Below are 72,089 nucleotides of genomic sequence, written 5' to 3' on the forward strand. Positions count from 1 at the left end.
GTAATGAAAAATTATCGAAGTTGAATGTTTTTTTTTTTGTCAAAGGAACCATTTACTTTTTATTTCCATTCCTGTCCCTTATGAAATGATCTGTGTTATTTGTTTAGGGTCACAGACTCAAGAACTCAGATAATCAGACTTATCAAGCCCTGAACTCTATGAACGCTCAGAGGAGGGTGCTGATATCTGGGACTCCCATACAGAATGATTTACTGGAGTATTTCAGCTTGGTGCACTTTGTCAATTCTGGCATCTTGGGTAAGACACTTGTTCTTGCCGATTAAATCGATCCGTGTTTGAAATATTTGCTGGAACGCTTAGTCTGTCCCGTTTCTCAGGCACGGCTCAGGAGTTTAAGAAGCGCTTTGAGATTCCCATCCTGAAGGGTCGTGATGCGGATGCCAGTGATAAAGACAGAGCAGCTGGAGAGGAGAAACTCAAGGAACTCATCGGCATTGTTAACAGGTGAGCCAGACGCTTTGGAGTTGGAAAGATGAAATGTGGGTGTTCTGCTGTCTTTATTGAAATGTGTTTGCTTTTCAGATGTTTGATTAGAAGAACCTCAGATATTCTTTCGAAGTATCTGCCTGTGAAGATTGAACAGGTCGTCTGTTGCCGGTAAGTGACGCTCACTTCTGTCTCTTTATTTTAAAGGTGACATAGAATGATTGAACGGGGTATTTATCCTTGTTCTGTGATGTAGACAAAAAATGTTTTGTTTGTGTCTGTAATGCCTTAGAAGCTTCCTAAAAACCTCTCTCAGATAGCTCTATTAGGGTGGGGGATTTTAAACAAGTGGTTTTGCACCTATTTGGCTCCCCCTACTGGCTTAACTTGCAATCTCATTACTGATTGGCTGACTTTGCTGCCACTCAAAAAATGTAGCCAATTATTTAAAAGTGGAGGGGCAGTGAGATGCCTGTGATGTCATAAGCATCAGTTTTTCAGATTGGGCCGTTTTCTGGCTGACATTTCTAAAAGAGGAATTTCTATGAGACTGAGATGTTTAGCATGTCTAGCACTTTTTGTATGTTTGTGAATGCGGGTAGACTACCATTATTCAACAAAGACAAGGTAAAAATGTTTTTTTTATTTTCTGTCCACTTTAATAAGACTGTGTGGTTGTTTGTTTGTGTTTCAGTCTAACTCCTTTGCAGAAAGAGCTGTACAAGTTATTCCTGAAACAGGCTAAACCTGTAGAGAGTCTACAGACGGGCAAGATCAGCGTATCTTCTCTGTCCTCCATCACATCACTTAAGAAGCTCTGTAACCGTGAGTGTAGACGTCTTGATTTGGATTTACACTGCAGATCTAGTCAGGTTTTTTTGATAACCCGCTTGCATCGTCTTTTGAAAAAGGCACTCTTATCCGATTACTGCACAATACTGACACAAAACATCTTAAACCACAGAGGAAGTAAAACGTTGCAGTATGCAATGGACACAGGCGAAATGATCATACAATTGTTTAAATACAACATTATTCCACTTTATTTCTTTAACAAGAAGACATGAAACTTCAGCATTACCCCATGAAGTGGATCCGTCATCCTCCATGAGATTTGATCGCAGCTGAGTTGATGATGACCTACAACACGTCTTCATACGGGAATATCCGAACTGTCCGCTTACATTGCGGACACGAGTGCATGTGTGTCCGATTCATATCCGATTTATATTTTCTGAAACCGATGTGAGAAAATCTGAATTGATTCACTTCAAGCATGCAGTGTAAATGTGGCCTTACTGATGCCTTAATGTTTCTCTCGCTGTAATTTATTAAGTTATATCTGTTTGGTCTTTCTGTCAGATCCTGCATTGATTTATGAGAAGTGTTTGGCAGGAGAAGAAGGATTTGATGGTGCTTTAGATCTCTTCCCTCAAAATTATTCAACTAAAGCTGTCGAGCCACAACTCTCAGGTAAAGTCGGATTTATGTGTTTGATGTCATGATTCACTTTAATTAAACGCTCTCATTTTATGGCTTTCACTTTTAACCACATACAATTACATTTATGTCCCAGTGCCTTGTTTAGTTATTTCATAAAAAATCTTAATCACAGAAATGATGTCTGCTTATAAATAACATCTGATTTTGATCCAATACTTTAAACCTGAAGACGTTTTTTTTGGAGAGTCATACAATCCATACAATTGTGCGTAGGGATGCTAAACAATTAATCGCGATTAATCGTTAGCAGAATAAAGGTTTTTGTTTACATCATATATGTGTATGAACTGTGTATAATAACTTTGTATAAATAAATGTACACACATGCATGTATATGTTTTAGAAATGTTTACATGTGTATATACATTTGTATATTTATGTATAATTTATATTATATATAAATATAAATACTTAATATATACTTTTTTTTTCTTAAAATTATACATGAATGTGTTCATATTTATATATATATACATATTTATTATACACAGTTTACACACATATGTGATGTAAACAAAAACTATTATTCTGCTAACGATTAATCGCGATGAATTGTTTAGCATCCCTAGCGGTTGTGAAATTTTTGGATTCCAATTTGAGCTTTGGATGCATTACAATTTTTTAATTTGAGCGACTAGACGGCATGGGACCTGCGGACCGGAAGTGAAGTATTTCAGTGTATTCCAATCAAAACACTGGGTCTCATTCACTAATAATTGGATAAATTATTAGTGAAACTTCTTACAAAAACTTTCCGCCTAATTTACAACACAAATTTGTTCTTATACTTGTTCTTACGTTAGTGAATACCAGTTGTCTCAATTGAAAATAGCTTGCACTGACAGATCTTAAGATATGCCAGTGCCATTGATTCGTCTCAAGATACACACCAGTAACGTCTTTTTCTAAGGTATGTGTATAAAAGATGCTTACCTTAATTTACCTAAGGCTTAGTGCTGGCTTTAGCTAAGCCTTGTCTGTGAAACCAGGCCATGGCGTGTTCTACCTGAGCGGCCTTCGTGATAACAAAGTCTAAATATCAGAGACGCGTATCTGTCTTTAAAATTAAACAGACAGGAGATCAAGTGATTGACGTTTGGACTTCTCATTACATTACATGACGTTTACATTAGGCATTAAGCAGACGCTTTTATAGAGTTTTAAAACGTGAGAAAGCAAAGTGTAAAGATTTGTCATTACACACATCATCTTTATGCTTAGAAAAAAATAATATAGCCTTTATAAATAATGGATAATATACTGTATATAATAATATATAGAAAATATAACATTATAAAATACAAAAATGTAAATATTATATATATATATACACTATAAACCTTTTGCATGTTTGCAAACAGAGATGGCGTTTTTTGTGGGCGGTACCCAACTAGTGGCAGAATTATAAGAAAATAATGCACACCCAAGGTGGTAATGCGGCACGACGCGAAGCGGTTACAACAAATATTGCTCTGGTTCTTATTTTTAAGACATTTGACAAGTTATCAAAAAATAATGCATACCCACGGAACATTTCTCAACCAATCAGAATACAGCATTCAACAGACCTTTGGTATAAATAATATTATTTAATTAATATTTCATAATTTTTCTGTTTTCTAAATATTTAATAAATTGTGATATTGTTTTTTAACCCATTCAAGTCTTTAATCTTTCTAAATAAATTATAAACGTAATGTGATAAAAACGCTATAAGAAACACCGGACATCTTCTCTTATTTTCTATTCTAATTATTAATAGATTTCCAGATGATTTCATCACTTCAGTCTGTCCGTTTAAGGGCTTACTGCAACCATAAACGCCTACGTTTATCTTCAAATGGTGTATCTAAAGACGATATTCTATAAAAATGAAGGCCATCTTTTTTTAGCATTGACATTTGACAGTGCAACAGGACATTTTCTAGTGAATTCTAGTGTAATTAATTTCCACTGTTTTCTGCCACCACAATGCGCGCGCAGCTTGCAGTGACGTCTACTTGCAAAAGGTCTATAATTGGCCTAGTATTTGATTAGGGCTGGGCTTAATTCGATTAATCATTTTTTAAAACGTGGTCGATTAAAAATCGATTCTCAAAGAGCTGAATCGATTTTTTTCCCCATATTTATTTCCGCAAACATTGAACGGAGGAATGGAAGCATTTTACATTTCGCAAGCAAGACTTGTGGCTTTTAATTTCTTTTTATTAATTACCCACTTGTAAACTGCTGTTCACTGTTCTTTTTTATTAATATAGTATTTGTATTAAATCTATATTCATTGAGTTGAATCGAGAATCGAGTATAAAAACCTACCTGAGAACCGGAATCGAAAATGTAATCGAGAATCGGAATCGAATCGATTTGATAGGTTGTGAATCGAAATCGAATCGATCTGGAACATCTGAATCGATACCCAGCCCTTTATTTGATTATAGCATATGTGATTATTGCGTACATGTGGTATTAATTGTTTTGCGTACATTTAGAAGAAATAAAGTTTTTATTGAATCATGATTTGTTCGTGAAGAAGTCCGTACGCACGTTTCACGCAAAGATTTTGCGTACACATCATGTTTAGTGAATTAAACCCACGGTGTGCAAGGTGAAAATTATCAATCCTTTTTTAACTTTATAATTAAAACTTAAATCCTTTAAAAATTATTGATTACTGATAAGTAAAAAAACATAAATTCGGTATTTATATATTAAAAGTATTATTTTCATATGTTTTCTTTAAAAATACTCCGTCATTCACTTGCAATCATTTATTTTTTACACTATAGTGAATATTTTGTAGAATAAAGGCTATTGCCGGTGTTTGACTTGAATGAGCGTCTCTCTCATGTCAGCACGAATTTAAGATCAAACTGAAAGTTCATTACGACTGCCACTGGGGGGTGAATTCCGACAGTCATGTCCGATTGTCGTGTGCAATGGAAATGTGGCATAGAGGTCAAGTACAACATAGTGTGAATGAACTGAGAGGACTATTTTATGCAGTAACCAACATAACACAACACAATATAAATCAACGGCACAATTCATCACATTTTCTCTCCATATTGTAAGATTTTTTGGCATTATTGTCAGTCATTGATTTCAGACACTGAGTTTAATAAGCAGTGTGTTATTTCAGGGAAGATGTTGGTACTGGACTATATTCTGGCAATGACCAGAAGTACATCAAGTGATAAAGTGGTTCTGGTCTCCAACTACACGCAGACTTTAGATCTGTTTGAGAAACTGTGTCGAACCCGGAGGTAAACCATTTTACCATGTTTTATCTGCTGTATAATGTGTTGTAATGTTGATATTGAGGTCAATTTTTGTATTATAATCTTTTTTTATAGATACCTTTATGTTAGACTGGATGGGACGATGTCCATCAAGAAGCGAGCCAAGATAGTGGAGAGATTCAACAGCCCCTCTGTAAGTATAAGTATGCTTTTATTTGTGTTACACACATTGATCTCTCTCTCTCCCTATATGCTTTAATGTCTCTCTCTCTCTTACAGAATCCAGAGTTTATATTCATGCTCAGCAGTAAGGCGGGAGGCTGTGGGCTTAATCTGATTGGTGCAAATCGTTTGGTGATGTTTGACCCCGACTGGAATCCAGCCAATGATGAACAAGCGATGGCCAGGGTGTGGCGAGATGGACAGAAGAAAACCTGCTACATCTACAGACTGTTATCGGTGAGTTTATGTCCATCACAGACTGCTCATTATTTTTAAAGAGTATTCGCTATAGATGGTCTTTAATTGTATTTCTATAGACGGGGACCATAGAGGAGAAGATCTTGCAGAGGCAGGCTCATAAGAAAGCTTTGAGTAGCTGCGTAGTAGATGAGGAACAGGACGTAGAAAGACATTTCTCTCTCGGAGAGCTACGGGAACTCTTCTCGCTCAACGAGGACACGCTCAGCGACACACACGACAGGTAACGTCAACCATTATTTCTTTACAGAGTTTTTCATTTCAGTGGTTTCTCTCTACAAATAAAATGTTTTGTTCAGGTTTCGTTGTAGGCGCTGTGTGAGCGGACGACAGGTGCGCCCACCACCTGAAGACGCGGACTGTACCAGCGATCTGTCCAACTGGCAGCACTGTGCAGATAAGAGAGGACTGAGAGATCCTGTACTTCAGGCTTCGTGGGACGCTGCCGTCTCCTTCGTCTTTCACCAACGCTCACACGAGGATCAGCGAGGAGTCATCTGAGCGTCATGAATCTGCAGATCTGATCATACTGTACATACAGAACAATAAGAGGATCTTCTGAAATATAAACGTGAGGAGTAACTGTAGAAGTTGTAGTACGCTGACCTTAAGATGTTATTGCTTTATTTATTTTGTAAAAGTTACAAATTCAATATTACTATCATTGTCATTAAAAGTGTACACTGTGTTTATGCTGGTGATTTATGTGAAATCGCAGTTTTTCATCCTTAATTTGAGAAAGTACATTCGGAAATGGTACAGGTCTGGTAATACTTTCTAGATGGAAATGATTCGCTCTGATGCAGTTGTCAAAGGCTCGTGTCATTTAAAAACATGATTTCATTAACGTTTGCAAAAGCAATGAAAGGTTGATTTTCGCTGTTATGTAAAGAAGGACAGTTTCCAGCTTAGCATCAACTCGGACAGTAGATGACTCCGCAGATCCGCACCGGAGTTGGCAGCTCCGGTGCGGATTTGGCCTAGAGTCGTCTGCTGTCTGGAAGTCACTGATGTTGCAAAGAAAACCTGGTTACAATTTACACTAAGGTTCAATTCGTAAAGTTTCATTTAGGCCATATTTATTGCAGAATAAATCCTGACAGGCCCAGCGAAAAAAAAAAATGCACAAACACTTTTTCACACCTTTTGTACTCAATAAACAAACAAATTAATCTATAGTACATAAGAGAAATATATTAACATCAAAGTGTGGTCAACTGTGCTATTTTGAGACACCATTCCAAGTCAATTTAAGTATCACTAATATTTAGTATACATTTTTAAGTGCCCTGAAGTAGAACCATACTTTTAATTAGTACATTTGTAGAGTTTCACAGTTACACTATTTACACAAAGAAATTATGTACTTTCTGGTATTTAAGTATATTTTGGTTAATTTAAGTATACTTTATTTTTCCCGGGGGTGATTAGGACCCTTGTGTACATCCCAGATCGCAATAGATTCTGAGGCGGATTTACACCAGAGCGGAAGTTCACTGCTATCTGCGATGTACATCATTTAGGTTGACACAAGGGTCCTAATCAATCACCTCCTAGGTACTAAGTATACGTGAATGTTTATTATTCTGCTTATTACACGACTACTTGCAGTTGCAACATGATTAAATAATTAACCCATATATAATATATATATATACACATTATTAAATGCACTAAATTATAGATCTACTTTAGTAGTACCTTGGTGCACTTGAGAAAAATATATACTAATGCCAGTAGTACTTAAAGCAACACTATGTAGTTTTTTTTTACCTTTAAATAATGTCTCTAAAATTATTTCAGTGATAGAAGAACTTTTAACTGGACAAATTGTACTGTTGCTGCAACCTGAACAGCCTCCTAGCTGCTACAAGCACACTCTGAAAGTGGCGGTGGAGGGTAGGAAACACAGCCCCGCCCCTCCCGCTGCCTGCAGAAGAGTGTCTGATACCAGGCACTGTTGCGCTTTTCAACCACATGGGGGAGCTGTAAGTCATTTTTACATGAAAACTACATAGTGTTGCTTTAAAGGAAAACACCACAGTTTTTCAATATTTTACTATGTTCTTACCTAAACTTAGATGAATAAATACATATCTATCTGTTCTCAATGCGTGCACTTAATCTTTGTACAGCGCGTCATCAATGTGTTAGCATTTAGCTTAGCCCCATTCATTCCTTAGGATCCAAACAGGGATGAATTTAGAAGCCACAAAACACTTCCATGCTTTCCTGATTTAAAGACTGTTACATGAGTAGTTACACAAGTAAGTATGGTGGCACAAAATAAAACATGATTTTTTTAAGTGGATAAAAATGAAAACTATACTGTATGGAGTAGTCAGGAGTGATGATGTTACTGCGCACCGATGTCAAAGTGCCGCAAACTAAGTGCTCTTCAGCCATACAATATAGTATCTCTTTTTTTTTTTTTTTAATCGCCATGTTTTATTTTGTGCCAGTATACTTACCATAATCATGTAACAGACTTTCTTTAAATAGGAAAAACATCCTTTTCATCCCTGTTTGGATCCTAAGGAATAAATGTGGCTAGGCTAAATGCCAACACATTCACGACGTGCTGTACAAAGGTTAAGTGCACGCATTGAAAAAAGATAGATATGTATTTATTCATCTAAGTTTAGGTAAGAACATAGTAAAACATTGAAAAACTGTGTTTTCCTTAAATTAGATTTTTAGTGGGTTGAAATAAAAATGGTGTCTCAAAACAGTTGAGTACACCTAAAAGTTCTCAAGTTAACCATACTCATTTTTTGTATATCAAGTACAAAATTTGTTAATAAAAATAGTACTTTAAGTTTACGTTAGTGCACTTTTTTCACCTGGGAAAACATTCATTTGAAATATTTTGGTTATATAATGGCACGAGAAGAGAGAACAGTCGTGATCAATGACCAGTCATGATCAAATGTGACCCTGGACCTCAAAACCAAGGGTCAAGGGTTCAAGTTTTTGAAAGTGAGATATAAACAAAAACAAACTTGAATAAGCTTTCCATTGATGTATGGTTTGTTAGGATAGGACAATATTTGTCCAAGATACAACTCTTTGAAAATCTGGAATCTGAAGGTGCAAAAAAATCTAAATATTGAGAAAATCACCTTTACAGTTGTACAAAATTAAGTCCTTAGCAACACATTACAAGTGATAGATACATTTTTACTGTAGAAAATTTACAAAATACCTTCATGTAACATGATCTTTACTTAATATTCTAATGATTTTTGACCCATACAATGCTATTGGTAATTGCTATATTTTTGACCCATGCTACTTCTTATGACTGGACCCTTTTGTGGTCATGTCATTTATACAACATATAAAAATGTACATTTGTATTTTATTTGCGTTATAAATTGCCTAAACCAATAAACAATTCCTGTTCCTGTTTTTTTTAAACAAATATATTGACGTATAAAGAAATTAGGATCAAGTGCTGACTTACTGTTATTTTATTGCTTTTACATATTTGTTAACACTTCACATCACACTGACATGATCTGCCATAGTGGATCTTGAGTCCCAGTCGTCAGTTAATATATTACAGTATGGGAGGAGCTTTCTCACAGCTTGAACTTTGACCTCCGGGTCACGATCAAGCGGATTGAACCTCAGATCCAGGGTCAGCCGCTGATTTGGCCTGTAGGTTTCCACCAGCTTTGCGAACTCAAGAAGTTCAGCAGGAAGAATAAAGTTTGAACTGTAGAAAGAACAGACAAACTATTTTATCAACATTATAAATTATAATGTATTTACAACCAATAGCTGTACATGTTTCGGTTTTATTGGATGCATGCGCAGTGATGCGCCTGGTTAACTTCAAGTCTGTGCTTGTTTATCAGTCTGGCTACAAATACATTGTTAAAAATAAAAATGCACTGATATTTATTACCTGAGGTCTAAATGTGTGATTTTGCTAGGGCAGCTTCCTGAGAAAAGTTCAGCCACCTCAATGGTACTCGTGGCTGTTGAATAAAAAAAGATCAATTTAAAACCATAACACCTGACAATTTTTAAATTTTCTACATTAACTCTTTCCCCACCATTGTCAAGTTATCTCATAAATTAAGAGAAAACATTTGCATGAAAAAAACGTTTTCCTGATGAGTTTTTATGGTTATCTGTATTACTGTGGTTATCCACTAGATGGCTCTTACCCAATATTTAAAAAAACTGAAGCAAATTTCTTTTTTTAATTAATTTTAAACTCCGTTTATGTTTTGATAATCGTTCCGAATCTGACCTCAGAACTAAATTCCTTCATTAAAATGCAATTATTTCAGCTTTTTGCAAAGTATTGTGTATATTTGAGGAAAAATACCCATATTTAAGAGTTTATAGCCAAGAAAAAAATTTAGATTGGGAAAAAAACATTTCATCCTTTTTATTTGTTTGTTTGAAAGCAGAGGGTCTGTCCTTTCATTTGATATATTTGTATGTTTATATATTTTTTGAAGAAAATTTTCCTGGAAGGCATTGTGTGAAAATCACAAAAAAGGCTGGCGGGCAACTTCAAAAAAAAAAAAAAAAAAAAAGGCTGGAGGGGAACGAGTTAATTTTCAGAGAAAAATCTACTAAATGCATGTCAAAATATAACACACTTTTATTCAAATGATCCATTTAATAAACACTCTGAGATGTTAAGATCATGAATGATAAAGTCCTGTGTGTGTGGTTATTGTGTCGTCTCACCCAGACGATTTTGTGCCAGTGTCAGCTTCTGTAGAGATGAGATCCTTTTCAGCGCATTTACAAACGGCACCATGAAGTCCTTCTTTACTGTACATTTATCCAGCAGTCTACAGTCTTTAAATGACAGATCTGTGATTGAGAAAAAAGTGTCAATCATGTGTTTCTAGACTCCTTCTTTGATCTCTTTACGGCTGTGATGCATTTTACCTTCTAACAGAGGCTTTCCCAGAAGATGAAGAATCTCCGGAAGACAGTCGGCCAAGTTTATATCTTTCAGATGTAATATTTTCAGGATTGGATTAGATTCTATTAATAGAGACATACAAACAAAAAAAAACACATAAAAACTTTTTTTCCTCGAATGTGTGTACTCGCTGTATGCCATTTGTGTGGATGTAAAGAATTTTGAAGCGCAGTATTTAAAATAAATGAGAAACAAAGTTTGATTTGACATTGATTTCAATCTTTAACATGACCTTAGTCAATATTAGGGCGGCACGCTATTGGAGGGGAAATGCTACATTGCAAAAAAATGATTTTTAAGAAAATAATCTATATCTAAAAATTCTTAAATTAAGATGCTTATTCTTGATGAGCAAAACGATCCAAAAAATAAGTCTAGTTCTTTACCCAAAATATCAAATTAAGTGATTTTATGCATAAAACAAGCAAAAAAAATCTGCCAATAGAGTAAGCAAAATAATCTTAAACATTTTTCTTAAACACTAAATAAAAATAAAAAAATTGCTAATACCATTGGCAGATTATTTTTGCTTGTTTTCTGCACAAAATCACTTAAATTTGATATTTTTGGTCTAAAAACAACTTATTTTCTTGGGTCGTTTTGCTTATCAAGAAAAAGCATCTTAATTTAAGAATTTTTTGATATTTTTATTGAAAACAAGACAAAAATTCTAAGACTTTTTTTTTTTCGAAAATCATTTTTTGCAGTGTATGCATAACCTTTGCAAGTATTAAAATCATTCAGTTATTGCAAACTTGCAATGGGTGATTCTTGCAAAATTAGACATACGAGGTGTCATGCACATTTTGACAATAAAAGTAAATGCTATCAAAATAAGAAGCATACACTTACAAACATCTCTTTATGTACTATTTTGCACATTATTTCAAATGACATCATACAAACCACATTTAAGGGGAACATTTTCATTACCGCAACGTGTCCATGACTGGATTTGGGTTCTTTGACATGGAAATATTTATAATTAAAAAATTAAAAGCTTCAGTGCATGTTATACTATAAACATTTACAGTAAAGAAACATGTGGTATTTGGTCATTGGTAAATGTAGAGACAATAATAAGGAATATAAATGTGTCTAAGATCAATTTTCTCATCCTCCGCAACAATTTTCAATCATTGTTTAAGCCCTCAAGGATTTTTTTTTTTAAATATTTGTTTGAAGGGACATAATTGACTTTGACACTGAAGATGGCTACCAGATAAGCAGTTCTTATTTTTTCTCTCCAGATAAAAGTTGAAATTTTGTTTGTCGTAACTTTTTAGTTCTCATTACCGTTTCGGTAATGAGAACTAAAAAGTTACGACAAACAGAATTTCAATGAGTTTGTAAATGCATATATTTAATGTAATATCATGTTGCGGTAATGATCATCTAAAACATGTAAATAATTCTATAGGAAATATTTTTTAAATCCTCTTAAAATAATGTTTATAGTAAGTTCAGACCTTAATCTTACATGTGCAAAAAAAGAAAAATTGGCTTCAAGGGCTTTTTGAAAATTCTGACGCTGGACACATTTGGATTTCGTGAGCATCACCCTGCGCTATTTCAATGATTGCTCTATATTGCGCAGCCCTATTCGATATTAAAGACATAAAGGTTGTGTCTCCAAAGAATGATTATATGTGGAAAACATGAGGTCTCATATTAGGATGAGCTTTAATCAATTGTTGAATCTTGCTGTTTGTATATTTTTATTAACATTTGTTACATGAATGCGAGATCACCTGACAATGTCTGAAGAAGCGACCGGGCGTTACGAACTCCTGTGATATGAAGACTGCTGAGTTTTGGAGTCCATTTCAGCACAGTCAGAAAACTCTCTACTGTCGGCGGCATAACGCTGGATTTCACCGTAAGTGTTTCAAGGCAGAGCTCTGCAAACGAGGAAAAAACCATTATAAAAATTCAACCAAACATATGCAAATCATCTTAATAAAGGATCACCTTTGTTTGGTGTGAAAACTGGCTGCGTTCTCCCCGTGCCGTTGTCCAGAGGTGGCAGGATGTCTAAAGAGAGGCTCTGTAGGGTCGGACACGCGTTTAACACGCTGACCATGGATGTGTGACTGCACACGTGACTCATGCGGAGATCTGTAAGAGAGCAGCCGGGCTTCAGAAACAACAGTCGGAGAGATTCGACCAACACAGACATCTCTTCTTCTGTGAGGAGCCCTGCGCACACGACACAACTTAATATTAATCTCCATCCTTGGGACGAACTACACCTTTAATAAAAGTAAGCACTTACAGTCAGTGTGCAGACGAAGCGTGTTAAGACGCAACCACGAAGGCAGGACATGTGACACTCTGGTAAGGATTTGATAACTGGACACTTCAAAATCAAGAGAGTCGATCTGTCCTTCAGGACAGCGTTCGGGAGTGCCATCCAAGGACAAGAACGTTCTGCACAAGAGCTCGGGATTTATTTCCAAGGTTAAGCTGGGATGAAAGCGTTTGGCCGGAGGTTCCCCTTCAACTGTATTATACGTAAGGTCCACATCTAACTCTACTTGACAAAGATATTCAGTGGGGTACGTCTCCGCCGTAGGTCCCCTGCACCTGGACGCGATCCAGATCAGAACAGACGAATCTGGACTCCTCCTCAAAACCACCTCTCTTACAGAACCGTGGTCCAGAAGCCGATGGAGAACAAACATGACGTTTTTTCGTCCGTGTTTGAGCAGTGAGTTAGCATCCAGTAATTTAAGGGACCTCACTCCTTTCTCAAGAGCCGTCAGGATGGACCGCAGCTCTCCCGACGCGAGTCTGCAGATGCTCCTGCTCGATCCGTGTAGAGATAGGACCTTGACGTGTTCTGCGGTCATGGAGAGAATGGATGAATCGTTGAGTTTGGAAACACAGGGGTGTCTGAAGGGGGTGAACAATACCATGTGAAAGAGCCTTTCAAGACACCTCTGTTTCCAGTCCTGACCGGACAGCCCAGACTGAAAAACAGGAACGGATCACCGACAGTTGTTTACTCTGTATGGACACGTTGATACATTTAAGTTTACATTTATGCGTTTGGCAAATGATTTTATTCAAAGATACCACCCTTGGGATCAAACCCATGACCTTTTGCACTGCTAACGCAGTTTTACATTGTTCTCTGTTGCAACTTTACAGCAAATACATTAACATCAAAGACATAAGAAAGAAAGCTGTATAAGGAAAAGAAATATATAAATATATGGTATTATGTGGTAATGGTGAGCCATACCTTTGATCTGCAACGCCAGGTCTGATCCAGATCTCTCCATATTGATGCCCACAAAGAGGATGTGGAGATACCTACAGTTAAAACGCAAGTATTGTTTATATAAACATGCAGTTTATTTACATTATAAAATACAACATGTACTGTAAATGTAAATTAATGCATCTTTACCTTTGGTGAAAGCAACAGTTTCAATCCTGTCAAGATAATAAATGTTGAGATGGGGCAGCAGCTCTTTCAGAAGCAAGACAGGCAAATCTAATGAACGAATACAAATCACAAACTGTGTTCCTTCGTGACATTCCAATAAAGCCGATTATGTACAATTTAAAAAATAGCAAAAATATTTTGGTTATAGGAAAACCCTACCTGAAATCTTTCTCTCTAACACATTCATGTTTTGAGCCACTTTGACGATGCACATCTGCACCAGAGACGAAACCCCGTCCGAAATTCCCATTTTTGGAGACTTTACTAAAGTCACGAGTTTTTACTTACATTATGAATGTCTGTTGTTATATTTGTGTGTCCCGTCAAGCACTTTAGAGGACGTTTTTGAATAAAAGACCTCTGACAGGCATATGATCTCAAAAGTGTTCTTCTTCTTCTTTCCTTTTTAATGGCGGATGGCAAACAACTTTTGGAAGCTTTACCGCCACCTACCGAAATGGAGGGTCTGGATATATTTAAATTTTATCAATAACTGAATTATATATATAATATAATATATATATATATATATACTGATAATAATATATTTTTAATAAATAAATATATAATAAATAAATATTTAAACAAAATTCCTTTAAAAAATAAAGGCAGAAAACAATAAAAAAAGAAAAAGGAATTAATCTGTTTCACTTCTTGAAAGAAACTGGTCTGATAAGAAGAATATAAAGACCTAAAACAAACTTCACCTGAACCTTTCTGAAGAATTGCTTTTATTCTTAGAGGTTCACGTTATCAAAGTATCGCGAGAGCACAACTTCTTCTATTCGAGTTTAATAGCAGTTTGCAAACCAAACTTAAACAATGCATTCCCGCCACCTAGTGGATTGGAGTGTGGATCACGTTTAATAAATGAGTATCTTTTAAGAAATTAAATACTTCTATAAAGATTGTATATTGCTTTGGGCCTTTACCTTATAAGGCCTGGATAGAAAAACTTCAATTTCCAGATCTCTTAAGGCTTGTAATAATCTTTCTTTTGCATAAGCCTCTTATTTAATAGTGCATGTTTGACTGTTTCCACATAACACATTTTTTTTTACAATTACCAAAAACATCCTATTTCCAAAGTTTAGAGCACAACTTCGCACCACATGAAGTCTTAAAGAGGACTTTCACATGACTTTTTTGAGATGTAAAATAAATCTTTGGTGTCCCCAGAGTACATATGTGAGGTTTTAGCTCAAAATACCATACAGATCATTTATTAACATGTTCAAATTGGCACTTTGTAGGGGTGAGCAAAAATGTGGCAAATTTTTTTGGGTGTGTCCTTTTAAATGTAAATGTGCTGATCTCTGCATTAATTGGCAGTGCCGTGGTTGGATAGTGCAGATTAAGGGGCGGTATTATTATAATAAGATCCCCTTCTGACATTACAAGGGGAGACAAATTTCAATGACCTAGTTTTTCCACGTTTGCAGTGAATGGTTTACCAAAACTAAGTTACTGAGTTGCTCTTTTTCACATTTTCAAGGTTGATGGAAGCGCTGGCGACCCAATTATAGCACTTAAACATGAAAAAAGTCAGATTTTCATGATATGTCCCTGTTAAAAGAAATAAAGCTGTCACTTGGTGGTTCAAGACTGCTCTTTATTGACCGGCATTCAACCTGTATGGTGTTTTTGCCTTGTTGAAGGTATTTCTACATTGCTATAAGTTATAATTGCATATTTCTAATAATTAAATGAATGATTGACAGTTGACACACACAAATAAATCATCAACTTAAGACTCCATTAAAAATGCATTTGTAGTAATTTTAATTCATGTACCACGCAGCTGTCTTTTTAAAGATTATTTAAAACTGAATGACACGGATGTAATTAATTAGCTATTGAATTAAATACACACTGTGACGAGTTTAAACACAAGAATTATTATGTTGACTGCTTCACACACAATTTCCATTCTTTTAAAACATACATATCTTATCACTCAGGTCACTCAATGCAACATAATTGCCTAATTTTTAAATATTTTCCAGAATTTAAGCATTTTTGATTCATTGATTGCCATCACCAGAAACAAAAATCTGCCAAGACAGATTTTCTTAAATTTCGATGTTTGTAAAATAACTAGCATTTGTATAGAATAAACTTCTCTATTGTTTTAAATCTTTATTTTTTACAACTTCCCACCAGCACTTAATTTTCTGTTATTTAACATAAGCAACTAAAAATATGTGCCAAAACACCTCTTTATTGATCTCCAGCACAGTGAACACATCAATCGTTTTAATACAAGAGATGACAACAGCACATTTACTGAAATTTTATTCACAACATGGTAATGTTGACAAGTTAAACAACCTATGGGGTACAGTAAATTGTTGAATCCAGGAAAAAACTATATTATGCCTATAAATGAAGAAGCATCGTATTTTAACAAGCAAACATTTATCAATAAACAGCTGTTCACTTATTTGAGGGAGTGAAAGAGCTTGTGTGCCACCTGCAGAAAACAAAAAGACAAAAGATTACAACAAAGATCAGGAAAACATTGGTTAAACTTGATAAGTCTGTTACTGAAATATGGTGATGGCTGATATATTAAGCTTTGAACCAACAACTTTGTGGTTATCAGCCCAGATTTTACCCACAAAGCTTTAAATGTATCCTGTACATCACAACCCATTTAAGATCTTTCATCTCTTTATGCATCATATAAACTCAAGTACTCACACAGTGGTCGCGAGCGTGCAGAAAATCAAGCAACTCCTCCGTGCAATCTTCTGCCGTCTCTGAACGTGAACCCACACGTGTCTCGCAGGCCTCCAGTCGCTCATGAGCATGAACACAATGCTCGGTCTCCTCACACTTCTGCCTTATTGCATCTAAAGGGTCCTACAACATTAAACACCTTATTAAAAAAACTCAAGTTTTGTAGCGCTTAATCCATTTCAATTTATCATGAGGTCATCTATGTCGGTGTACTTTTTCGAGGTGACAAAATGACCTTTCAGCATTTAAAAACTAATGATTATTTGTCTTCTGAGACTTAAAATATGGATCACTCAAATAATTAAATATATGGAGCAGTGGCAGGGCAAGAAAACTTGGACAAAAAGTGTGTATGTGCACACAAATGTGGATGGGTTAAATGCAGGTTTACCATTCTTGGCCCTCATGTCACTTCACATTTCACTGTCAGTTTTATCATACCAATCATCTTATTTATCTTAGTCGAAATCTTTTATCTTATCTTATGTTAGAGTCACTGGCTGCCCCTGCAGTAACCTTAAGGGTAAGTTTTGAATAAAAGACACATTGTGTCAAAAAAAGTAACAGATGATAAACTTTTTTATGATACTGACCTTCATTTCCAGCATGGTACTATTGCATATGTTTGATCCTTTTATTTGTCACACAAAAATAAGATGTAGAAATACATTGTTACTCTGAAATGTAATTAAATGTAAAACACATACCACCAAGTCTTCCTCCTCCTCTTCTTCCTCCTCCTTAACACAAGGAAAGTATATACAGGATTAACGGAAGTATTATTTTGGATATATACAATATATATATACAGTATATACACACATATGATGTGTAAACACATTAAAGTCAAAAGTAAAATCACATCTAATTCGACAGTTTGTCAACGTTAGCATGAAATAATATTATGCAAAAAATTACAATATAAATATGGGTCAAAGGCGAACCTACACATCAATAGCGCATACTGTTTCAACAAAAAGCGGCGTTTTCGCAGCTTATATCACACTTAAATGTCTCAACAATACTATAAATGCTTATATACCTCTTCTGGCTCTCCGTTCGTGATCATTTTGTCTTCAAAAACCATGATTTTAGGTGAGTTTGGCCGGAATGACCCTCTATCACTGATTATGCGCCGATGGAGGACAGCGTGACACTTTCCGGAAGTTGTAATCGGGTAAAGATGCTCATTCACAGAAAAAACTTTCCACTCGAGACAACTTCCGGATCACAGTGTTTGAGCCACAAAAAACGCTAAAATGCTCTTATATGATTTTAATGATTGTCTAAAAAACAATATCACACAATTCTACAGAAAAACGAGGAAATTAAATCAATATTCATTGGGATTTACAGCGTATTAATTGGTGCAAGAGTCGATCTTCTTCGAACTGTGAAAGTTTTGCCTCCCTCTGCTGACTGGGAGTATGAACGACGTTAAAATATATCACAAGAAATGTAACGATATCGCATGTTTGTAATAATATAATGTTATATGTAATAATACAATAAAATAAAATATTTGTTGTACAAATATTTTATATCTATATATATACAGATGTATAGATTTATAGCAATGCCACAAGCTGCTGAAGCCTAAACGTAAAACACAAAATTTTTTACCAATATATAACATATATATATATATATATATATATATAAAAACATATATATATATATATATATATATATATATATAAAAACATATATATATATATATATATATATATATATATATATATATATGTTTTTTAATCAAAAATTTTGGTCAAAATGTTAGTGTTCTGCGTTTGGGCTTCAGCAGCTTGTGTCATTGCTCTCTTTGCACGCTCAAACAGGAAGTGACTGTGAGAGTCGGAGCTCTAGGACAGAGTTCGAGATTCTTTGATGTCGTTTCGTCCTACGAGAGTTGTTAAAAGTCCACACAGCAGCAGTAGTTGCAGAACAGGTTCATACTTAACCAGAAACAACATCAATTATGGAGATGTTTAATCATCTTCATGCGAACGTGAATAATAATTTGACATCAGTTTGTACAGCCAGCGTATGCGCTGCAGGCGCATTATTTCTCTTCTTGAAATGGATCAATAAACAGAAGATTCAGAAGAAAATACTGAAGGCTCGGAAAAGAAGAGACAAATCATTTCATGAAGCTAAACAAGCTGTGCAACAATTTAAAATATCGGTAAATAACATTTTTTTCTTTTAATAATATTGTGATTTTTTTGTTTGTTTGTTTGTTTTTGGCCGTCTAGTAGACTATATAATTAAATTTATCAAATACATATACGTGTAAATGTTTTTTAAATGCATACATGCATGTTTATATACATATTATGCAAAAAAAAACTACTTTTATTTTGTATGCAATTAATCACAATTAATCTCGACAGCTAGTTATCACAAAGATGCAATAGGAAAATCGTTCATTCATCCGTCACAAAATTAACCCTGCATTCTCTTTTACAGAATAACAAAACTGTAGACGGTAAATAAATATATGATTTATTTTTTATTTATTTTTCATTTATTCATGTTTTGTTTGTTTATTTCTGTTTCCAGAACCCTGACTTTGAGGGCAGTGTCATAGTATCTCTGTCATTGCCAGAACTCATTGAGAAACTCAAGGATGGATCCCTGCAGCCAGATGCTGTGCTTCATGCCTTCATGGAAAAGGTTGTAATTTATTTTAAAGGTGCAATTTGTAAGATATTTGCAGTAAAATCTCCAAAAACCACTAGGCCAGTGTTATATATTTTGTCCAGCTGATTACTATCAATATCTGTAATGTTTTCAACTACTTGTAAATCGTGAGAAAATTTCCATTCAAAACATTGACACGGGGCAGTGTGACCCTTTGTCACCGCCCTTACTGACGTAAACCACATGACAACAGTGGTCGAGCTCGAAAAAATAAAATGGCGGCCAAGGAAGCGGCTGGAGCACAAATTTAGTGAAAATAAACGTATATTTTCACTTTTTAAGCATTTTAATTGCATTTCTAGGGAGAAATTAGTATTGTAATTTTCAAATATGTGATTAGTTATCACAAAGGCGCGCTCTGTTTATATTTCAAACACGCTGCCTTTGAAGTGCGTCGGAAAGCCTTTCTCTGAGCGGCCTTCAGGCCTCCGAGGCCGAAGTCATGGCCTCATGAGGCAGCGAGGCAACAAGTCCTCACTGTCTTGAGTTTTCGGACGCAGCGAGCCAGTGTTGTGGACAAATGCGGAACTATGCGATAGCGCCTGTCGGACTACGCGCTTGCTTATGAACTTATGGATATCTCTGTACCGTCTGCCGCTGGTTGTGTCAGCTCCTGTAAGCGTACGGGCCAACCAAACGACCCAAGAAGAGTTTGGAACAAAACGAGGGAGGATCAATTTGTTGTTGCATTATCTGGATGGAGAGAGCTTCACGACATCATTTAACTAGACCGAGATTCTGATCCTGCTTGTGTTTTACGCGATGGGTGAGTTGTTTTGATTCGTAACCCTTCAAAAAACGTATACTATTATATTGATCACAACATTAGTGTGTAGATTGTAATCAGCGCGTCTTCCCGCGGACGGTATGCACATCAAAAGGTATTGTACAGCAATATAAATGGTCATTTTAAGACACTTCACAATAAGATTTGTACTGTCAATACATTATGTCAAAAATCATTGTAGATTGTAAGTTGAAAACTTAATTCTGTGCTGTGTTTACCATCGAATTTTGACTAATACTGTAATATCAATATGACTAACAATTTCGTTTTGAACATCACATATAAACTTACATAATGAAATAAAAAATGTGATCAAACGCAACATTTATAAGACTTGATTACCTTATCCATCAACGTGATTTCTCGTTCTCGTCTGATTGATGGCCATCAGCGGTTGAGTTAAAGACTACAAATCCCATAATTCCACGCTGCTTCAGAGCGTCAGTAAACAACATCATTGTTTTTGTTTGACCTGGCGCCATCTTGCGGCGCATAAATACAAATTGTATCTTTAAATGACTCTTTGTATCGGTTTATAGCTAGATTCATGACTTGTCTTGTGAAACCTTTTCTTGAAACCATTCACAGGTATTTTCAAAATATTCAAGTTAGATCATGTTTTTACACAAGCAACACACACACATCTCTGCTACAAATTAACTTACCTCATACAGTAGGAGGGATTCATTGTAACAGACAGAGAGTTTGTTGTAAGTAGTGGCAACCTAGGGTGTGGCATAATTTCCTCAATTAAATCAAACCACCACATTATATATAAATAAAATGTGTACTAACTTCACCATACTAAAATAATGCATGGACGTACACAGACTTAGAGTCAGATAACAACAATACGTAAGCTATCAAACGCTGAAATATTGTAATCCTGGTAGTTTAAAATGCTTTTCAAAGGCTGTCATTTAAGTGCAACTCCAGCAACAGATATACTAAAACAAGATAATATCAACACAAAACATTTTGCCATTTATACTGTGGCATCAATGTACCAATGTTCAGATATGTTCTAGAAAATTATATAAACACAAATAATTCAATACTATTTGATATACATACTAGAGGTGGATTGTCTGTACATCCTTCAATTATGCATTAATGCATATGGATACAGTAGATATTTTTGAAAGGGGCACCCAATTTGGACAAAAATTGTCAACTATGTCCAGTGATAATGTATTTACAGTTATCATTTCAATAAGTAGTATTTATATTGTTTTCATTATTATCACTGTACACTTGAGGATTGTGTTACTGTAACCTCGCTGTGTAACAAAATCAATCAGTTACTAGGGGTTGTTGACATGTTACACACCCAACTCAGAAACTGATAGTAACATATGATAAAGAAATGTACTTTGTGGTTTTAAAACACTTTTTGTCCAGTATCAATTTGGCTACTATATATCAAAGTTACCCGCCATTCAGAATTTTTACTAGCCAACAAAAAAGAAAAGAACCAGATTAACTATGACACATCTTCATTTTTAAAACATTTATTATATTTTTTATTATTATATTAAAAATCAAGGTTATCCCGCACACTATTAGTGTGACGTTTCGATCACAAGTATGCCTGAGGAAGATCTTGTGATCGAAATGTCTCAATAAATATTTTCATCTTTTGCAAGTTACTAATAGGGTGCGGGATACCCTTTATTTTTAATATATGCAATTTTTCAAGAAATTATTGATTGAATATAATTTATAAAAAGTAACATTCCAAATTGGCTAGAGTTTTCACAACATTACCCACCACAGCTGATTTTTACCTGCATTTAGTGGGTTAACAGGTGTTCATTTTAAACCCTGTATATAATAGTATTTCTTGTTTTGAACCATAAGAATTGTTCATTGCCCTTGTGATAGAGGTTTGGGTCAGCTGATGGATCGGTCATTTCATTTTATGCATTCTCACAACATCAACTTTGGATTACACATTACACATCTATAAGTTTCTCATTGATGTTGCATGCTGAATTATAGGATGTGAATGTTGTTGTTTTATGGTTTTGTTATACAGGGTGATGTTATCTAGTTTGATAAGACATGGTGCTTTGTTGGATGTATTTGAGTAAAAACAAGAAAAATCCTTTATATCACGATAGGCATCAGTTTTGAGCAAAACCAGATAATAAGTTAGTTGCACATATATAGACTTTAGTGTTTGGTTTCACAGAGTTTCTTACAGGAATCATTGGTTTCTAGAGAAAAGTGAGGAGCTTTCTGCATATAAGCAAATCATGCATTATGGATGTGACATTTGCAGTCAAAACTTGAAATATACATTCACAGAGAATGCATTTATTACCAATATACTAAACCATCTGTTTATATTTAAATATTATATTATATATTTATATTATAAACCCCTGATGAGTTCAGACATCAGATCAGACATCATGTTTTCTATTTTAGATTAGGGAAACATGCATGCGTTATGGATGTGACAAAAAAGTTTTTGGGAGACAAAATACTTTGTATGAATTGTGTGAATTAAAATGCACAAACTAGAAACAAGAAGACCCAATAAATGAAGAAGGGACGGCTCTTCAAAGAACATTTCATATTATTTTATTAAAATTTTTATGTGTGCTGCGTGCATTTATGTGGAAGAAACAGCGTTATGGACGTCACGTGACATTTCTAAAATTTGTGCTTACTTATGGAAAATAATAAAAAAAAGCTTTTAATACTTTAACAGAGACTTTTGCATGGGTATTTAAACCACCAAATATTGACATCTTAAGACATAAGTATGGTTAAAAACTTTGGGTAAAAAGTCTAAAAACTTTACTTTTTTTATAATAAAATTGACATTTGCATGGAATTGCTAATATGGTGTTAATATTTGGTCATTGCAATGTAAACACATATAGGTTAAGTACGAAGAAAGGCTGGGATAGATTCCGAAATGGCGTAAAGAATAAAGAAATAAAGAAAGGCTGGGATTCAAAATTAAATTTCAACCTGTAAATACAGTTTTATGATTTTGTAAAATTAACGTTCTGATGCAGAAAAAGCATGAAAGATTGTTTACCAAAGTTTTCACTGTTTGTTTGATCTGGTGTATTGACTGTGTTTTCAGCATGTGTATGAAAGCTCAGATTTCCTTGTTTGCATCAAAGCACACAAGCTTTTCTTAGTAACGTTCTTAAATCTGGATTGGCGGGTTTGCATGCTGTCTTTAGGGTGAACTACAAACTGTATGCATATTTGTAGTGTATTGTATTATTGTTGCATGGTTTTCTGTCTCTTGTCTGGCAATGTTTGCACAGGGTTGCAGACATGCACTTTATGTGACTAGGTTAAAATTAACTTTTTAGTCTGTGTTGTTTTATGTAAATTAGTGTCTGTGGTCCTGGAATAACGTGGTATCATTTCACAATGTACTGCGCTGCTAATTTGGGTGAAAACTGACAAAAAAGCTACTTAACTTGAATTGATAAAGATAAATCAACAAATTATATTTAACTTTGTGCCATGCAAATTATTTTCAACTTGTGCGAAGACGCGTTTGAGGCAAATAGCGAGTTTTCACAGCTATTGCGCCGCCCAGTTCGCATCTTTCGCATTGACCCGCACCAGTTTGCGTCTATTCGCATCTTTGCATTAACTTTGTATCTGTTTGCAAAAATCATTGAATTCGCCTTTGGTGTGTACGCCCCATTACACTAAGTAGATCTCTCTGTCATGAAAATGACTTTCTCTGTGACCTCTATCTCATATAATACAAATACACACAAGTTGCATATCTAAAACTCTAGATCCTTCAGAATCCAATTGATATAATATTCTTATGAAAGTTTTTGATATAAAATATAAGTATCTTTTGTGCCCTAGTGTATAATTTTATGTATTAGTGATGTCTAAACTGGGAATTAAACTGGGAACATAAAAAACGGTTCTGGCTAGATGGGATACAGCTTGTGAGATGTTGGGTTTAGGGTTAGGATTAGGATGAAAAACAGCGATTCTGGCTAGAGAGGATACAGCTACGGCCTAAATCACATTAAATATTGGGTTTAGGGTTATGTTTAGGGCATGGGCGTAGATTTAGGGTGGGACGCTAGGGACATGTCCCTAGCAATATTCAGGGAAGACTGAATTGTCCCTAGCAATAATTTCGACCAAACAATTAATCTGTATTTATATATAACCACTAATGTCCTTCTTATTCTTGTGTTTTCTATTTTTTACTTATTATATTTTTTTTTCAGGAATCATTTAAATGAGACTAGAAATCTTTTGCAATCCTGTTCTGTAAAAATGACGCTCTATTTGGTACACAAACGGTTAACGGCTTTCGTTCTCTGCAATGCCCGCCTCCGTAACTCACATCGCTAATATGATTGGCTTTGCATTTCTTTAGTCCCGCCTCTCTAATCGTATTGCTAATATGATTGGATTAGCATTTCTTGAGTCCCGCCTCTCTATTTCACATCACTTTATGATGGGCTTACTCGCTACGTGTGATAGGATGGTTTCACTTTGTACAACGCGCCAAAGTTCACTCAACAAGACGCGCGTGATTATTCGGGCTACAGGTAAGCGAGGAAGAAAGTATTATTACACCCACTGTAACTGTTTCATGCACAAAATACGGAACAAGTTGTGTCACATAATGATTCAAGGACAGTGTTTTAACCAATACACGACAATCCCATGTTAACCTGAGGAGTTGCAAACTTGTGTCAACCTTTTATAAATGGGGTAGCAAGGTTATTTAGGGGGTCCCTAATCCATGAAAGAAAATTACCCCAACATGGTAAAAACATGAATTCATGTCATGATTGCTGAATACTTTACATTACTGCACTGTGGTCATTACTTGCACAGATGTAGACATGATGTTAGGTTGCATTTTAAACTTAAAATTATTTTTTTCACACTGATTAACTGTCTGTTAATGAAAAGAAGATTTAACGTGAACTACAGAAACGTTAATAAACGTTGTTCAGGAAACAGCATGATATACATACCTACTTCAACACTGGGATTTTTTTGGCAAAATTAAAATAAGATTTAAATATTAATTGCATATTCTTCATTGTTATAAAGTAAATATGGTTATATCTTACAATGTGATTTTCTTTTTTTTTTGACAAAGACTTAAACAGTTACTGTTTATTAGGCTCTAGGACATAACAAATTGTTTATTATAAATTTGGGATGGCCGGGGGTGGCGAGTCAGATGTTACTGAGTAAAGTGCATACTGAGTTGTCTGTTGTTTGTGTCAAGTAAACGGTGATAAACAGTTTTTGCAATGCAACCATTTTATTTATGTCCCCACCAATGCCAGAATCAAACCTACGCCCTTGGTTTAGGGGTCGGGTCAGGATGAAAACCGCACACATCCGGTGAGATTTCACGAGATTATGGCCGTAGCTTTATCCCTTCTAGCCTCAAATCCCTAAATAAAGTATTTCTGCTGCTTGAATGAAACCAATGTGTCAGAAACTGAGAATGATGTCTTTGGTTTGGTTTCAAAGGCTCTGCAGGTGAACGACAAACTGAACTGCAACACTCAGATGCTGATGGGCTCCGTGGAGCAGCTGAAAGACATCAAGACTCAACAGAAAGGTCTTCTATATGGCATCCCAATCAGCATCAAGGAAAACCTCGGATATAAGGTGAAGATCTGGGCTCAGGTGTGATTGGTCAGGTCTGCGGGTTTGCATTGTAACTCTCTGTTTGTGCCTACAGGGTCATGACTCTACATGTGGAGTGCTGAGTAAAATAGATCAGCCGGCGCTTATGGACAGTGTGGTTGTTGCTGTGCTTAAGAGACAGGGCGCCATTCCTTTCGTCAAGACAAATGTCCCGCAGGGTCTTCTGAGGTGAGCCCACCTCATATCGTGTGCAAACGTAATGCAAAAGACTGTCATGTTAAATATTACACACATATAACCCATGCAGAGCATTTACTGAAGCTTTTAGCATTAAAAGTTTAGTTAAATGCGTGAATGTCAGGGTCAACTATGTGGAATGGTGATAAACCAAACCACATAGGTGACCCTGGACCACAGTCATAACGGTCAATTTTTGAGATTTGTATCATCTGATAAATAAGTTTTTCTTTTAAAATATGGTTTGTTAGGATAGGACAACATTTGGCTGAGATACAACTATAGGTAAATCTGGAGTCTGAGGGTGCAAAAAAAATCAAAATACTGAGAAAATCGCCTTTAAAGTTGTCCAAATGAAGTCCTTAGCAACACACATTACTAATGATTAATACATTTTTTACATATATCCGGTAGGAAATTTACTAAATATCTTCATGGAGCATGATCTTTACTTAATATCCCAAATAATTTTTGGCATAAAATTTTTTTTTGACCCATACTATGTATTTTTGGCTATTGCTACCTACCCAAGCTATTATGACTGGTTTTGTGGTCCAGGGTCACAAATTAACGAAGTCATGCATTGTCAGAGATTTTTGTTTGTTGCTTTAAATGTTCCCATTGATCAAAATGTAATCCACTTGTTAACTTGTGACATAAGAAAATACAATTTCTGGGTCAAAGCCTCCGCTGACTACAATTTAAACAGCTGTTTATTGGCAATTATACATTATACGGGCTCATGACATCCCAGACACAGGTCATGGAAATTTTGCTTTTTAGTCAGGAGAAGTCAGGGGATTTGACATTTGACTTAAAGTGGGAACCTTGAATTTTTTTGGCATCCAGACATTGTAATGATAATTTTGAAAATTGGGGATAAAACTATGGGGTTAACAACCTGGATATATAAAAACTGACTGTAACGTCTTTTCTGAAAGTTTGGGTGGAATGTTTTTTTTTTTTCAAAAAAGTGCAAAGGTTCAACAAGCTCTTTAATCCTCTGTGTTTACTGTTATATAATATAATCCCATTAAAGTGTGATGAATGATTATATAAATTTATAAAAGCAGCCATTGCGTAAGAATATGACACCGTAAGCATGATTTTAAGATAATAAACCCTCATTCAGTGTGATTTAACACCCGTCATAAACACATGGTTGACATAAAATCTTTGCGCTTCACAATCATCAAACGTTTATGAAAGTTGATTACTCTTTTAAGTATCTTACAACCGCTTGTCAAATTTGAATTACATTACAGTAAGCTTCCTTCACAACTAAAATGTGCATGAATAAATACAAATAAGGTCTTTTAAATGCCATAGATGAATATTTAGTAATTACATATATAGATAACAAATAAATCTACATACAGTGGGGAAAATAAGTATTGGACACATTAGCATTTTTATCAGTAAGGGGATTTCTAAGTTGGCCATTAACAAAAAAATTTCACCAGATGTTGCCATTAAACCAAATATTGAATTCATACAAAGAAATCAGAACATTTAAGTATACAAGTTGAGTCATAATAAATAAAGTGAAATGACACATGGAATAAGTATTGAACACACTTTATTTAATACTTTGTAGAAAAGCCTTTGTTGGTGATTACAGCTTCTAGACGCCTCTTGTATAGAGAGACCAGTTGTCTGCATTTCTCAGGAGTAATTCTGGCCCATTCTACTACACAAATGGTCTTTAAATATTGGAAGTTCCTTGGGCCTCTTTTATGAACTTTGATCTTCAGTTCTCTCCATAGATTTTCTATAACTTGTATACTTAAGTGTTCTGATTTCTTTGTATGAATTCAATATTTGGCTTGATGATTGGCTACATGTTCCACTAATATTTTTATTAAAACTTTTTTTAATCATATGCTAACAATTCCAAGATAAGGTTGTTAAAATATTCTTTAAATTTTGCCCCCTCTATGTTACAACAAAATCAAATGGCAAATAAAGAGAGTTGGGGGAAATCACTGGTTTATGTAATGTTGTTTATTTAGTTATGTGTTCAACTCATGTTGACTGTTCTATATACAAATGATAGCCTTTGACACATAGAAATAAATCATTCTCTAGCTCTGGTTACCTACTATAGATTTTAACAAAGTCTAGACACCATTGACTGATTAAACTATAACCAGTCTGCCGTGTTTCAATCCGCTGTAGTTATGACTGCTGTAACCCAATTTATGGCCAAACCCTGAACCCCCACAACCTTCAGAAGACCCCAGGAGGTTCATCCGGAGGAGAAGGAGCTCTGATTGGTGGAGGTGGCTCCATCCTGGGCCTGGGGACTGACCTCGCCGGGAGCGTTCGTATCCCATCTGCCTTTTGTGGGATTTGTGGACTTAAGCCCACATCAAACCGGATAAGGTTCTTGTGTTTGATTTATGTGAAGATATATAATACCTAGGCTAGTAGTGTCATTTTTGCATAAATTTGACCTATGTGGGATTTTTTTTTTGTTTTTTTGTAGTTTGCGTGGAGCCAGTTCTTGTAACAAGGGCCAGAAGTCAGGTACACAATTTTACAGCAATCATAAACCACATTGTTCAGCACCGTTGCAATACGATTCTGTGTTGTGTTTGTAGTCTTGTCATCGATTGGCCCCATGGCGAGGGATGTTGAGAGCTTGGCCCTCTTAATGCAGGCTCTTCTCTGCGAGGACATGTTCACCTTGGACCCCACCGTTCCTCCCATACCGTTCAACCGCGAGGTCCTGAACAAGCAAAAGCTTGTTTTATAGATAACGATTGCCAAGCAGCTGTTACAAGTCTGTGATTCCTTTTTACCAAATGAACAGGTGTATGAGAGCTCAGAACCCCTGAGGATTGGTTATTATGAGGTAGACGGTAACTTCCAACCATCTCCAAGCACGGCCAGGGCCTTCAGGGAGACCAAGCACCTACTGGAGAGAGCAGGGCACACGGTACAACGATAAACTGTTTGTGATTTAATGATGCATTACAGAATTAAACATAAAAGAAAATGTTTTAATATTAATCTTAAAGTGCCCATATTATGAAAAACTCACTTTTTCTGGTTTTTGGGGTGTTCTTTTATGTCTCTGGTGTTTCCACACGCATACAAACGTAAAAAAAATCAATCCATGTTGTTTTGAGTGAGATACAGGTTTCTGAATGTCCTCTGCCTTGAGCCAGATTTCCCGATTTTAAAATCAGCTCCGTTGTGACGTCACTAGCCTTGCTATTTCTGACAGCGCTGTTTGGATATTATGTATTATACTCCCGCCTACTTTTTAAAACAAAGTTTTAATGCGTGTTTATGTGTTTACCAGAACCTAAAGTGTAATCTCATATATACTTAGTGTTACGACGTAAATAGTACTCAGATTGTATTTTATATTCTATTACATGACGTTCATGCGAAATCTGTTGTAAACAACAGACTATATCTATATTTCACAGATTATATGCATTTGTGAAAATAAAATGGTCATTGGATGTATTCTTATTAGACAGTTTTCATGGATTATTCACACATCTGAAACAGACTGGATTTGATTTGCAATTTCCGTTTATATTCTTCATGTTGTAGGTATGTGACACAATTTTTATACATGGTTAAATGCTAAAACTAGTTGTTCAGATAGAAAGAGCTTGAAAAAAACTTTATAATGACTCCGAGACCATGTCTATGGGTTCAAGAATAACAAAATACTGGCCATTTGAAACTTGTAAATCATAACCTTATTTTGTCCCATTGTTTTCCATTTTGCGAGTGGTAAAACAACCTTTGCGCGTCGTTCAAATTCATTGAAATTTCGTTCACTTGTAGTTTAGCAATTTTTCTAAATCTAAGTTACAAATTCAAGAATGTTTTTACTCCGCACGCCGCTTGAGGTAATCCATAGTTTCGTCGAGAGGAACCAAATTAACAGCTTTGACAGCCGAGATTGTCACGTACCTACATGTTGTCATCTGGACTTCTGTTGCAAAATACTACATTTATGATGCTAGAGCATCTGTATCTCAAAACAGAGACCATAAACCCGTAGACCTTATAAACGATGTATAGTAATGTTAATATAATGTTTGTAGACAGTAAGCTATATAGATATTATTGTCAGCGTTAAAAAAAACTGGCGTCATCCCGCCCACAAATTGGTGCGTGTCGAGGGGGTAAACTCGTGTTTTATAAGTCATTTGCCATTGAGAAGGTTTCTCCTGCAAAGCCAGTGACCAGCTACCATACTTTTCGAAAGTTATCAGAAATATTTAACTGTTTTAGTTTACAATTCTACATGAACTAACTAAGTAATAGTGTTTTGCCAAACTAACCAAGACCGGACCTTAGCGACCCGGATTTTCCGACGAGCCTATCCCAGAGTCTCTATCACTTTCTCAAGATATGGCGGACTTCCCGCTAGCTACTAGCAATTAGCATGGTGTTCACAAGCAGTATACTTCCCCCGTCAGTTCTAATTTTCTGTAATTTGCGGAAATAATGCATTTGAAAATGTTTTATAAATGGGAATATGTTAGCGTTGTCCAGGCCAAAACGAGTGTACTGTTGAGACTGCTACATCACATCACAATTTACACTCGAAGCCAAACATTACCATACTTTCCGGACTATAAGACGCACCAGAGTATAAGCCGCATCATTCAAAAATGCAAGACAAAATAACATATGTCACCGTGGACTATACAGCGCGTTTATTTCGAAAATTATTTCACAAAATCTAAGCCCAAGAACAGACATTTAATCTGGAATGGCAAGTTATTCAACTAAACAATAGCAGGCTGAATAGATGTCTGTACGTTAAAGTAATATTATCAGTTATTTAAACGATAAACCATAGCATACAAAACTTACCTGGAAGGTTGAATAAAGCCAACTAGCATGAAGTTCGCAGGCTCTTCATTCCACATCACTGAATTCATTAAATTACATAAATACAGAAGCAGCATATGGCGGACTCTCGCGGCTATATACGGTAATGTTGTCTCTTGCCTTATAAATGTCAAAATTAATTCATACTGACTTACAAGGCGCACCTGACTATAAGACGCAGGACCAGCCAAACTATGGGAAAAAAACGCAGCTTACAGACCGAAAAATACGGTATGTGTAATGAGTTTCTTCTCCTGGAGTGTACTTATTAGTGATACTTTTTGCTTGATTTGTCTGTTGTCAATACATAAACCGTTAATATATAATAATATACAGTATATGGTCTGTACTGCTCGCGCGATACCATTGCACATGTGCACATGACGTTAACTCTTTCACCGCCAGCGTTTTTAAAAAAGTTGCCAGCCAGCGCCAGCGTTTTTCATGATTTTCACAAAAGGTTAATGTCTACCAGAAAATGTTCTTCTTCAAATATATAAACATACAATATACCAAATGAAAGAACAGACCCTCTGCTTTCAAACAAAAAAAACCGTTTCATCCTACCTTCAGTGGTTCTTTTGTAATCAGCTTTTGAATATGGGTAGGTTTCTGCAAAAACACCACATTTTGAGCAAAAAGCAGAGATAATTCCATTTTTGTGACAGACTTTTCATAGAGATCCCATTCAGAGCGATCTTTAAAACAGACACGGACATGCAGCCGCTTGCCATAGGGCAATACTTCCGGGTTTAAAAGGTTGCGGAAGGGCACCACCTAGTGGATAATAGCTGTATTGCGGAAAGACGGAAAAACTCGTCATTGGCGGGGAAGCGTTGTCTCTTGATTGACGAGATATCTCGTCAGTGGCGGGGAAAGAGTTAATAGTGGGGCGTGGGCAAAGGAGCAGCAGCTCATAAATATGTAATGACCACCTCAAAACGGCACAATCTGAAATGCACTGAAACAGAGGCTATTAGAAATGGGTAAGAATCTTTTCCTACAAGCTATTTCGAGCAAACAACTTCTGAAACATGTTTTATGAAACTCATGCACATATTTAACTTGTGGAAAAACTGGCATAATATGGGCACTTTAATGTAACAAGCATATAAAAAATGCTTTAAAACTATGCACGCATGAAAGGGTTAATAGCCAAGTTTTTAAAGTTGTGTAGTTGATCAGAAATGGTCTGGGGTTGTGACGTGTTCTTCACCCTTCAGCTGATCCCGTTCAAACCCCCGCGAATCACCACGGCCGCAAATGAGCTGATGATTAAAGGGATTTTGGCGGATGGAGGTGCGACCCTCCTGAAAAACATGTGAGTCCATTATTATTGTGTTTCTGTATTAAACGTGCTTCATTCATCTGTTATACATAGTAACACTAAATAATGAATATAGTTTTCAGCTTTACAGAAAATAAGCATTCAAGGCATTTGTACTTGTTTTGCATGAGCTTCATAAGGTACAGTATGTTTGTGATTTCAGAGGGAAACCCATTGACCCAACTCTTCAATCTCAACTAATGCCATACAGACTCCCAAACTTCATAAAGAAGATTCTTTCTGTCATTCTCAAGCCTATTGTGAGTTTCGTTATCTTTAACCATTTCCTGTTTTTCGTTTGTGTCTTTCATTTGTGTTGAACTAATGGTCAACCTATGAGGTGTATTGTTAAAGTGTCTGATGCTTGTCTTTTCCTCTCCAGTATCCACGGATATCTGCATCCCTAAATTCAATATGTGGTTTGAGGTGAGCTACAGATTAAATCATAGCATATTATAAGTACTGTATATTAAAGTATTAGTATTATAGTATTATATTAAAGTGGAAAGTGGATAAGGTGATCAGGATCTTTTTTCAGCCTGAAAATGTACTGTATATCTTTAAATGCTTATTTTCAACATTTCTACCATTTTTCTTTCTTTTGCAAGGTCCATACCAGAATTATGGCAACAACATACACAAGTCGAGGTAGTCTTCCTTTATTTTATTGCTTTTATTGTTTTTAGAAACCTCTCTTCTAATGTCATTATTCAGCAAATTGCTAATAGTTACTAACCTCCCATCTGGTTTATGGGCTGAAGGTTCACCTTGCACACGCATAGTGTTATGTTAAGTCTTTTAAATTGCACATCATTCTACTGATTCAACAACAAATCATTTAGAAACACACTTCAATTACTAATATAAGAAGTATTGCCAGAATATCCCCAGTAAACAGATCTAGACAGGTGGAGCTGGGGATGGAGGTGGGTGATTGTTGGTGCGCTGCTTATAGCACGCCAACAAGACTACTTAAATACATTGTTATTGCTGTAAATTACCTGAAGCTAATTCCTTTTGGTTACAAGCTGATCGCAAGAATCACATCACTGAACTACTGTATAGGTTATTTCTATAAAAATCATATTAATAATCTTTTTCAATCTGCAGGAATACATTCATGAGGTGTTTGCAGAATGGAGAAGACTGAATCTGGACGTTCTTTTGTGCCCAATGCTCGGACCTGCCTACAATTTCTTCTACTGCGGCAAACTCAACAGTACTGTATTTTACCTTTATTAGATTACCCACACAGCGGTAAATCTTAGCATTCACTAAAACAGAGCCAAATGACCTGATTAATTTTAGTCTGATCAATAATAACGCAGTACAATAAGCTTTCATTTGTTAACAGGAGTCAAACTGTGATTAGATAGATTTTTAGCGGCGTAAAAACTCTTCATTTTGTGCATGCAGCTTTATTAAAGTTTATTCAGTAGTCCCATTAATGTTGTTTCTAATCATGTGATAAAAGCAGTTGCAGATATTTTACAAAATACATGCTGGCACCAATTAAAAGTTTCTGCGAAATCTCGCGAGGTTTGGGCAAAAGTCTCACGATTTACATCCAGAACATGATGCATGATGGGGCACGCTGAGCCTTGAATACCGCTCCGAAGCGGTAGGAGTTTGTAGTTTGTCCCTTTAGGGCTACTGTAGAAGCATGACAGCGACTTCTGTGTAAGGAGACCCGCGGTGTGTAGATAAAAACGTCTCATTCTAAGTTAATCAATACATTACGGTTTGTTTAGTAAGTTCTTAATACACCACTGATAAAATAGTTATGGAGATTAGATTGCATTGCTGTCAAGAGATCCTTTTTAAAGTTACACAATGCACCTTTAATGTATTAGCTAACAATAAGCAACATATTTTTACAGCATTTATTCATTTTTGTTTATGCTTGTTATTTTAATAGTTTTTTGTTTGTTCTTTCTGTTTACTAATGTTAACAGAATGTATAAAGAAATGAATAAATGCTGTAGACATATTGTTTATGTTAACACATATATTGAAGTGTTATCGTATGAATGTCACATGATACTGTTTAGAATTATGCTTTAAGTTCACACAGTCCAGTTACTCATTAATCAGAGATAACTAAGATAACCAGACTGTCACAGGCTTTCTTCTGACATTTATTTATTTTTAAGAGTTTTTTTTAAAGAGAATGAAGACCCTCACAATCATTTTAGCAAACAAAAGCTGAAGAAAAGAGTTTCAAATATATAAGTTTCAAGTTTTCAAAAATATCTTTACATACTTTTTCTTTACTAAATCTTTTTTTTTTGCACATATAAATAATAATAATAATAATAATAATAATATGATCTATGGCATTGTTTCCATCAAGTGTGGTCAACAGAGGAAAGTGATGCAGGTATCATTCATTACATCATAGATATTTTAGAGGTACGTTTACATGCAACCAAATAATCCCTTTGTAATCGTTTTGATGGCTCAATCAGATTGAAAAGCCTTGATGTTAACACTCTAATTAATATGATTGAGGTCGATCGGATGCAAATATTGATCGTATTGAAAGTGGTGGTGTAGTCCAATCTGTGATCTGATCATCAGGAGAAAGTATGCATGTAAGCTCGTAAATCATGTCAAAAATACCTTGTTCACATGCGCAGAAGAATTGTGCTTAAGTTCATGTCTTGGCTGTACATTCTGCAGCGTTCGTGTCTTTCATAAAATTAAATAAAGCAATAAAATAGCGTTGTGCGTTTTAAAAAGTTAGTTTTCTTTGTTTATATCTGAAAACAGTTCAACTTTCTCCAACTCAACTTTGTACATATAGAGATAAAGCGTGAACTCAACAAGAGATGCTGTGCGCTGCGTTGCCAAGTCCTCTGCTTTTTTGCAGACTTCAGATTTGGGCTACTTTTAAACTTTTTCAGCGAGTTGATTTTGATTTTTTTGTTTATAAGTTAATGATATTTGGGCTGTGAATAGTCATTGGGATGCTTTTGGGCTAGTTTTGAATGTCCATTGGGCTGGTTTTGATACGCGAATCTGGCAACCCTGGCTGTGCACTTGCGCAGATGTTTGGTTCAGATTATATGGACTGTACATGTAAACAAACATTTTTATGTACTGTTGTAACCTGCAATTGGATTAAATTCAGTAAACAAGTGACTTTAATTTCATTGCATAACACGTACTGTTTCATTAGCATGAGTTTACCAGTAATACAATTCACCTCTGTGCATTATTGTGTTTATTCTAAACCTCTCAATTCTTTCTGAAGGTGTTTTGAGTATCACGGGTTTGTCTAATCTGCTGAACTTCCCCGCTGGGACCGTACCCGTCTCTAAAGTGACAGAAGAGGATGAAGCACAGCTTAAGCACTACAAGGGATGCCACAGCGATTTATGGGACAAACTCTTTGTTAAGGTTAGTTTTCACACTGCTGGGTTTAACAATGATGTTACAAAGATTTTAAATAATATTAGAATCATTTTGTGATTAAAGAATTTTATACCACGGGTCTGTTGAATGCTGTATTCTGATTGGCTGAGAAATATTCCGTGGGTATGCATTAATTTCTGATAACCGCACACCTAACTTGTCAAATGCCTTAAAAATAGGCACCAGAGCAATGTTTGTGGTAACCGTGGTATAAGAGGAATAATTGACTCCGGTCTTTTGAATTATTTGAAAATAATGCACACCAGCGGCGTAACGGTGGCCACCAGGTGGGAGCATATTCACAATTACAAAATGGGAACCAAACAATGTCAGGGAGATTGAAATATCAGGCTATTTAAACATCATAGGTGGCTTGTACCTGAAGATTTCTGTGTTTATGTATTTATGTTAAATGAATCAAAATCCATTAAATAGTCTGCACTTGTATGCTCTTTACTAATAAAAATAATGTCCACATATTAGCCAAATGTTTTTGGATGAGTTTGTATTAGGAATTATTAAGTGTTTGTGTGTGTATTTCAGGCGGTGACAGGCGGTGTCGGTCTTCCTGTGGGAGTACAGTGTGTGTCTTTACCGTGGCAGGAAGAGATGTGTCTGCGCTTTATGAGAGAAGTGGAGATGCTCACGGCCAAAAATAAACTCAACAAGTAACATTAATGACATCGTTCATCTGATCTTTATGTCATTACCTCTGATTATTAAAGAATCTGGGTTGCTAACAAACATGTTTTATTACTTTATTAACTTGGGGGGCGCCAGATAGTGTCAGGGGCTCCCATTTCTGAAATACATTAATTTATCTTAAAGGTTTAGTCAATTTTCTTAAAAAAAATCCAGATAATTTACTCACCACCATGTCATCCAAAATGATGATGTCTTTCTTTGTTCAGTCCAGAAGAAATTATGTTTTTTAAAGGGAAAATTTCCAAGGATTATTCTCCTTTTAATGGACTTTAATGGACCCCAACACTTAACAGTTTTAATGCAGTTAAAAATTGAAGTTTCAAAGGACTCTAAATGATCCCAAACGAGGCATAAGGGTCTTATCTAGAGAAATGATTGTCATTTTTGGCAATACAAATAAAAATATGCACTTTTAAACCACAACCTCTTCTTCCTCCGGCTGTGTGACGACCCCCAGGGTGAACGTGATTTCACCAAGTAGGATGTGATCCTGGATCAACACCATTGTTGGTCCTGGATCAACATTTTCTTTAACCAATAAGATTGCAGGATTAGGATTTGGGTGTATGTTAGATTTAGGTTTAGGATTGGGTTAGGGGCTTTAAAAGTACCCCTCAAACTATTATTTCACACTAATTTCAGGGTTTAAAAATGGTTAGGGTTTGAGTTAAGGGTAAGTTGGGGTATCTTTGATTGAAACGTTAATCCAGGATCAACAAAAAATGTTGATCCAGGATCACATCTTACTTGGTGAAATCATGCAATTGTGTAATAATGTCGAAAGGTCACGTGTTACATATATGAAACGCACATTTGCGGACCATTTTAAACAATAAACGCATATGTCATCTGTGACCTCTTGACGTGATGACGTATTACGTGAGGTCGCGCTGGCGAGGAAGAGGAAGACGAGAAGTTTTTCATGCCAAAACTGACAGTCGTTTCGCTAGACAAGACCCTTATACATCGTTTGGGATCGTTTAGAGTCCTTTGAAACTGCAATTTTAAACTGTGTAAAAAAGTGTTGAGGTCTGTTTAAGTCCTGGAAAAATCCTGGAATGTTTTCCTCAAAAATATTTCAGATAGCGATATACTTCCTGGCTCCCTGTCTTTGTCGTTAAGCCTCACCATTGGTTGAATTTGATATACACATTCAGACACAGTTACTTCTGGAGGTGTCCCCAAAGTGTCACAGCAGTGACGCAGCGCGAGTTCCCTCGAAAGGGAACACAATGAAACTTTGCTCTCATTTGAAATGTGTCCTCACATTTAGTCCTTGAATTTGAGGGTATTGGACCTGGAAAGTCCTTGAAAGGTCCTTGAATTTGAAGTTAACCAAGCCGTGGGAGCCCTGCTTGAAAATATCTTCCTTTGTTTCATGTGTAAGTGAGAACACACGCATCACACATTTTTATTGAATTTTTGAATCACTAATGTTGTGTCATTGTTTTGTTGCCAGTTATATTGTTTTATGTTTAAAGCTAATTGCACAACCAGCTTCATATAAAGTCGTTATAAAGTTTGAGATTAAATGCCATAAATGCATTTTATGATGTAATAAAGTCATTTTATGAAATAATTGGATTGTCACTTAATGTGATTTTTGTATGACGTATCATCAGTGAATAAAAACATGATTATTGAGATGAGCAGCGTGAGGAGTACATTTGTTACAGAAAACTATATTAAGAGGTAAATTTCAGCTAATTTGAGAATTGTCCTGTTAAAGTCACAAATGTGATTTATTGTTTTAATCACGTGCCCTCCATATAAAGTAGAATTAATCTGAAAACATGACTACATCTCTGCATGTAGATGCATTGATCACTTTTACCAGAGTAAAATGCAAAAGAATTTCTACAAGTAGTCATGTAATATACTACCTTGTTCTTAAATCCTAATATTTTATTGTTAGTGCACTTTGTTTCTACAGAACAGTATACACTTTGAAATAAACTAAAACTACATCACAGTTTAATTTGAAAACAATGTTTCAGTATTGAGTGCTTTCTCTCTTTTCTGATTGGCTGTTCTCTATAGATGGTTATATCTGGAATGATGACTTTGGTTCAAAACGCTGTAGCTGGAGTTAATGACACTTGACGCCGTCACCATCAGACTAATGTAAATATTAGTTTGCGCTGGGTATTACATACATTCATTTACATGAGTCAACTAGGGATGGAGAACCATTAGGGAGGTTGATTTTGTCTCATTTCTTTATTCTTGTGCTCGTTCCATTGCTGATATGATCCTGAATTATAATCCAGGCCTGAATGTGGAAATGTAATCAAAAATGCATCTATTTGTTATATGCATTACCGAAACAAATACAGTACGCAGTAAATATTTCACAGTAAATTATTCATACTATAAACCACAGATCTATGAATATGCGAATTAGTTCCCACTTCCACTTTTTTTGCACCATTTCGGACCATATATAGGGGAGAGCGGGGCACAACCTAATGCTTTTTGGTTGTGGCTCAATCATTCAAAAAAATAACCCAAGTTAATCAGTTTGATCAAATAAAAAATGTAAAAAAGCAAATTAAAACATCTGCTAAAGAAAAGTCTTCCATATTCAATTCAATTTCATTTATATAGTGTAGCACTTTTCAGAATTGTTTAATTATTTCAAAGCAGCTTTACATTAATAAAAAAAAGAAAAAACACAGAAAAATCAAGGGACAACAAAAGTTGCAAAGTACAGATTAAACTAAACTAGCGAGCGTTGTGATAATGTAATGTATAGAAGAGAGATCTAAGTTAAACCTGACTCCCTAAACTCCTAGGAGAAAAAAAACCCTAGAGAGAGAGCCAGACATAGCTGATAGAGGACTTACTATATATTAGATACTATATTATACAACTTTAAAAAACAAAAACATTAAGAATTAAAAGAATTAAAACATTTTTATTTAATGTGTTCAAGGACGAGACAGGATCTGCATCAGACGTTCAGCCAGCGGTCTGTGTTCATGAAGTCTGAGGCTGAAATAAACCTGAAGATGAGAAAAAAAGGAAATGTCAACATTTAATTTTAGTCATCATATTTATAGTATATCTAGAACCTTAAAGGCACAATATCAGTGGCGGCTCGTGACTGCTCATCCGAGGGACGCTAATTCAAAATAATTGTTCGGAGTGTCATGTGTGTTGCTTGCGTTTTTAAAATATTTGTTTGTTGCGTCATGTGAACCATGTGCATCACGTGTTTTGTCAAAATAAGTGCCTGCTGCACAGGCGTCTTAAACATTTATGATAAAAGAGACGCTCATGTTCACAAAATACAAGCAAGACACTCCCTTAACAGTTAACTTTGATTATGCACGAGATTTTGCGATTATAGTTAAAAAATCCTTCATTCATACCTCCTTCAAACTCCATATGTCTCAGGATGATGAAAACAGCATCTCCAATCATTCCCCTCTCCTTCAGTCATTCAGCTTCATCCTTTTTATATTTGTGTGGATAGTTATGAAAATGTACATTTAAAACAATCTTACTATACAACTAACTACACAAAATAAAAAGCATGTAATCTGCAAAATGTAGTTTCCTACTTGGTCTGTTACCTCATTTTGTATACGAGTAGCTCTTCTTCGTCGGACTCAATTTAAACCAATCATGATCTAAGATCTGCTTGAGCGTCGGACGATCACTTGGTTTCTCGGCCAGGCACCATCTTAACAGATCGCAGATTTCTGTACAAGATTTAGGAGAGAGCTGGTTAGTCATCATGACACACAAATGGCAATAATGATCATGGCATAAAGAGACGCTTTTGTTGTCATTTAATAATACTGCAAAAAAAGTCTGTCTGTCTATCATCTAAAGGGTCACAGACAGACAGTACCTCAGGTTAAGATGATGGCACAGTGAAGTTATACATCGGCGGGCCACTAAATGACTGTTTAGCTAAACACAATAAAATCTAACAACTTGCCAGACAGACCGTATCCTCTGATAATGTTTATTGTGGATTTGATCAGAGGCTTTGTGTGTGCATGTTGATCAGTTATTTTCACTCACCCTTTGATAAATCCTTCTCAGTTGTCTCCAGATTCCCGGAATTAAAGTCGTTTAAAAGACAGGGCATAGATCCAAGCACCATGAAGTACAGCACAGTACCTAATTCCAAGACCCTGGCTGTCACGGCGTGGAATTTCTTAGCCGTTTCGATCTCAAGACGGGTGCGACGTTGAGCTCCTGTACACAAAACATCACGTTGAGTCTTTTGTGAAAGAATCAACAAATTTCAATACTCCGCTATATTAAAAAAATGCAGCTCACCCGTAAAGTAATAGGCGTCATGCGTCAGATAATCTCCAACCCCAAAGTCAATTAACTTCAGTCTCATTGTTGATTTTTGTACCAAGAAGTTTTCAGGCTGGATGTCGTTATGGAAAACTCCATTATCCAGACAGTGTTGCACTGCCAGTACTTCCTGACGCATGAGATGTCTTGCTGTCTTTTCACTTAGTCCTTTATGATTTCTAACAAAATCCCACAAGGATTCGCTGTGCAGTGGGTACTCCAACACGAGCATGTAAAAGTGTTTAGTCTCGTACCAGTCATACATCCGTATGACATTGGGGCAAAAGGGCGCATATCCTAACCTAAACAACAGCAAACCAATCATTTGTTTAAATACACCTAAGGATCTTTAGATGTATTTATGTAATAAGGCAGGTAAAATGTTTTCCAGTAATTTGTTTTTGTAACTTTTTGTTAGTGTGTGTGTGCGTGTGTGCGTGCGTGTGTGTGTATGTTTTCTCCTTGCGATGTAAAATAGGCCTTCAACTGACACAGATAATGACTGGAGTCTGGAGTCCATTCCCGAGCGAGCACATTCAACATAACAAGTATATTGTTATAATGTACAAATGTTTTTTTTCTGAAATGGTTTTATGCTTTTGTGTGCAGATAAGTTTTGAATTGATAGTCATGTAGTATGTAGTGCTCTTTCTTATTTTGTTATCATGTGGCCATTTGTATTTTCCAGTCGCACATTTTTTGTTTGGAAAAAAGCTCACAGAAACTAAAACCAGATGTATGCAGCTTTGCCAGGCGTGCAGCACCAGAGTAAACCAGCTAAGACCATTCTTCTAAGCTTTCAGCCTGGTAAAGCTGGTTTTTCGATCTGAACAGCTAAAAGTGGACTCTAAAAACCTCTCTAAAACCAGCCTGCTACACCAGCTAAAACCAAACTGGGAGACCAGGTCAACTAGGTTAGGTTGGTTTTAGCTGTTTTTCAGTAGGGAATGTTCATCCCTATACCAAAGTTATCATCATTGTGATATGTCTTTGAATAATCTCTTATTATTATCACACAGATCCACGTGCTCATCTCCACTCAAACCTTTGCAGAGAAATGAAACAGTGACTGCATGTTTGATCTACAGTCGCCACCAGGTGGTGATAAAAATGAATAGCATTAACAGAAAGTTTGAGTTCAACATGAGTTTTTGGTGGTATCCCAGCAAACACAAAACGTTTTTACAACGTTTCACAACGTTGTATTTTGGTTGTAATTAGGAAATGTTGCAGCACAACGTTTTAAAAACGACACCCTAAATTTTTAAAATCAATGTAACCAAAAAAGGACGTTTTTAATACGTTGTAAAGGCACCTAATTAGTACGTTTTTTTAGGTAGTAAAAAAACTTAAATATCACGTCTGTACTAGGTCAAAAATTCATAATTGTCAATTATGTGATATTGTATTTACAGTTCATTTTGATTAATGAAATTTACATTGTTTTCTTTCATTATCTTGTAAACTTATGGATTAGTTGTAACACTGTGTTGCTTTAACTTTTCTTTGTAAAGAAAAGTTTTCAAGTCGGGCAGTTGTAGGATTTTTGAATAGAACAAAATTGTACTATATTTTAAATAAAACGATAATATAAAGTTGGATTTGGTGACTTACACACCCAACTCAGAAATGGAAAAACAACATGTGCATATGGCTCCATAACACATTGACCAGTAAAGGAAGTTCACCCAAAAATGAAAATTCTGTCATCATTTACTCACTCTCGTGTTGCTACAACCCGGTATAAATGTATTTGTTCTGATGAACACAATGTAAGATATTTTGAGGAATGTTTGTAATTTAACTGTTGAAAAGCCCCATTCACTTCCATAGTAGGACAAAACTATACTATGTAAGTGAATGTGGCTCCCGAACGGTTAAATTACGAACATCCTCAAAATACCTTTGTGGTTATTAGAGCAAATACATTTATACAAGTTTAGAATCTTAGGATTAGAATAAAATACTAGCGTAATAGCTAAAAAAGTTAAATATTAAAAAGATTGAATAGAAATATTAAATTATCTTGACAAATGTAATATTATTATGACAAAGAACAACCAAAAGTTTTAAATTCACAACTCAATAATAATTTAATGCGATTTAAATTGTTTATGTAGTTTTCTAATATGTTTATTTATGTAAATGCTGTGTGTGTGCTGCGGGTGCTGCCCCTTTAAATCCGTTGGAGTGACGTGCGTTACCATGGAAACGAGGCTACTAGGAACAATAGAAAGCGGCAAAGCTCCGCGTCTCATGGTTTTCTTCACTTTTTCAGGTAAGTTTCGTCCCTCAAATTATAAAAATAATACACACAACTGTGGTTGACACCTAACTGATACGCTTTTGTTGAATATTTACCTCACTGAAATGGCTTGTGTCTTCGAGAAAAGTTCGTTAGCATGGCGCTAACGAGCGCTAGTGATGGGAGAAATGAAGCTTCGAATCAATTGAACCAGTTCGAAACACCACACACGCTGGCGACCCCTGCTGGTCAAAATAGTGTAAAAGCAGATATGTCCAAACATTTTACACCTTTTTTAAAAAAAATAATAGCAAGATTTGTATTAAAATATGTTTAAAAAAATTATTTAACTTAATTCAGACATAGTTAAAAGTCTATTATGTGTTTTTAGTTTTATTTAGGGCAAACAAATCATTTAAACTAACTACCCTTTTAATTATGCAAATTTTTGTCATTAAATCTGTCTATAAACAAAAAGTAGACAAAATGCAGTGTTATTAGTCAGAAGGATAAATGTTTTATGAACTTTCATAATAAAACTGACCCGAGTTCACCTAAACATATTAGACACTGGTCATGTGATCAACTCACCTTGTGGTGAACAATCGGGATTTTTTTTGTGAACCATCGGATTTTCGAAACAGTTATGACGTAATGAAGCCTCGTTTGCTAAAATCACGTGACTTGGGCCAGTTTGAAACAAGCTCCGAACCACTGATTCGAAACAAAAGATTCGTAAATGTTTCGAAGCCTCGTGAAGCAGTGCTTTGAAAACGACCATCACTACTTAGCGCTTGTTTATGAAAGTTTGGGCGATTGAGAACATCTAAATGTGTCATTGGGAGGTTTTAAAAGTGTTGTAAAGGGTGTCAATGCATTATTGGAAGTAGGTTAATTTGTTTATCCTAAAAATATGCGATGTACTCACAGTCTATGTATGTACTGTTACGTTAGACAGTAGCAACTTAACATGGGACGTCAAAATTAGCCGAAAGTATTACAATCAATGTTTTATCGTAAACCAATATAGATAAAAGTTGTTCTCTGATTTCAGGAGTGACAAAATAACCCCTCTATAATAAAAAGGAAGCTCAAGATTTCAGCATTTTCGAAGGGAGCTGCTGACAGAGATGTTGAAAACTCAGGTGAGTTGAAAAAGCTCATTCAATCACTTCATATGCACTTCACAACGTAATCTTGCATCTTGTTTTTTCCTTTAAAAATTGTATTACAGTTATTTAAAGAAGGTTTTGACAAACGTGAGTGACACTGCACAATATTAAATGAATAAGTAAACCTAAAACATACAAAAATAGCTGAATTTTATATTCTATTTTTTTATACCATCCGTTTTAACGTCTCAACTCTACTCTTGCTTGTTTCCTTTTGCATTGCATCCATTCCTAAATAATGTTTGCTCTGTGACAAGTTGCCTGTTATGTTTGCAGATTTGTCCATGCTGATGGCCATGCAGCAGAGTTCAAGCAAACCTGTCAGAAAACATCTCTAAGGGGCTATGTATGAACCATATGGCTAGTAAGTAAGAGCTCAAACTTAAACACTACTGTTCAAAAGGCTGTGATTTATTTATTTGACAAAAATACAGTGAAAACAGACATGTTATGAAATTATCACAATTTAGATGAGCTGTTTTCTTTGTGAATATGCAGTTAAGTGTAATTTTTGTGATGCAAAACAGAATCTTTACTCTCACTTATAACAAACAGAAGTGCAACTTACCATTTTAAGGTAACACTAAAATATTTCTTAACACAACAATCAACTTTGAGAATAATTGGAAATGTTTCTTGAGCAGCAAATCAGCGTATTAGAATGAACTTTGATTGATTATGAGACACTGAAGACTGGAGTAATGATGCTGAAATTCAACATTACTCACAGGAATAAATTACAACTTACAATATGTTCATATAATAAAAGACGTAAAAAAATCTGAACCTAAACCTTTGAATGGTATTGTAAATTATAGTTATGATGGCTTGTTCCTCCAACTTAATGATACTATTGCATATGTAGTTTGTTCCATAGAGACTGTCTCAGTTCCCCAAATAATGAGGACAAATTTACTAAGGGATCCAGAAATAAATCAAATTGTGATTTGAACCAGATAATTGCTTAATAAGGTCACAAAATTCTTGGTAGTACCCAGGATGTCAAAGTCCACAAAAGGAGGCAGAGCTTTTTCACCTTTTACTCCCAAACTCTTCCAGTGTAAATCTAGAAAAAGTCCAACCTTTTTAGCCAAGCATTCACATAACACATTTTATAACCTTGTTCTCAAGTAATGAAAAGTATTAAACAAGTGCACATGATCATCTTTTGCTTGAAATAATATGAACGGCAGCTATGGTAATCCTTTTGCTTTCCTGTTTTTATCTATCAGGATACCCATACAGGTTACAGAAGCTCCAGTATGGATCCAGCCTCACTTGTAAAGACTTCAGATGACGCATACACTCTCAGAGACTTCAGATGATGGCAACTAGATGGACATACAAAACTGACAAACATTATATATATTGCACTCACTGCCTCAAAGCATAAGTTTGCAGATTTTCAACCCACGTTATATTTTTAAAATAAATTGGGGTATTTGAATGGACAATGTTTACGAGTTAAACTTTAATTCCCAATGAGTTCTTGACAATACTCTGCCAGATGATATATTACATATATTACAGACATTGTAACAATACAAAGTGGGTTGGAAATCTGTAAACTTCCTCTATAATCATAATTTTCTGTTTAACTGAGCATGACGTGAAACACATGACTTGTATTATCTTAGAGCTATATGATTGCTAAATGAACCTTACTTTACTTTGTTACTTAATGAGATAAATGCTTATCTCTAGTTCCACAGACAAGGCTTAAGCCTATAATCCTAGACTAAGACACATGTTTGAGCTGTCTCAATTGAAAAGAACTTTCAATGCGAGATTTTAAAATAAGCCAGTGCCAGTGATTTTTCTTTAAAAAAAAATTCTAAGGCATGTTTATTAAAGATATTTAAACATCTTATTTTAACTAAGGCATAGTCTAGCTTTAGCTAAGCCTTGTCTGTGAAATCAGGCCTTTGTGCATTTTCTTAATGCATTAAGATAGGTAAGTTGAATTATAAGATTAAATTCGGTTTACACTTTATTGGTAAAACATACCAAGCAGATTAGCCCACAAAATAAACCAAATGCAGTTTGGTTGACTATTTGACTATTAGATTACGTTATCAAAACGTTTTTGCAACGTTGTGAAAATATGTATTTATAACGTTCAAAAAACCCGATATTTGGTCGTATTAAGTACGTCGGAAAATAACGTTATCACATTCTTTTCACAACGTGGAAAAAAAAAACGTTTTTATAACGTTTTTGTGTTTGCTGGGATGATACAGTGCTTTAAATAGATTAATGGTATATGGTACAGTCTTCTTTAGCTTAAAGGTAAATATAACAGTGAATGAAGATTATTCTTAAACTGTGTTTAGATGTAGTTTAATATAGTTTAGAGTATCAGTGAAGCAAGTTTGAGAGATTTCTACATAAAATCTATTATATGTAAAAAATATAATCTTAATATCTTTAATAAGGTAACATTTTTAAATAAGGTCTATCTCTATTTACAGTTGTATTATGCCACATTTAACCTCCTAAGACCTGGATGTCACATATGTGGACATTAATGTTTTTGTTGTTTGCACCATAACACTTAATTCTGTGTGACTGGAACCTGTTATACACAAACATGAACAAATAAACTGCTTTATGTTCAAAGAAAAATATTTGGTTATTATATTTATTGGATCCCCAAAATAGCTTGTGGAAATTTGAAAAAAAGACAAACCAAAGCTCGGGTTCAGGAGGTTAATTTAGGCTTTATGATATCTAACCAAATATAGGAGATTGTTGAATAAAATTGGTTTGGGGCAGACAAAATAATTTTGGTAGTGGAAACATTTTTTAAGATCTTTTCCTCTCATCTCATTCAGTATTTTTGTCCACCAACATGACCCTTTCTGTGGTGGTTCTTCGTGAGTCAACATGTCAAATGTCCTTTAATGTGTTTGGGAATGAATATTAAGTAGTGTTTAGTGAATTTAACCCTGCAGTAAACCCAGCAATATGTAACTCTGTTGATGCTTTAACTGCTGTAAGGGATGAGGGATTATTATCTAACTTAATGTCTGTTTTTGACTGACTGCCTGTGTTTAAATATTTGATATGTGTGAAGGATTTTGAGCAATAAAAAAACTTTCGTATGTATCATGCATTAAAATATATGACCTTTGATGCTTTTTGGTGATTTAAATAAAATCTCCATACAATCTGAGCATGTCTGTGTTTTACTCTCGACTAATACTCTTTTCTTTTAAAAATTACTGGTAATTGACATAGCGCCATCTAGTGGTTGTAAATGAATAACACAATATGTCTAAATATATTAATTCAAAATAGCATCTATACATACTGTAAAATACATTTTAAAAAGTAGTAATAAGCTAAATAAGACATATTAAAGAGTTTTGATATGATATTCATATATATCTACAATAAAAAGTTCAAAAGTTATTAATAGTTTTAATTAAACAACACAGGGGACATAAATATATATATATAAAAAAAACTCATCACAGTTGAACCGTAAACAGAACAGAGTCATTAAACTCCATGACAACCATACTGTAGAACGCGTCGTTGTCATGGAACCATTATGACATCACAATCGGTGCCTATAAAACACTCAGCCAGAAGAGACCGGTATCATTTGACTGATCTGAACGCTACTGTACAGATTACCAAGTGAATTTGCAGACTTTCCAAAAGTTAGCAACTTTAAACTGCTTGACGCACTGTGTACGGAGGACAGTTTACTTAGATTTCAACCCACTGTGAACCGAGTCTAAGCACAGTTAAGTCTGCAGTTATTTTCTGACATCATGTTTCGTCCTGTAACACCATTGTCCGACAAGGTCATGGAAGGAACAGATGTCGAGAATATGGATTTTATTTTGCCGAATGCTGTGCCGAACTTTGACTATGTCCTTGATATCGGACTTTCGTCACAAGTCGGGCGCGCTGCCGGTGGTTTAAATCCATTTGAAGGCGAAGAGGAGGAGGAGGAGATGGTGGATGTTTATCCAACACATGAGGCGAAACGCCAAAGAGGTAAGATGCGAGTTAAATCAAAAAGTCTGACTTTCATGCTGATAAGTTTACATACAGTTATTGTGTTGTTAATGCACGTGTACATGTAACATACCAGGTGGTGCTCGTGTACTTGACATCTTACCCGCCGTTTTTCTTGACCGGAAGAATACGCAGACAAATTTTGACTCCATTAATTTATCAAAATGAATAAAACATCCCCGCAATTTAAGATAAGAATTACGCCGTATGAGGCCTTGTTTTTTAATATCCCTCACGAAAATTAACTATGGTTTTTATGTGGTAAAAGTGTAGTAACCATGTTTATTGGTGTATTGAGTACTAGCAAAACCATTGTTATTTTGTGGTAACAATGGTTTTACTACAGTACAGTTAACCATGTTTTGTAAGATGTAACTGTAGTAAAACCATGTTAAATTTTCATAAGTGATGTATAACATAATAAATAGTTAGCAGTGCATACGACTGTTGTTATTCAGACTGCAAATGTTTTGTTCATTTACGGAAGCCGAGGTTGTACTATTTTTATTTTTGCTTGCTTGTTTTCTCATGATCACAACTTTATTTCTCGTTATCTCAAGTTAACAAAAGTTGTATTTTTTGTGATGTGATGAAAGCTATGTGTACTTAATACGTATGTACATGAACGGGTTGTATTGTTTGAAGACAGCAGAGGTATATTTTGTTAAATTAGGGGATGAACAAATTACGTTTTATTTGGATCAGGGATTCGTTTAAGATGAAATCGATTCGTCTGTATGTAGTTGACAATTTGATAGTGGTGAATTTAGGGACCGTCTCTAAAGTTACTCCTTAATATACACGTTTCTACTTTTTACAGCATTTAAATGGAATGACTTTTAGTCACAAACCCAACCGTGTTCATATGGTTGTCGGCTATAATGTACACTTTTACTTTTTTATATATTTTTATTAATATAAACTCTTAAATACTATTGAAGATAGAAATGTGTACATTATTACTTTAAAGATGGTCCCGAAATTCACGCACATTATGGGGTGGTTTTCCAGGAAGAGATTATCTTAAACCAGGATAATCTTCACCAAATAATTATTGATGTGACTAGAGAACTATCCAGAATCAAGCAATGGTTTGACCGAAATAAATTATTTTTTAATCCAAGTAAAACTAAGTATATTATATTCGGTAATCGACAAATTGAAACTAGCATGAGCTTAAAGATTGATGATGTGGCACTAGAAAGGGTGAATGAAAACAAATTTCTTGGAATAATATTAGATCATAAATTATCCTGGAAACCACACATCGCTCATGTTCAATCCAAACTGTCCAAAACAATTGCTATATTACATAAAACCAAGTATCTTCTAAATACGCCTTCTTTGTATATCCTGTATTGTTCTCTTTTTGTTCCATATTTGTCTTACTGTGTTAAAATATGCTTACATCACAAACATAGAGCCTATTTTTATTTTACAAAAAAAGCCATAAGGATAGACAATCACTCACCGTATAATGAACCGACAAACTCATTATTTTGCAAATTTAAAGCAATAAAATTTCCCAGATTTAGTTCGTCTGAATACTGTTGTCTTTATGTTCAAAGTCAATAGGAAAGTAGTGCCTGAAAATATATTATGTTTGTTTGAAAATAGGGACCTGAAATATAACCTAAGAGGGAGAACATGTTTAAAAAACAAATAGTCAGAACAAATCTTAAAAGAAATACTATTTCGGTAAAAGGGGTCAACTTGTGGAATGGTCTCACCGATAAACTCAAGAGGAGCAAATCCATTCATTATTTTAAAAAAAAATCTTAATTTTTGATAAATATATGAATACTTAAGAAAATTGTTTATGTATAATTGTTGTGCATAAATTAAAACAATGCAAGCAATGTATGTGTATGTAAATGAATATCGTAATTTGTATGTATGTATGTATATGTATATATATGTGTGTGTGTATGTATGAATATGTATGTATGTGTGTATGTACGTATATGTTTATGCAAGTATTGTTTATGTTTAATTTTGATGGGTAGATGTTGTTTTGTAAATAGGGTAGGCGCAATAAGCCGCGGCTTCAGCCTACACCTGTTCAGTTACCATTTTTGTCTGTCTGTTAGGGTTGTCACTTTTGAGAAAAATCTAATTAAAACGGATTTCGAATATCATGCAATGTATCCGAATATATTCGAATATCTAGGCGCCGCCCCCCCACGCGCATCAAAAACCCACCGTAATGGAGGTTCAATCACAAAATTATTAACAGTGACAGTCATAAACAGGGTTGTCTGGATTACTTTTTTACTTAATGTTTGAAACAGCAGGTTATCAACTTATGAATAACTAACTTATATATATAAAAAAAACGATTCAGAACAGTTACAAACAATAACATGACAACTTAAATAGCAGCAGGAGTATATAGGCAGACACAAACGGAATTCGCGCCCGCAGATTTCTGCAGAAAACTCTGCGGAATTCCGCGGATTTAATGCCCGTCATTGACAAGCACACATATCCCGCGCTTGAGCGTGTTTGTGACCAGAACTGTCATTGACAACAAGCATACAAAGCCTATCCTGCGCGTTTGTGAGCCGTCATTCACAAGTACATTAACCCTGCGCGTGCTGTTTGCTTGCCCGTTTTCAATGATAGAGAGCACAAACCCTTTGATACTTGAGATGTCATCAATGTGACGCGCAACAGTCAGCACATGATCATTTCAAATCCGTTTACAAGACAAATGCTGTTGTTGTTTAATATAAAGTTTACATTGCGTTGTAAAAATTATGAAATTATCTTCATACATGCTAATTTCATAATGCGAACGTATTAACACAAGCTTTTTATTCTGCTATAATATTTAACACTATAAACAATATGTCATTTTATATACAAACTATAATTCTATCTTGACAAGCACATGAGGTTCATTTTGGTCCCATTTGATTCCCTCTCTTGCGCACAGTTGCCGTCGTCGGGCTCACTCTCAGCCTCCTTCCTATTACGAGGTGTTACTGTAAAAAATGCGCTACACATGGAATTTAAAAAACCGGATGGTTTATTTAGTTCGAATACGGATATTTCACGTCATGTTCGAATGCATATTCGAATATCGAATAAAAAGTGACAGCCCTACTGTCTGTAATGAATTTTCTGTACATATATTTTGTTTAGTAACCGAATAAACAAACATTCATTCATTCAGGACTAGGCCTTAATTTATTTAGGAAATATAACTTGCCTTACTAAAAGCATTACTTGTAGGGGTGTCACAATTCTCCAAATCCTCGATTCGATTACATTTACGATTCTGATGTCACGATTCGATTCGATTCTCGGTTTTTAAATGATTTAAAAAAAATTATATGCCTTTATTATTATTATTATGATTATAGTTTCACATTAACATGCACATTGCATGCTTTTCCTCGCATGGGGGTTTGTGGGCCTTACTTTACGCGAGAGAGCTTGTAGAGATATTTATTTGATATTTATATGTGATATTTATTTTATACAGTTGAATAAATAATACATTAAAATAAGTGACACGTTTTAGACACATTTGATCACTTCAGTTAAAGCATTAATTTCATAACATTATTTATGGAATTGCAGTGTTGGGATGGAGATGTGATGATGGAGGAATGGATTTTGTCCTTCCTAGCGCTGTCCCTGACATTGTCGCGAACAACGGACATTTGTTAGACAGACGCGCCGGGAGTTCACATCCACGAGGAGGAGTAAAGGAGTTTACTCCTGCATTTGAGGAGGCGAACAGCCCCACAGGTCAGATGGAAATTTTGTGTTCTTGACAATCTTTAAATCTGTGCCATGTTTGTTCCTGAATAGTTTTGTTGGCCCTTGCAGATACTGATATCTTATTACATTAAAGTCAGTAAAATAAAGCATCTTACAATAAGAAATTAAGTTTAGACCATTTTTCTAGTGTGTTTTAAACTCTTATTTTAACAGCATTAATAATGCAATAATCATTGATGTATTTTTAGGAATTTGTTATAAAGAATTAGATACTCAATTACATATACATATTTGATAAAATAGTATCTGGGTGGACAGGTTGTTAAATGTGTTTATTAAGGATTATTACTGACCACGGTTTTTTGTCATTCTCTTTTGTCATAATGAATCATTTGTTTTTGTTTTTGTTTTTTGGTGTAGAAAAATGCGAGAATAAATTATTTAAATCATTAAAGAAGGCATGGAAGAATGTTATGCACCCACTCCTTCATAATGATAAAGTTGAAACACTGATTCCTTCAGAGGTTTGTTACATCATTACATTTTCTACAACTATCTGTCCATTTATAGACATGTTTCCATCTAGGTTTTGTTATCGACCAAGTGAATATGCGTAAAAAAGGTTTTCTATTCAAACGGTGCTAAAATGGTGTCCGTGGTAATGTCACGAATGATGAAAGCGAATTGTCACATAAATTTTGGTGTATCGCAAAAAAATCTGAACTTGAGCAAATGATTTACCTAATTTCACTAATGCTCTTACAATAAAAGCTTAGCCAGGTTGATTCTGATGTTTGTGGTCTCTGTAATTTAAAATAAATGTGCTTTCACCAAAGAGACCCGATTATGAAGAGAAAAAATTGAATATTTAGGAGAATAAACATGAATCATTTTATGGATAAGTGATTGACATTTCAGCGCTTCATGAAGTAAGTTCAGTGCAGCTTGCGTACCCTCTGTGTATATGGAGGATCGACTCTGCAAATCAAAACAGAAAGTCTCAGGCTGCAATAAGAGCGCAAATTATTTGCTATTATGCCCTTCAGAGGTTGCGCGTGATGAAGATCTATCATGTGACATCACATTTGTTTGCGTTAAAGCTATTTATTTATTTTTGAGGTATTGATATTGCGTTTATGCCCTAAAGCATTTTTTTTGCTAAAAAGCCTTGGATGGAAACATGGCTTCTAAACATGGCTGGAAACATTAATCTGTCTGTCTGTCTGTCTGTCTGTCTGACCCACCTCTGGTCTTCTCCACAGCTTAATGCGGACTCAGCTTATCCTAATCTTAAGGATGATGCTGGTCTGGCCAGCTCTGAATTAAACAATAAGATCAAACCGGAAAAACAACGAATGGCTTTCTTTGACTGTCTCTGGAGGGGCAAGGTGGAGTCAGTGCCGACTCCACAGCTTAAAGCGGATCCAGCTATCCCTGATGTTAGGGAAGTTGTTGATCTGGCATCACAGTCAAAGACCTACGTTGGTCCGAAAAAACAGAAACAAAAGGCTTCAAAGAGCCGCAAATCTAACCTCCAGGGAGAAAAGGTGACTGTTGTGCCAACTCAACAGCCCAAGGCCATTTCAGATATTCCTGTTGGCATGGATGTTCCTGCTCTGGCCGGCCCCCAATCAAAACCAAAGATTCGTCCGGATAAACGCAAGACATTGAAGCAACGCTTCCTTGGATGCTTCCGGAGGGGCAAAGTGGAGTCAATGCCGACTTCACAGATTGAGGCCGATCCAGCTATCCCTGATGCCAGGGAAGTTGTTGATCTGGCAGATTCTCAATCGAAGAGTGTTGGCTTAAAGAAACAAAAACAAAAGGCATCAAAGAGCCGCTCATTTCACAACCCTTGGAGAAAAAAAGGGAAGAGTAAAGTGAAAAAAGATGCCGATCCAGCTATTCCTGATGCCATGGATGGTGCGGATCTGGGCAGTTTTGGTGGCATCGCTGCAGCTAATGCCGGGCTACAGAAGTTGCCAGGTGCCATTCTAAAGAATATTGGGTTAAAAGGTGGTGGAAATCCTGACCCAAATAAAGCAAAAAATCCTGGGTCAAAATATGTTGGAAATCCTGAAGCAAAAGCCCTTGAAAATCCCAGAAATCCCTTGCCAGAAGATGATAAAGTTGTCAGGCCAAAAGCTTTTGAAAATCCCAGAGATCCCTCGCCAGAAGATGATAAAGTTGTCAGGCCAAAAGTTATAAATGTTGTTAAACAAGCTTTTAAACCACCAAGCAAGAAGAAACCAGCTGGTCCCTCAGTGCCTTACGGTGAGTGTACTGACTTTATTACCCCTACGGTGGGTTGCACCAATATGTGAAATGGTTTCTTCATCTTATTCTTCTGTACCTGGAAATGTATGCTGTACCTTTCATCTGTGAGAATATGAGTGTTAACATGTACTGTCACCTCATCATTTTTCTGTGTGTCTTTCAGAGCCTTTATATCGTAAATATCAACTCTTGGAGGATGAAGTGCTTGGGGAAGGTTTCTTTGGCAAAGTGTACAAAGGGATCCGTAAATCGGATGGCACTCCGGTAATGCACTCGTATTTATATCAAACACAATGTTTGCTGAAATTTGTATGTTCACTTGATCTAAACCATGTTTTAAAGTTTGTAGATTCTGAGCATTGTCAGGTGAGCCGCTTTAGTCAGCTCAAGAGAAATTAACTTTTGTTGTTTTTCTCTTTACAGGTTGCCATCAAGCGAATATACAAACGAATTAATGAAAGCACTCTTAAGATTGTAAGTTGTCATAAAATTTGATGAAGTGAACTAAACAGAAAATAGACAGTATAGCGATTACGCACCAATACAAGATATTTGTTTTATCTAATTGTAATTTGTTGACCATTTTTTCTCCAGCCTGGATACCCCAAACCACTTATTACAGAAGTGGCGCTGTTGTTTAGGTTAAGAGATGCGCCCTTTTGCCCCAATGTCATACGGATGTATGACTGGTACGAGACTAAACACTTTTACATGCTCGTGTTGGAGTACCCACTGCACAGCGAATCCTTGTGGGATTTTGTTAGAAATCATAGAGGACTAAGTGAAAAGACAGCAAGACATCTCATGCGTCAGGCAGTACTGGCAGTGCAACACTGTCTGGATAATGGAGTTTTCCATAACGACATCCAGCCTGAAAACTTCTTGGTACAAAAATCAACAATGAGACTGAAGTTAATTGACTTTGGGGTTGGAGATTATCTGACGCATGACGCCTATTACTTTACGGGTGAGCTGCATTTTTTTTATATAGCGGAGTATTGAAATCTGTTGTTTCTTTTACAAAAGACTCAACGTGATGTTTTGTGTACAGGAGCTCAACGTCGCACCCGTCTTGAGATTGAAACGGCTAAGAAATTCCACGCCGTGACAGCCAGCGTCTTGGAATTAGGTACTGTGCTGTACTTCATGGTGCTTGGATCTATGCCCTGTCTTTTAAACGACTTTAATTCCGAGCATCTGGAGACAACTGAGAAGGATTTATCAAAGGGTGAGTGAAAATGACTGATCAACATGCACACACAAAGCCTCTGATCAAATCCACAATAAACATTATCAGAGGATACGGTCTGTCTGGCAAGTTGTTAGATTTTATTGTGTTTAGCTAAACAGTCATTTAGTGGCTCGCCGATGTATAACTTCACTGTGCCATCATCTTAACCTGAGGTACTGTCTGTCTGTGACCCTTTAGATGATAGACAGACAGACTTTTTTTGCAGTATTATTAAATGACAACAAAAGCGTCTCTTTATGCCATGATCATTATTGCCATTTGTGTGTCATGATGACTAACCAGCTCTTTCCTAAATCTTGTACAGAAATCTGCGATCTGTTAAGATGGTGCCTGGCCGAGAAACCAAGTGATCGTCCGACGCTCAAGCAGATCTTAGATCATGATTGGTTTAAATTGAGTCCGACGAAGAAGAGCTACTCGTATACAAAATGAGATAACAGACCAAGTAGGAAACTACATTTTGCAGATTAGATGCTTTTTATTTTGTGTAGTTAGTTGTATAGTAAGATTGTTTTAAATGTACATTTTCATCATTATCCACACAAATTTAAAAAGGATGAAGCTGAATGACTGAAGGAGAGGGGAATGATTGGAGATGCTGTTTTCATCATCCTGAGACATATGGAGTTTGAAGGAGGTATGAATGAATGCTTTTTTAACTATAATCGCAAAATCTCGTGCATAATCAAAGTTTACTGTTAAGGGAGTGTCTTGCTTGTATTTTGTGAACGTGAGCGTCTCTTTTATCATAAATGTTTAAGACGCCTGTGCAGCAGGCACTTATTTTGACAAAACACGTGATGCACATGGTTCACATGACGCAACAAACAAATATTTTAAAAACGCAAGCAACACACATGACACTCCGAACACTTATTTTGAATTAGCGTCCCTCGGATGAGCAGTCACGAGCCGCCACTGATATTGTGCCTTTAAGGTTCTAGATATACTATAAATATGATGACTAAAATTAAATGTTGACATTTCCTTTTTTTCTCATCTTCAGGTTTATTTCAGCCTCAGACTTCATGAACACAGACCGCTGGCTGAACGTATGATGCAGATCCTGTCTCGTCCTTGAACACATTAAATAAAAATGTTTTAATTCTTTTAATTCTTAATGTTTTTATTTTTTAAAGTTGTATAATATAGTTTCTAATATATATTAAGTCCTCTATCAGCTATGTCTGGCTCTCTCTCTAGGGTTTTTTTTCTCCTAGGAGTTTAGGGAGTCAGGTTTAACTTAGATCTCTCTTCTATACATTACATTATCACAACGCTCGCTAGTTTAGTTTAATCTGTACTTTGCAACTTTTGTTGTCCCTTGATTTTTTTTCTTTTTTTATTAATGTAAGCTGCTTTGAAATAATTAAACAATTCTGAAAAGTGCTACAGTATATAAATGAAATTGTATATGGAAGACTTTTCTTTAGCAGATGTTTTAATTTGCTTTTTTACATTTTTTATTTGATCAAACTGATTAACTTGGGTTACTTATGTAAATGTTTTTCATATGCAATATCAAACCCTTGACCTTGGTATGAAATACTGGGAGTTAACGTAGTAAATCCAATCAGACACAATGTTAAACCTGATGCTGTTTTAACCAAAACACACACACTTGACCTAAACCTTAAAATATACTCTTCATTACTCTGTGTTTTAGATTAATTTGCATGATTTCTCTCAATCATCAAGACATTTTGATTAACTTATTTAATTTGTTCCCACAGCAAATTTGGAATCTCTATGTCTAACCCGCTAGCGCCACCAACAGTCGAAAGTTGCACTTATGTTTTTGCTTATAACTTCTGATCCATAAGTCCTAGAAACAAAATTCTTGCTGATTCCTTGGCTCAAGACGATTCGATTGGACCCTATGACGTCATTTTCCATCATGAAAATTTTTCCACCATTTTGAATTATTCGAAAAACATTTTTCGAACTCCTCCTAGAGCGTTTGTCCAATTTCCATGTCCTTTGGTATGTAGCATCTAGAGACACCCCAGACAAAAAGTTATCAAAAGCTTTTTGATAGACCAATGCGTTCTCGTATACAGTGACAACATATTCGGCGGCGAGCACGCCAAAACGGACGTGAGGCTGTATCTTCGCAAAACTTTTGTGTATCGACACGAAACTTGGTATATGTCATTACAGTTATGACCTGAGGGTTCGTTTCGTCACAGCGCCACCTAGTTGTCACGAGATTCAAAAAATGCCTATTTTCGCTTATAACTACTTCAAACTTGAGTCTAAAATCATGAAGGTGGTCTTGTTAGATTCCTTGAGGCATGCCGAGTCAAACGATAACAAAGTTTTTCGGTCGGCCATTTTGGGTGTCGGCCATTTTGAATTTTCTCATTAAGTTCAATATTTCAGGAACGCAATGACGTATCGCTACTATTTGGTATGGTTCATCAGTGACATGTTCTGAGCGCACCTATAAATCTTTAGGACGGCGCCACCTAGTGGTCAGGATATGTAAAGAAATTGTTTAAAATCTTTATAACATTTGATTCATTTGCCACACTGAAATGTCTTCACTCTATTGATTCCTTGGCTCGTGCTGAGTCCGACTGTACCAAATATGTCAGAGTCAAACCTACTTTCTGTCGGCCATTTTGAATTATGTTGAACACCTACTTTTTCGAACTCCTCCTAGAGCGCTCGTGTGATTGGCTTGATTTTTGGTATGCGTCTCATTTGGGAAAGCACCACATGTCCATCGGCTCCTACGGTAAAACTAATCTTGCATTTAGCGAGGACGCTGGTAATGACGATTCTCTCAGACCAATTCTTCACATCACGTGTTAGCATCAGCTCAGCTGGCTTGGGACCCCAACTGAGGTTGTACTAAAAAAAGTATTGTTTACTACGTACTGTACCCAGTAAAGGCCCCAAAAGTGAGCTGAAAAGCTTCATCCTGGTTGTCCACCAGTTTCCATCCCCAAATCTGGGTGGGGGTGTGTGGTTTAAGTAGTCAAGGATGTATTTAGTTTGAATAAAATGGAATACACTGTGCTGCCAACAACATTTCAATGAGGCAAGCATTATCAAATGTTAGTATTCTCTTCCATCATCTTCTGTATTGCTAACAATTGTGAATTTAGTTTTCTAAGGTTTAGTATAATGCCACTTTTACACTCAAAAACATCTATAGATGATGCATTACATATGTAATACCTTATTCAAATTGAAATGAATAACCATTTTAGAGGGCTCACACACAGGCCTTTGTCGGGCTAATTCAGAGTTGTTTATGATCAAAGTTACACAACTCCAATTTAAGTTTATTTAATTTTTTGGTGCAATACATTTTACATTGAATGTCTAGTCTGTGTTTTAGTAAGAAAATGGTATGTGTCTAAAAACACAAATTGAGTTGGACTTTCACGGCATAGGCTACATCGTTTACATCTCTGGTTTACCCCAAACAAAGATAAAACCTTACAGTAATCTCACAAAATCATGTAGTCCTTAATCATGTCAGTTAAATTTAGACAAGAACAGTGGATTCATAGACCCATAAATCATGGGGTAAGACACTAAGATTACTTGGCTAGGTCAAATAATGAAGGAGTTAGGATACTTTAAGGGCTTCCTGTCTGTCTTGGACGCCATCTTGAAAATTACACCTTTTTAGTGGTCAAACTTTGGTAAACTTTTAGTATGTTATTAGGGACACCTACCAAAAACAGCTGAGAAACCTTTTGTTAGAATTTTTTTCATATATGCAGCCGTCTAATGCTATGTCATAATAATTAGTGTCTTGTTGACTAAAACATAGCATCGTTTTGAAATATGTCTGCAGCTCTTAGCGACTTTTTTGGTTGAAAATATTTTGACCCAGCGGGGTTAATTGTAACGCTGTGTTACCATTAACCCCTCAGCATTTACGATATGAAAACCGCTAACGTTAGCGTAATTCTTGCCGTTGTTTTAAATAGGCTACACACGAATGATTGCTGGCTGCCAACTAAATAAATGTGCCTGTCTTATCAAAAACCATGTGTCAAATGTATTTTTGTTCATATCTTTAATATTGATTGAATAAGGTCACATCAAAGATTGAAATCATAATGAAATGAATGGCTAAAATCAGACTTTAATGCTCATTATCTCAGAATTTGATTTTGAAACTGTAGTATGATTATTAGAGACTGGATCACATATAAAAAAAGTTTTGTCATAATTGTGCTGCTTTTTCTAACATATTCAGATATTTGTATCCATTTATAATTGAGCTATTGTTAGAAAAGGACTGGATGAAGGAATACAATGTGGATACCTGTCTATTATAGACAGATATATAAACAATATCCACTTTAAGTATATAGACAAAATAGTATTGAAATATTTGCCTGCAAACTTAATTTTTAGCTTGTTACAACTAACCCCCTGCCTGTTACAATTAATCCCACCTATGGGGTAAGTTGTAACGTTTGCCCTTCTGTCACATTTGGTGTAATTGTCCAAGAATGATAAGTAATAGAAACAAACTTCAAATGTTCATTTGTAGCAGAGAAGCGTGTGTTGCTTGTGTAAAAATATAATTAATCAAACTCAAATATTTTTTGAATGATTGAGCCAAAACCAAAAAGCGTCAGGTTGTGCCCCGCTCTCCCCTAATGGTCCGAAATGGTGCAAAAAAGTGGAAGTGGGAACTAATTTGCATATTCATAGATCTGTGTATACTAAATGAGGCAAGCGTGTAGAGTTACATTCAAGCTGGTTTATAGTATGAATAATTTACTGTGAAATATTTACTGCGTACTGTATTTGTTTCTGTAATGCATATAATAAATAGATGCATTTTTGATTACATTTCCACATTCAGGCCTGGATTATAATTCAGGATCATATCAGCAATGGAACGAGCACAAGAATAAAGAAATGAGACGAAATCAACCTCCCTAATGGTTCTCCATCCTAGATGACTCATGTAAATGAATGTATGTAATACCCAGCGCAAACTAATATTTACATTAGTCTGATGGTGACGGCGTCAAGTGTCATTAACTCCAGCTACAGCGTTTTGAACCAAAGTCATCATTCCAGATATAACCATCTATAGAGAACAGCCAATCAGAAAACAGACAAAGCACTCAATACTGAAAAATGGTTTTCAAATTAAACTGTGATGTAGTTTTAGTTTATTTCAAAGTGTATACTGTTCTGTAGAAACAAAGTGCACTAACAATAAAATATTAGGATTTAAGAACAAGGTAGTATATTACATGACTACTTGTAGAAATTCTTTTGCATTTTACTCTGGTAAAAGTGATCAATGCATCTACATGCAGAGAAGTAGTCATGTTTTCAGATTTATTCAACTTTATATGGAGGGCATGTGATTAAAACAATAAATCACATTTGTGACTTTAACAGGACAAATCTCAAATTATCTGAAATTTACCTCTTAATATATTTTTCTTTAACAAATGTACTCTTTACGCTGCCCATCTCAATAATCATGTTTTTATTTACTGATGATACGTCATACAAAAATCACATTAAGCGACAATTCAATTATTTCATAAAATGACTTTATTACATCATAAAATGCATTTATGGCATTTAATCTCAAACATTATAACGACTTTATATGAAGCTGTTTGTGCAATTAGCTTTAAACATAAAACAATATAACTGGCAACAAAACAATGACACAACATTTACACATGAGACAAAGGAAGATATTTTCAAGCAGGGCTCCCACGGCTTGGTTAACTTCAAATTCAAGGACCTTTCAAGGACTTTCCAGGTCCAATACCCTCAAATTCAAGGACTAAATGTGGGGACACATTTCAAATGAGAGCAAGGTTTCATCGTGTTACCTTTCGAGGGAACTCGCGCTGCGTTACTGCTGTGACACTTTGGGGACGCCTCCAGGGGTAAGTGCGTCTGAATGCCTCAAATTCAACCAATGGCGAGGCTTAACGACAAAGACAGGGTCAAGCGGGAGCCAGGAAGTATATCGCTATCTGAAATATTGCCAAAGACGGCGTTACAGGGACGCAGGAAGTATGGCAAGGGAGACGCAGCGTCTCGGTTCCTTCTCAGGGAACAACAGTTACATACGTAACCAGAGACGTTTTCATGTGTCAAACACAACAACTATGCAAAAAAGCATTTTGGTATGAATCAACATTCGCATGCAGAAGATATAAGCATTTAAAGTGAACAGTTTAAAAAAGTCTAGAATTTTTATGATATTATCCTACACTACACAGAAAATAATATGGATTTTTCCCCAGAAAACGTCTTGCATAAAATAGATTTCACTTACAGCACTTTCAATGACCTGTATCTATGTATATAAAAAATTCACAGGGCCTTGAATTTTATACCCCAGATTCACAAACTTTCAAGGATTTCAAGGACCCGTGGGAACCCTGTTCAAGACAAACATATCTGGGGCACCACTGACTTCCATAGTACTATAGGACTATAAAGCCCCCTGTGTAGAGTGCATCCCTTCACGCCCCCTCCAAAGAAAATTCATGACATAAAACAATCTCAAACTTCAAATCTGAATTAAACAAAACATAACATTAAAAAATGTTGGTTAGTAGCAAAGAATTTAAAGGATTAGTCAATTTTCTTAAAAAAAAAAAACATGTTGATATCTTTGTTCAGTCAAAAAGAAATGATGTTTTTTTAGCAAAACATTTCAGGATTTTTCCAGGACTTAAATGGACCTCAACACTTTTTTACACAGTTTAAAATTGCAGTTTCAAAGGACTCTAAACGATCCCAAACGATGTATAAGGGTCTTGTCTAGCGAAACGACTGTCAGTTTTGGCATGAAAAACTTCTCGTCTTCCTCCGGTCCTGTGACGCGCCAGCGTGACCTCACGTAATACGTCATCACGTCAAGAGGTCACAGATGACGTATAGCAGTGTTAGTTTTATGGAAGTTACACCTTTACAAATTAAAATTACAAAAATCACACTTTACTACTAAAATAACAAAGATTAATATCATTGTTATCTAATGCCTAACTAGTGCTGTTTACAAATAACTACAATCATTATTATTAGTGGGTAAAGCAAAGTTGAATAAAAGTCAATAAATCAGGTATTATTTTGAATATTTTAATTAAACACATTTCTCGAAGTAACGTTAGCCTTTAATAAAACTGCAGCGGATCTAATCTATTAAACAGCAAAGTAAACAAGCTTTGAGATATTTTAAGAGAAAGACACAGGTAAGTTATTTTAGCTGTTGATTTTGTAATGAAAAACGTTTATTCTTGCTAACTTAGCCTTTTTAATTCCATCTGACCGTCAAAGTATCATATCATTCGCGTGTTGAGCAATATGCACCATTAAAGTTTGGTCGTGCATGGCCACATTAAAGGAATAGTCTACTCATTTTCAATATTAAAATATGTTATTACCTTAACTAAGAACTGTTGAATCATCCCTCTATCATCTGTGTGTGTGTGCACGTAAGCGCTGGAGCGCGCTGCGACGCTACGATAGCATTTAGCTTAGCCCCATTCATTCAATGGTACCATTTAGAGATAAAGTTAGAAGTGACCAAACACATCAACGTTTTTCCTATTTAAGACGAGTAGTTATGCGAGCAAGTTTGGTGGTACAAAATAAAACATAGCACTTTTCTAAGCGGATTTAAAAGAGTAACTATATTTTATGGCGTAATAGCACTTTTGGGAGTACTTCGACTTGGCGCAGTAACACCCTCCCTCTCCCATTATGAGAGTGAGAAGGGGAGCGGACTTTTCAGGCGAGTCGAAGTACTCCCAAAAGTGCTATTACGCCATAAAATATAGTTCCTCTTTTAAATCCGCTTAGAAAAGCGCTATGTTTTATTTTGTACCACCAAACTTGCTCGTATAACTACTCGTCTTAAATAGGAAAAAAGTTGATGTGTTTGGTCACTTCTAACGTTATCTCTAAATGGCAGCATTGAATGAATGGGGCTAAGCTAAATGCTATCGTAGCGTCGCAGCGCGCTCCAGCGCTTACGTGCACACACACAGATGATAGAGGGATGATTCAACAGTTCTTAGTTAAGGTAATAACATATTTTAATATTGAAAATGAGTAGACTATTCCTTTAAGGCAGTAAATACGGTGTTCACATGGAAATCATCGTTGTGTTAGCTTACCTTACGGCACGAACAGTCTCCGCTGGGGAACGGTAAACGAGCATCTTTCATCGACGACTTGTGGTTGCATCTCCGGACAAAAAAAAACATGTCAAACTACAGTCTCTCCACAGTACAACAATATTTGGAAAAACTACAATTTGAAAAGACTAAATATATAACGTTATGTATATTAACTGAAAGGTAAACTTCTGAGAACGTGAGGCTGAAAGGCTAGTGACAGATTTCCTGTCATGATGACGTCTAAACTCCCCGCCAAGGATGTAGTCCCTATTAGCAACTTGTTAGCAACCACCGTTTTTAAGGCACAATAAAGTTTAAAAAAATCACAAGCAGATTATAACTGGTGTATTTTATGTCATAGAACAAAACGTGAAAATATTTAGAGGGTTTTTTTTGTTAACCACAGACCTTATTTCAGGCGATTTAGCAAAAACCCATTCAAAAAACCCATAGACTTCAGGGCGAGGGAACCCGCAGTGCTAAAATGCTAACTCACTTCCGCGTTTTAGCCTACAAAGTGACGCCATTACTTCGGCACTCTATTCAAGGCTCAGCGTATCCCATCATGCATCATGTTCTGGATGTAAATCGTGAGACTTTTGCCCAAACCTCGCGAGATTTCGCAGAAACCTTTAATTGTAAGTTAATAAATGGCTATTACATATTATGTTGGTAATAAAACAAAAAGTGTTGCGCATTTCATTGGTGCCAGCATGTATTTTGTAAAATATCTGCAACTGCTTTTATCACATGATTAGAAACAACATTAATGGGACTACTGAATAAACTTTAATAAAGCTGCATGCACAAAATGAAGAGTTTTTACAGGTGCAAAGAATTCTGCTTCTGAAAGTTTCAGGTAAGTAGATAATAATCATGAAATGTTTATTTTTTTTTTATTTATTCATTTGTTTATGCGTAATATATATTTATATATTTTAAGTAGCCTAAATAAAAAAAAAATAATACGTTTTGGTGCAAATTGTTGGCACAGCCTGGATTGACATTATAACACTTTCTAAGTGTGTCCCATTGGGTAAATAATTTTTAGATGCACACTTGGGATCTTCACGCCCACTAGATAAATACATCATGTAAGTATTTAAGTGCAAAGTTTGCAAGTGTGGTAATTTGGACACAGCTTCAGACAATGCTTTGTTTGTCCTGTGGCGGCTACCGTAGCTTCTCTATGCGTTTCGAAAGTGAAGTGAGCGGTTGGTTGCAATTCACAATCACACCGCTAGTAAGCGCTAAAAATCTACACAGTTTGACTAATGTTAACAAATGAAAGCTTATTGTACTGCGTTATTATTGATCAGACTAAAATTAATCAGGTCATTTGGCTCTGTTTTAGTGAATGCTAAGATTTACTGCTGTGTGGGGAATCTAATAAAGGTAAAATACAGTACTGTTGAGTTTGCCGCAGTAGAAGAAATTGTAGGCAGGTCCGAGCATTGGGCACAAAAGAACGTCCAGATTCAGTCTTCTCCATTCTGCAAACACCTCATGAATGTATTCCTGCAGATTGAAAAAGATTATTAGTATTATTTTCATAAAAATGACCTATACAGTAGTTCAGTAATGCGAGTCTTGTGATATGCCAGCCAATCATCTTGCACTTCAGTGTAACCAAAGGGATTAGCTTCAGGTAATTTACAGCAATAACAATGCATTTAAGTAGTCTTGTTGGCATGCTATAAGCAGTGCGGGGCAGCGCACCAACAAATCACCCACCTCCATCCCCAGCTCCACCGGTCTAAACCTGTTTACTGGGGATATTTGTATAAGCACAGCTAGTTCCATGTCATGACCACAAACATGCTTAATGTATGCCGAGAGCTGATAAATAGTATTTCTCAAAATCTACAGTTACCTACAGTATCTGCTTGAAAAACGCGAATGAATGAAAAGTTTTTTTCATGTCTCCACAAAAACATTTTTCCAGTCGTTTGTGAACTTATGGTTTACTGTATCAGTGTTTTTGGAAAGTAGTGGTTTCCTCTGTGGTGTCTTCTGATAAGCATGTTTGTGTTTCGTGTTGTGCATTTGGTAAATACATCAGTACAGTAGAGATGTTCCAGAACGGTCTTCATCTATGGTCTTACCTTGCACAATACTTCTTGTGAACCGCAATTTCAATATTAGTAGTTTAAGAGTGAATCCAAACATCTCCTCCTAGATTTGTGCATACCGGTAACACTATCTATGTGTAAGGTGAACCTTTATCTTCAGCCCATAAACCAGATGGGAGGTTAGTAACTATTAGCTATTGGCTGAGATGTTTCTAATAACAACAGCTAACCTCTGTAAAAAAAAAAGATAGAAATGTTGTAAAAATAAGCATTTAACGATACAGTTCACTCAAAAATCTCAATTACAATACTACAGTTGTACTGTAAAAGTAGTGCATAGTTGTTAATGCCAAACATTTTGAGTACACAAAAAGCTATCACAGTGGTTTTCAAACTGGGGGCCGCGAGATGGTGCCAGGGGGGCCCCAATTTTATGACATTTTATAAAATACATAAATTTATCATGAATCATGTGTAATTAAACCTAAAAAAGTAAGGCTACTAACCAAAAGCACTACTTTTTTGTACAATTTAATTTAGTTTTTTTATTAAAATGTTGAGTTTTAGAACAGTTTTTTGTCACAAATTTTCTTTGGGGGGCCGCGAAGGAATGCACCGTACACAAGGGGAGCCACACGCTGAAAAAGTTTGGGAACCACTGAGCTATCGTATGAATTTAGACGACTTAAATTATAAAGACTGAGATGAATAGACAAATTCTTGAAGCTTGGCAGTTGTGGTCACTATAAAGTTTAGACATTTATGTAAAGGTGCAGTGGGTACATTTTAGCATCATCTAGTGGTGAGGTTGCGCATTGCAACCAACGGCTCAGTCCACTGCTCACCTCTTGCTTTTTAAACGCATAGAGAAGCAATGGTAGCTGCCACCGAAAAAAACATGTCATAGTCGGAGACAACTTAGTAAAAAAAGTTTGTCCATTAAGGGCTTTTGTACAAACATGGCGGCACAAAATGGCAACTTCCACATAAGGGACCCTCCTTGTGTGTACATAAAAAAAAAGTCTCATTCTAAGGTTATAAAAACATAACGGTTCATTATAAAAAGGCCTTTATACACCCCTAATGATATAGTTTTGTATATTATTTTGCATTTCTGTCAAGAGATCCTTCTAAAAATTACACACTGCACCTTTAAAATAAAGACTAATCTGTATGATTAATACAATCAAAGCATGCAAACCTGTATATTAATTTAATGTTTTTCTAGATATTTCCCCCTACCTGTCATGCGCGTTTAGATATTAAAAATATTTATTACACTCAGCTCCGATATGCTTGATTCTGATTGGTCAGTCCAACTGAAACTGTTAACACAGCCTCATCCGGGTATAAGTGATCTTGAAGTTTAATACTTATAATTTTAATATAAATATACATAATTAAAGCCACAATGTGTTGGATTTTTACCACTAGAGGTCGCAATTACACAACAACGAAGACGGAGTTTATTGACGTTATAAAGGAGATTGGAACGATGGAAGATGTTGTTTTCACCATCCAGAGATGTATTAAGATCACTAATTATGTTCACAGATGAGGTAATGAATTCATGTTTTATTACCTGTATGTTTGATCACATTATTTTATGCCATCATAAACATCCACTTCTGCATTTGTCCAATCGTGTTGCCACAGTTTCTACAACCAGAAACTGAGGATAGCGCAGATATTAAGTCACTAAAAGGGTGACAATTACATGGGAATTTAAAACATGAATTTCTCTGGATTTACAAATCCAAGTACACAACTGCATTAAATATATATCACACTGTGCAAGTGTTTTTTGGATATTTTATTACAAAAAATCTTTAATAGCATGTATGTATAAATAAGTAAACCAAATTGCATGTTTGTCAGATTTGGACTTCACGTCTGGCCTTAAAGTCAGTTTAAATTATTTACAAATGAGCTAATAAAATATATCTAATCAATATTTTGCGTTTATATATTTACTCATGAGGCAGGTAGCCGTTTAATAAACAGGACAATGTACAGCCAGCTGGGTTGCTATCTCAGATAAATCATTTCAGGCCGATACAAGATCCTGATCACCTTATTGTGATTTATTATTAACAACCTACACAAATGTTTTGTTTCCTTAAAGTTCAATCATGTTTCATGATGTTAATCGAGTTGGTTGGTGCACTTTCAGTCTATGAGCTTCAGATAATGTCGCAGTATTTTCAGTAAGGGAATTTATGAGGGAAGTAGGGAACAAACATTTTAGTGCAATGAAAGGATATAACAATATAAATTCACAAAACAATAACTAATACTTTAGGTCATGGAAAAATCCTGGAATGTTTTCCTAAAAAAAAACATAATATCTTTTTGACTGAACAAAGAAAGACATCAACATTTTGGATGACATGGTGGTGAGTACATTATGTGGAGTTTTTTTGTTTGTTTTTTTAAGAAAATTGACTAATCCTTTAAATTCTTTGCTACTAACCAACATTTTATAATATTATGTTTTGTTTAATTCAGATTTGAAGTTTGAGATTGTTTTATGTCATGAATTTTCTTTGGAGGGGGCGTGAAGGGATGCACTCTACACAGGGGGCTTTATAGTCCTATAGTACTATGGAAGTCAATGGTGCCCCAGATATGTTTGTCTTGAACAGGGTTCCCATGGGTCCTTGAAATCCTTGAAAGTTTGTGAATCTGGGGTATAAAATTCAAGGCCCTGTGAAGTTTTTGAAAATATACATACATAGATACAGGTCATTGAAAGTGCTGTAAGTGAAATCTATTTTATGCAAGACGTTTTCTGGGGAAAAATCCATATTATTTTCTGTGTAGTGTAGGATAATATCATAACAATTCTAGACTTTTTTAAACTGTTCACTTTAAATGCTTATATCTTCTGCATGCGAATGTTGATTCATACCAAAATGCTTTTTTGCATAGTTGTTGTGTTTGACACATGAAAACGTCTCTGGTTACGTATGTAACTGTTGTTCCCTGAGAAGGAACCGAGACGCTGCGTCTCCTTTGCCATACTTCCTGTGTCCCTGTAACGCCATCTTTGGCAATATTTCAGATAGCGATATACTTCCTGGCTCACGCGTCACCCTGTCTTAGTCATTAAGCCTCATCATTGGTTGAATTTGATAAACACATTCAGATGCACTCACTCTTGGAGGCGTCCCCAAAGTGTCACCGCAGTGATGCAGCGCGAGTTCCCTCGAAAGGGAACTGTAACAATGTATCTTAAAAGGTAACACGATGTAACCTTGCTCTCATTTGAAATGTGTCCTCACATTTAGTCCTTGAATTTGAGGGTATTGGACCTGGAAAGTCCTTGAAAGGTCCTTGAATTTGAAGTTAACTAAGGTGTGGGAGGCCTGCTTGAAAATATCTTCCTATGTTTAATGTGTAAGTGAGAACACACGCATCACACATTTTTATTGAATTTTTGAATCACTAATGTTGTGTCATTGTTTTGTTGCCAGTTATATTGTTTTATGTTTAAAGCTAATTGCACAAACAGCTTCATATAAAGTCGTTATAAAGTTTGAGATTAAATGCCATAAATGCATTTTATGATGTAATAAAGTCATTTTATGAAATAATTGAATTGTCGCTTAATGTGATTTTTGTATGACGTATCATCAGTGAATAAAAACATGATTATTGAGATGGGCAGCGTAAAGAGTACATTTGTTAAAGAAAAATATATTAAGAGGTAAATTTCAGCTAATTTGAGATTTGTCCTGTTAAAGTCACAAATGTGAATTATTGTTTTAATCACGTGCCCTCCATATAAAGTAGAAAAAATCTGAAAACATGACTACATCTCTGCATGTAGATGCATTGATCACTTTTACCAGAGTAAAATGCAAAAGAATTTCTACAAGTAGTCATGTAATATACTACCTTGTTCTTAAATCCTAATATTTTATTGTTAGTGCACTTTGTTTCTACAGAACACACTTTGAAATAAACTAAAACTACATCACAGTTTAATTTGAAAACAATTTTTCAGTATTGAGTGCTTTGTCTGTTTTCTGATTGGCTGTTCTCTATAGATGGTTATATCTGGAATGATGACTTTGGTTCAAAACGCTGTAGCTGGAGTTAATGACACTTGACGCCGTCACCATCAGACTAATGTAAATATTAGTTTGCGCTGGGTATTACATACATTCATTTACATGAGTCATCTAGGATGGAGAACCATTAGGGAGGTTGATTTCATCTCATTTCTTTATTCTTGTGCTCGTTCCATTGCTGATATGATCCTGAATTATAATCCAGGCCTGAATGTGGAAATGTAATCAAAAATGCATCTATTTGTTATATGCATTACCGAAACAAATACAGTACGCAGTAAATATTTCACAGTAAATTATTCATACTATAAACCAGCTTGAATGTAACTCTACACGCTTGCCTCATTTAGTATACACAGATCTATGAATATGCGAATTAGTTCCCACTTCCACTTTTTTGCACCATTTCGGACCATATAGGGGAGAGAATCGTCATTACCAGCGTCATACTTCATATTAAGTCATACTTAATGATTTTAGATGAAAAAACGCAAAAGTAATCAACAAAAAATCTATGTTCTTGTCTACTGTAATCGTCCTTCTGTTATTGACAATCATGGAACATTAGAGCACTGAAGAACATGTGAGTGATATTTGCAGTGGCAAAACATGGGTCACAACATGTTACAACAAGTTAAATGAGTCAAAAGAGACCATCCCCATGTCTCTAAGATGTTCTGATGCAGAGATAAAGCTTGGTTGATAAGGTATTCTCATTGGTTGCTAGGGAGTGAATTGGCAACCAGCAGTGATTATAGTCCAAGCCATGAAAAGGAATAATCCATGAAGAATCATCGTTTTAGATGTGTTGTTGCAGTAGTTTTAGGCAAAAATAGCCATTTTCTATCTCAAAACCACTAGGGGGCGCTATGACAAAATTGTGCATGCAACATCAGGTCATGACTGGGTTACATCTGCTGTAGCTAGTTTCATGACTATACACTTTAGTTAAGCAATAAAATAGTTGTATGACCATAGGGCTTGCCTAATATGAAAGATTTTGCTCAATTATAGGGCCACCTAGTGGTGCAGGCATACCATTTTTTTGTGTGGCCTCAGACTCTGCTCATACATCAGCGTATTAAATCTGGTGAAAAATTTCCATTTCGTTGCGGAGTTCTAACCATTCATGTGTAAAAAACACAAAATTCATTTTTCGTTTTTCGCAAATTTCGGCCATTTCTGATCAAAATTTCAATATAGGGTCAATAGAGTTTTTTGTTCAGAAGGTAATGCATTGTTCTCCTATGGCAGCGGAGATATTCGCCTGTGTTTTTTAAGTGCTGTTTTGCTGCGCAGGGCTAACCGTAAGTCGAAATCTTACATGTTTGGTATCGTTGGTCCGGCGACTACTCAGGACTCCTAAAAATAAAAACATTTGTCTGGCCACTAGGTGGCGCTGCGACGAAACTGTGGATGCACCCTCAGTTCCTGACTGGTATCACAAGTCCAAAGTGTTGTGTCAATAGGCCTAAGTTTGACGAAGATACAGCCTAAAATCAGTTTTTTTGCGCTCTACGTAAAAGGCGCTATACGACAACGGATTGGATTATCGAAATTCTTTTGATAACTTTGTCCCATGAGTGTCTCTAGATGGTACATACCAATTTTCGTGGCAATTGGACAAAAGCTCTAGGACGAGTTTGAAAAAGTATGTTTTTCGAATAATTCAAAATGGTGGAAAAATTTTCATGATGGAAAATGACGTCATAGGGTCCAATCGAATCGTCTTGAGCCAAGGAATCAGCAAGAATTTTGTTTCTAGGACTTACGGATCAGAAGTTATAAGCAAAAACATAAGTGCACCTTTCGACTGTTGGTGGCGCTAGCGGGTTAGACATAGAGATTCCAAATTTGCTGTGGGAACAAATTAAATAAGTTAATCAAAATGTCTTGATGATTGAGAGAAATCATGCAAATTAATCTAAAACACAGAGTAATGAAGAGTATATTTTAAGGTTTAGGTCAAGTGTACTTATTTATTTGGGTTAAAACAGCATCAGGTTTAACATTGTGTCTGATTGGATTTACTACGTTAACTCCCAGTATTTCATACCAAGGTCAAGGGTTTGATATTGCATATGAAAAACATTTACATAAGTAACCCAAGTTAATCAGTTTGATCAAAAAATATTTTTAAAAAAAGCAAATTAAAACATCTGCTAAAGAAAAGTCTTCCATATTCAATTCAATTTCATTAATATACTGTAGCACTTTTCAGAATTGTTTAATTATTTCAAAGCAGCTTTACATTAATAAAAAAAAGAAAAAA

The 72,089-nt window shown here is 35.6% G+C and overlaps 4 protein-coding genes and 1 long non-coding RNA gene across 5 annotated transcripts in view; 3 read left to right on the forward strand and 2 right to left on the reverse strand.

Moving 5' to 3' along the window:
* Positions 1-7,778, forward strand: part of rad54l (RAD54 like) — an 11,840-nt gene extending 4,062 nt beyond the window's left edge. Inside the window, exons 9-18 of the mRNA XM_065293831.2 lie at positions 108-258; positions 339-465; positions 544-618; positions 1,142-1,272; positions 1,810-1,920; positions 5,090-5,213; positions 5,304-5,382; positions 5,469-5,648; positions 5,729-5,892; positions 5,969-7,778. Of these exons, the coding sequence (XP_065149903.1) occupies positions 108-258; positions 339-465; positions 544-618; positions 1,142-1,272; positions 1,810-1,920; positions 5,090-5,213; positions 5,304-5,382; positions 5,469-5,648; positions 5,729-5,892; positions 5,969-6,170 (1,344 nt within the window). The 3' untranslated portion in view covers positions 6,171-7,778. The remainder of the gene's footprint in view (positions 1-107; positions 259-338; positions 466-543; positions 619-1,141; positions 1,273-1,809; positions 1,921-5,089; positions 5,214-5,303; positions 5,383-5,468; positions 5,649-5,728; positions 5,893-5,968) is intronic.
* Positions 7,779-9,127: 1,349 nt separating this feature from the next.
* On the reverse strand, positions 9,128-14,488 carry lrrc41 (leucine rich repeat containing 41). Its single transcript, XM_065293830.1, has 10 exons — positions 14,240-14,488; positions 14,042-14,128; positions 13,874-13,944; positions 12,902-13,598; positions 12,598-12,825; positions 12,378-12,527; positions 10,590-10,688; positions 10,383-10,511; positions 9,583-9,655; positions 9,128-9,390 (listed from the first exon to the last, which is right to left on the reverse strand). The coding sequence occupies exons 1-10, from the start codon at positions 14,328-14,330 to the stop codon at positions 9,171-9,173; spliced, it is 1,845 nt and encodes a 614-aa protein (XP_065149902.1). The 5' UTR covers positions 14,331-14,488; the 3' UTR covers positions 9,128-9,170.
* Positions 14,489-16,357: 1,869 nt separating this feature from the next.
* Positions 16,358-18,009, reverse strand: uqcrh (ubiquinol-cytochrome c reductase hinge protein). The gene is made up of 4 exons (XM_065293829.2): positions 17,865-18,009; positions 17,530-17,562; positions 16,784-16,945; positions 16,358-16,553 (listed from the first exon to the last, which is right to left on the reverse strand). Exons 1-4 carry the CDS (start codon positions 17,907-17,909, stop codon positions 16,521-16,523), a joined length of 273 nt encoding a protein of 90 aa, XP_065149901.1. The 5' UTR covers positions 17,910-18,009; the 3' UTR covers positions 16,358-16,520.
* A 660-nt stretch (positions 18,010-18,669) lies between these two features.
* faah (fatty acid amide hydrolase) lies at positions 18,670-36,791 on the forward strand. Its single transcript, XM_065293828.2, has 15 exons — positions 18,670-19,007; positions 19,385-19,498; positions 25,821-25,961; positions 26,035-26,168; positions 28,356-28,562; positions 28,666-28,706; positions 28,781-28,905; positions 28,993-29,118; positions 32,270-32,367; positions 32,537-32,633; positions 32,756-32,799; positions 32,982-33,021; positions 33,484-33,592; positions 35,630-35,775; positions 36,334-36,791. Exons 1-15 carry the CDS (start codon positions 18,801-18,803, stop codon positions 36,460-36,462), a joined length of 1,758 nt encoding a protein of 585 aa, XP_065149900.1. The 5' UTR covers positions 18,670-18,800; the 3' UTR covers positions 36,463-36,791.
* A 6,134-nt stretch (positions 36,792-42,925) lies between these two features.
* On the forward strand, positions 42,926-47,391 carry LOC135783199 (uncharacterized). Its single transcript, XR_010545595.2, has 4 exons — positions 42,926-43,093; positions 44,115-44,205; positions 44,509-44,596; positions 45,465-47,391. It is a non-coding gene; the product is annotated as an uncharacterized lncRNA (long non-coding RNA).
* Positions 47,392-72,089: the final 24,698 nt, after the last annotated feature.

This window comes from Paramisgurnus dabryanus, chromosome 7 (genome assembly GCF_030506205.2).
Source record: "Paramisgurnus dabryanus chromosome 7, PD_genome_1.1, whole genome shotgun sequence".
Lineage (NCBI taxonomy): Eukaryota > Metazoa > Chordata > Actinopteri > Cypriniformes > Cobitidae > Paramisgurnus > Paramisgurnus dabryanus.

Bases quoted from the DNA above. Each gene is read 5' to 3' on its own strand.
- lrrc41 (XM_065293830.1), bottom strand. From the start codon at position 14,330: ATGGGAATTTCGGACGGGGTTTCGTCTCTGGTGCAGATGTGCATCGTC. The intron at 14,129-14,239 runs GTAGGGTTTTCC...TTCGTTCATTAG, and splicing joins GTTAGAGAGAAAGATTTCAG to ATTTGCCTGTCTTGCTTCTG. The intron at 10,512-10,589 runs GTAAAATGCATC...TCTCAATCACAG, and splicing joins GGGAAAGCCTCTGTTAGAAG to ATCTGTCATTTAAAGACTGT.
- uqcrh (XM_065293829.2), bottom strand. From the start codon at position 17,909: ATGGTTTTTGAAGACAAAATGATCACGAACGGAGAGCCAGAAGAG. The intron at 17,563-17,864 runs GTATATAAGCAT...CCTTGTGTTAAG, and splicing joins CGAACGGAGAGCCAGAAGAG to GAGGAGGAAGAAGAGGAGGA. The intron at 16,554-16,783 runs GTGAGTACTTGA...TGTTTTCTGCAG, and splicing joins TGCACGCTCGCGACCACTGT to GTGGCACACAAGCTCTTTCA.
- faah (XM_065293828.2), top strand. From the start codon at position 18,801: ATGGAGATGTTTAATCATCTTCATGCGAACGTGAATAATAATTTGACA. The intron at 26,169-28,355 runs GTGAGCCCACCT...AATCCGCTGTAG, and splicing joins GTCCCGCAGGGTCTTCTGAG to TTATGACTGCTGTAACCCAA. The intron at 28,563-28,665 runs GTTCTTGTGTTT...GTTTTTTTGTAG, and splicing joins CCCACATCAAACCGGATAAG to TTTGCGTGGAGCCAGTTCTT.